The 72,089-nt window shown below is 35.6% G+C and overlaps 3 protein-coding genes, 2 long non-coding RNA genes and 1 pseudogene across 5 annotated transcripts; 3 read left to right on the top strand and 3 right to left on the bottom strand.

Annotated features, from left to right (window-relative positions):
- The first annotated feature begins 2,407 nt into the window (after window positions 1-2,407).
- HAP2 (hapless 2) lies at window positions 2,408-8,310 on the top strand. Its single transcript, XM_039019792.2, has 19 exons — window positions 2,408-2,532; window positions 2,971-3,183; window positions 3,309-3,452; window positions 3,591-3,679; window positions 3,766-3,805; window positions 3,924-3,981; window positions 4,059-4,119; window positions 4,728-4,806; window positions 4,889-5,023; window positions 5,190-5,384; window positions 5,488-5,568; window positions 5,646-5,746; window positions 5,994-6,111; window positions 6,377-6,409; window positions 6,488-6,581; window positions 6,676-6,764; window positions 6,845-6,960; window positions 7,056-7,156; window positions 7,274-8,310. Exons 2-19 carry the CDS (start codon window positions 3,007-3,009, stop codon window positions 7,564-7,566), a joined length of 2,004 nt encoding a protein of 667 aa, XP_038875720.1. The 5' UTR covers window positions 2,408-2,532; window positions 2,971-3,006; the 3' UTR covers window positions 7,567-8,310.
- A 10,539-nt stretch (window positions 8,311-18,849) lies between these two features.
- LOC150031742 (uncharacterized) lies at window positions 18,850-20,264 on the bottom strand. The gene is made up of 3 exons (XR_016525546.1): window positions 19,813-20,264; window positions 19,533-19,719; window positions 18,850-19,275 (listed from the first exon to the last, which is right to left on the bottom strand). It is a non-coding gene; the product is annotated as an uncharacterized LOC150031742 (long non-coding RNA).
- A 9,695-nt stretch (window positions 20,265-29,959) lies between these two features.
- LOC150031743 (uncharacterized) lies at window positions 29,960-33,658 on the top strand. Its single transcript, XM_090308264.1, has 6 exons — window positions 29,960-29,998; window positions 30,086-30,326; window positions 30,955-31,097; window positions 31,232-31,549; window positions 32,696-32,956; window positions 33,560-33,658. Exons 1-6 carry the CDS (start codon window positions 29,960-29,962, stop codon window positions 33,656-33,658), a joined length of 1,101 nt encoding a protein of 366 aa, XP_090164390.1.
- A 19,142-nt stretch (window positions 33,659-52,800) lies between these two features.
- On the top strand, window positions 52,801-53,433 carry LOC150031744 (uncharacterized; annotated as a pseudogene).
- A 6,290-nt stretch (window positions 53,434-59,723) lies between these two features.
- LOC120068149 (uncharacterized) lies at window positions 59,724-64,932 on the bottom strand. The gene is made up of 14 exons (XM_039019849.2): window positions 64,596-64,932; window positions 64,453-64,500; window positions 64,280-64,340; window positions 63,964-63,996; window positions 63,678-63,799; window positions 62,037-62,171; window positions 61,693-61,769; window positions 61,334-61,596; window positions 61,024-61,080; window positions 60,753-60,921; window positions 60,591-60,648; window positions 60,410-60,495; window positions 60,270-60,326; window positions 59,724-60,001 (listed from the first exon to the last, which is right to left on the bottom strand). Exons 1-14 carry the CDS (start codon window positions 64,759-64,761, stop codon window positions 59,918-59,920), a joined length of 1,416 nt encoding a protein of 471 aa, XP_038875777.1. The 5' UTR covers window positions 64,762-64,932; the 3' UTR covers window positions 59,724-59,917.
- LOC150031745 (uncharacterized) lies at window positions 62,377-62,810 on the bottom strand. Its single transcript, XR_016525190.1, has 2 exons — window positions 62,677-62,810; window positions 62,377-62,566 (listed from the first exon to the last, which is right to left on the bottom strand). It is a non-coding gene; the product is annotated as an uncharacterized LOC150031745 (long non-coding RNA).
- Window positions 64,933-72,089: the final 7,157 nt, after the last annotated feature.

The raw sequence follows: 72,089 nt of genomic DNA on the forward strand, positions 1-72,089 counted from the left end.
ATTGTTCGAATTAGGTGAAGAGAGAGAAACCGACAGGTATATGTGATATAGTGGTTGGTTTTTTTAGTTTAGAGATGCGGCTTTAATATTTAAATGTGATTTAAATATCAAGAATATGAATATGTTCATATTCGGAAGCTCCGAAATAATGGAAATGATCAAAGATGTAAAAAGTCAAAGAGTTGACTTTTGACTTTGAAAAGTCAAACTTTGGCTTACCTTATATTCAAATGTGATTTGAATTTCGAGAAAATGAATGCAGATTCATGCTCGAGAGGTCAAAATTAGTCAACACAGAAAAAATCATAAAAAGTCAAAATGTTGACTTTTTGATCAAAGTTTGATTTTGACCAAATGACTATTTTGCTCTTTGACTAAAGTTAGTGAGAAAATCCAAAATTTTGTTGGATAATTCCACTAACAAAATAGTGGGCTAGGTGTTGGCTCATAGTGTAGACATTAATCCCAATTAGATAGTGGATTCTAGGTGTTGGGATTTTATGAAGTTATTTCATGTAATTTTGCATGACCCCTTTCTATAAATATGGGCTTGTGATTTTGGATTAAAAACTTTTGGATATTTTGCAAAAATTGGTTTTTAAAATTTTTCTGAAAACCTAAACCCAACCCAAAAATTCACTCTACTATTTCCATCTCTTTTTCTCTCTCTCGGGTTCTTCATCTATCGGGTCCCACAACCCGGTTTTGAGTTCAGAGAATAGTAGGTCAGCTCTAGTGATTGTTCGGTTCGTGTTCGAGCGACGATAGAGGAGTTTCGGGAGCTTCAAAGGTATTATTTCAAAATAACTCTAATCAATTCATTTAGGGTTGCATGTTTAATTTGGGCAATTAGAGTAAAATCGAATCTTATTTCCGCTGCGCATGCCGACTTTTCCATTAGAATGATCATGTGTCAACTCTGAAAACAAACATGAGTGTTCTCCTTGAAGTTTTTTGATTTCGAACATCCCATGAGTTTTGTGCCGACATGCTTGTAGCCTCCAAGCACTTTCGTAGTGTTTTGTCACACAATATTTTTTTACAGCAAGGTGTAAATCTTCTTTAGTATTAAACAACATTCCCTTTTGTATTAAACTACAGTTATCTACTCCTACGTTCCTTTCTTCCAAAGTAGACCCTAGTTCACACGTTGAATTTGTCATTTCCCAATCTATTTTGGTGAACATTTCCGACGGTAACAACTCAAGATCATGTTCACCATTACGGTCGTTCCAAATAATTCATCCACTTCAATGTCGATGTCACTATCTCCATCATTTATAGGTTCAAGAATTACTAAATCTTCAGAACGCATCGACATATTTATTATGTTTTTTTCAACGGTTATAGTTGACAAAAAATATGTTAATATGTCAACCCAACAAACTCTAATTTCTAAGTTTTCTAAGTTTTCTAAGTTTAAATCAATCATACATAAACTAAATCATACATAAACTATACATATAAGATTTCTAAGTTTAAATCAATCCAAACAAATAAAAAAAAATGTAAGATCAGTCCAAAAACATACATAAACTAAATCATACATAAACTATACATAAACTAAATAATACATAAACTATACATAAATTAAATCATACACAAACTATATATAAACTAAATCAAACACAAAACTATACAACATAAACTACACATAAACTATATAATACACTATACATAAACTATACATATATAAACTATGCATACATAAACTATATACTAAATCATATATAAACTATACATAAACTAAGTTTAAAATAAACTCAACCAAAAAACATGCAAAAACATACATATAAATACAGATCAGCCCAACTACAGAAAGAAATATACCAAGCAAAAATTGGTAGCCAAAAAGGTATGAAAATCGAGTAACACGACCGCTACAATGGAGGATTTGGTGAGGATCAAATGGAGGACTGAAAATCGAGGAAAATAAAAAAATTTAGAAGATTTCGGTGAAATAGAGGTCTCAATGAGGAAAATCAACGAGATTTTTGTAAGTAGAAGGGAGGAATCGATGGTCTTGGTGAGGGAAATCGATTATAAGCAGCGGTGAGGAAGAAGAATGGGCGTTTCGGTGAGGAAGAAGAAGGGTTCGAGCGGAGGTTTTAAGGCGTGGAAGTCGTGTACCCAGTACACGACTTAGGGGAATCGTGTACCATTCAAACCTGCATGACTGTTACGCCAGACTAGGCGTGCCAGGTGGCCAGGTACTCGTGTACCCGATACACGATTTAGATCTTATTGTGTACCGGTACACTATTAAGGTGCACGATTTAAACACCTATTTTTGGGAATACTTTCTCCAACCCTATTTTTGTCATTATTTATTTAAAAAACATTATTTTAAAAAAAAAATCGTTTTTTTTCTGATTTCAAATAACTGATTTCGATTTCTTTGATTTTCTTCAAAATCCCGAAGTTCGAAACAGGGGTAAAAGTCCCGCCAAACCGCCATTCATCACCTTCTTCTTCGTTTTTCTTTTCCGGTCAGCCGCCCAGTGCCGCCGTGTCTCCGGCCGCCGCCGCTATGTAGCTATTTTTGTTTTGTTTCTCTCTATCTCTCTGTCTATTATACTTGAATCGGATAGTTAGAAAAATTTTCTGTTCTCCCTCCATTTCTTGCTTGCTTTTCCCCCCTTTCCTTTCACTGGATAAGCTTTTAGTCACCCTTTGTGATTTCTCGCTCAGTTTTACAATTCTGAGATTGAATCAACCGAATGTATAGAGGGAATATTTCTGTTCTTCTATAATAGATTGGGTGTTTTGCCATTTGAAAGATTAGTATGAAATGAATATTTCTCTAACCATTCAATAAGGAAATCAATATCTTACAATGGTCAAACTATGTGTTATAATCAACAATTTATAGTTGAAAAATGACAAGAATACCATGAGGACTCAGGGGATCAAACTATTGTTGGAAGTTATAAAACTGCCACGAACCGACCCTTCTTCTTATTCTTTCAGAATTCAAACACAGGAGTCTCACATTCATGCCAATTGATGGGTTACCGCAATCTTCTTGCGTTTTTCCTTCTGAGTTTTCTAGCAACCCAACACATTGCCGGAATTCAAATCCTCTCCAAGTCAAAACTTGAGAAATGCGAGAGGAATTCTGGCTCTGATAGCCTCAACTGCACCAAGAAAATTGTCCTAAACATGGTCGTTCCTAGCGGTTCTGTAAGATCCTTATATTTAACTCTCTTAATCTCTTTTAGTATCTTTCACATTGTTGGATGATTTTCTTTTCTAGCGCCCATTTTGGGTTTCTTTAGTTGTTTTCATAGAAGAATTTTATGTTGCAGAGTGAGGGCGAGGCCTCCATTATAGCAGAAATAGTAGAGGTGGAAGAAAACTCCACAAACAAGATGCAAACTCTGAGAACACCCCCAGTTTTGACTGTCAGCAAATCGGCCGCTTATGTTTTGTATGAGCTAACATACATTCGTGTAATTCCCACTCGTGATTTTGTTTCCTTGTATCTAATTTGTGTGTGGTATTGTGGTGAAGTTCTAACTATTCATCTGGATGTTCCATGTTTATGAAGCTTGATATATGTCTTATGTGTTTAAACGCAATATGCTCAGGATGTTCCATATAAACCTGAAGAATTTTATGTTAGTACTCGAAAATGCGAGCCAGATGCTAGCGCGAGTGTGGTACACATATGTGAGAGGTAAGGTAAGCCATCTTTTTAACTTCTTTTCCACAAAACCCCAAAGGTATTTGATTGACGGTAATTTGTTTGATGTTTTCTTGTAGGTTAAGAGATAAAAGTGGACATATAATTCAGAGTACTGAGGTGACAATTTGAGAAAAGCTTCTACTGTCTCGATTTCTTTTGGTTATATTGACTCCTTTACATTCATTTTGACCTTGTTATTGATTCATTCTTCTTTGTTTCCTGTAAATCTGTTTAGCCCATATGTTGTCCTTGTGGGGCAAAGCGTCGAATGCCAACGTCGTGCGGAAACTTTTGTAAGTTTGCTTCCCATTTCTCCAGTTGCGAGTTCCTTCAAACACTGATTTGTGATCCTAACTCTTTTATGTATAAGTTGACAAGATGATTAAGGGAAAGAAAAACACTGCACATTGTCTACGTTTTCCCGGTGACTGGTATGGCGTATGTTTCAACTCTTTTTTTTATCTTTTCCTTTCAATGTCAATATAGTAGTACTAAAACTAACCCTCTAGAGTATAATAATCATTTAAGTGTTAGATTCTTTTTTTTCTTAATTTTGTAGCACCCCTTCTAAGAACATAATTTATCATGGGGTCTTGATACTTAAACAGTTATACTTTACCACCTAGAGCTTAAGCCATCGGGTGGAAGAGCTTAACCATCACTATATTTATTTATTTTTGTTGAGTTTCACAACACTCAAACCTTTTAGTCAAGAGTGTAATCCCTCCAGTTAAGTCATGTTTAGGTTGACAGCGCTTAACTGATACTAAATTGACAAATGGTACATTTTTTTAATTTTTAGATCTTAATAATTGACCATACTAAGTGAAACTTGTTATTCCAAAAAAAAAAAAAAAAAAAAAAAAGACCTTTTGGTGTTGCATGGCATTAATAAATTCATGTGTTTCTTTAATATCTGTTGATATATATGTCTGGGTATCATATACATTTATGTATAGATGTTTGGATGAATTTGAAGTTGAAACTCAGCTTAGAAACTACTAGCAAAATTCTAATTTACAATTTCTGTCTCACTTAGGTTTCATGTTTTTAGTATTGGACAATGGTCATTGGGATTCAGCATTCAGATTCATGTGAAGTCAGGATCTAAAGTTTCAGTACGTTTTTCTTGATACTCTACGGTCTCGTTCTCCAGTTTTGATCAAAATTTAGTGATTGTCATTTAATTTGTTTTCATAGGAAGTGTCTTTAGGTCCAGAAAATAGAACAATGGTATCAAATGATAATTTCTTACGGGTTAATCTTATTGGAGACCTTGTTGGATACACAAACATACCATCACTCGAGGACTTTTACCTTGTTATTCCCCGGCAGGTATATGCTTTTTCCACAATAAAAGTATCTGACGAAACATTTCATAATCGAAGATTTTTAGACATTAATGTAGATCGAACAGACTACCTTGATAAAATTTTGCTTGAGTTACTTTGGTTGTTCTTATCTTCTGTTGCTAACCTCAAATTTTCAATTGTGATGGAAGAGTGGTCCTGGTGAACCACAGAATTTGGGTAACAATTTTTCTATGTGGATGCTACTAGAAAGAGTTAGATTTACTTTAGATGGTCTTGAATGCAACAAAATTGGTGTTGGCTATGAGACTTTTAATAGCCAGCCTGATTTCTGCAAGTCACCATTTCGGAGTTGTTTACACGACCAATTATGGAATTACAGGGAGGTAAGCATTTACAATCAAGGAGTATAAATAACATTGATACCTTTCATTATCTTTACCAACATTGATTTCTTTGATGTGATCTGCGTTTTATCAATTTTGACAGGCCGATCTGAGTCGAATCGGTAGGAATCAGTTGCCATTGTATGGAGTGGAAGGACGGTTTGAGAGGATCAATCAGCATCCAGTTAAGTATTGGAGGATATGGAATTCTTCATTCATGAGTATTCATATTACTAAACGTTTTGTGGTCGGTGGGTGCAGAATGCAGGGACACATTCATTCTCCATAGGAGTCACTGAAGTTCTCAATACAAATCTTGTAATAGAACTACGTGCTGATGATGTTGAGTATGTTTACCAAAGGTTAGTTGAACGTATATTAACTTTATATAACTAGTGTCTAATGTATCCATTATGTTAACAAGTGTCTAATACATGTCCAACAAGAGTCGGAGTGTCTAAGTGTCCGACACAGATATGTTAGCCAAACTAAAATGTCCGTGCTTCTTAGCTAAATATTTATTTTGAAGATATGTAAAGCAATTAAGTTATTTTAGCAATCATATATGTTCTTGATTCTTCAATAGGCTATGCATATTTCTTATTGTAGGAGTCCTGGGAAAATTATGAGCATCAACATCCCAACTTTTGAAGCCCTCACACAATTTGGAGTTGCTACAGTTATAACTAAGAATACTGGAGAAGTGGAAGCATCTTATAGCTTAACGGTATTTACTAAGCTTTTATTACCATGAAAGATATGGCTGGAATACTTGATGAAGCTTAAGATGACCATCAAGGGCTAGACCTTAAACATTTAATCAGTGGATGAGTGTTGACACAATCTGTATTCATTTCTAATATTCAATTCGAAGTTGGTGCTTTGCTCATCTTCCTCTATGATATGCACAAACATATCAGAGCAGGCTCTTAAGGAGCAGCAATAAATGTACTCATAGAATTGTTTCTTTTTTTTATTCTTCTTTCTTGCAGTTTACTTGTTCAAAAGAAGTCAGTCTCATGGAGGTACTCTCTTTCGCCCAGATGTTTTGATAGAATTTTGTAAATGTGAAGAGTTGTTGATGAAAATTTAGATGATTCCAGGAACAATATTTCATCATGAAGCCAAAGGAAGTTGCTAGCCTTTCGTTTAAACTCTACCCAACTACTGATCAAGCAGCAAAATATGTCTGTGCTGGTTAGATAAGTAGTTATTTGTGCTTCTTTCCTCATTAAATTTGGTTTAGTTTCAAGATTCTTTAGGGCAAAACTGCTCCTTGTTGATAGTGTAGCCATACTTAAGGATGCTGATTTTAGTGAAGTTGATAGAGCCGAATGCCAATTTGCTACTACTGCTACTGTCCTTGACAATGGATCACAGGTTCCTTATATAGTTTTAGAATCATGGTGAATCAAATATCCTTCTTCCCATCATTGAGTTTGGCAATTCGTTTTTAACAGATTACCCCTTTTCAACTCCCCAAGAAAAAGGAAAATGGTTTCATCGATTCAATCAAGCTCATCTGGAAGAAGTTATGGGAAAGCATCGTCAACTTTGTCACCGGGAAATCTTGCAGGTAAGTGCTATCATACTCTAGGTCACAAAACCAATTACTTTCGATTGATAAATTGTCCTCTATTTTCCAATGACATATTTGGCTGTTTTGAACAGAAAAGAATGCTCTGGATTTTTTGATTTCAGCTGTCACATACAGTATATATGTTTGAGTTGGCTGGTGTTGTTTGGCCTCTTTTTGACCACTTTCCCTGCAGGTAACTACCAAGCATTTGAAAAATCATTTCAAACAGGCGGTCCTAAAATTACAAATAAGCATCATCTATACAAGTCTCGTCTTGTCGTATTTAATTATTTGTTTCAATTACTTGCAGTACTTGTGATACTATGGGTTTTACATCAGAAGGGCTTATTTGACCCTCTGTTTGACTGGTGGGAGGATATATTTTGTCACAAAAATGAGCCCACAAGGTCCACATGGAAGCATAGAGGTGAAAGAAAACATTCCTACAGGCATGGTAGCAGGCATCACCAAAATCATGGAAGTGGGTACAAGAGGAGAAGCCATGAATTACACAAAAAGCACAAGCATTCTGATAAAGACACTGATTACTTTCTTCACCATGTGCATAGGAAAAAAGGTAAAAGAGGACATAATAGAGTGTAGAATGTTTGATACAGAACAATACTTGTCTTAACATAATTAATAGAAGTTCATACTTAAACTGTTCAATACAATACTATGTTGATTTTATTATTATATGTAGAATAAGGAATTGAGATTGATAGTGGTAAAAAATTTGAAGTTCCAGTTCACATCATTTGCTATAAACTGGTACATTCTATCAGTTCCATGGTTGGCATAAAAGAACACATGCTCCTCTGGATTTTCACATCACTCATTCTTTTATGCCTCTCATCCCTCCACAGCTATCCCTTCCTTTGAATGCCCCAATTCCACAGCATCCACTCTTCACTTCTTTTATAGCTTTTTCAATAAATTTTCGGTTATTAGGAGCAACCACATACGACATGAGTAACTTCATGATGAAATCTTTAAAACCATAGTAATCTAAAATTGAAATGGAACTAAAAAAGTATAATTTAATGAAAAATTATTCAATGAGACCAATTCTATAACCGTTGGATATAGTTTCGAAAATTTGCATGTCCTTGATAACCACAAATGTAAATTCGAGGTACTTTTACAGTGTACCTCTCATACCTCCAATGGTCCAAAACTGTTCATCACATTACAGTAGTCTCACCGGATAATTTCTCTAATTCAACCCACGTACCATATTTTGTTGGATGGTGGATTATGTCATTGATAGCAGTGTGGAGATCAGTATGAGAATATATGAATCCTTTAAGCTTTTCTGCAAGCTTTTGGAGAGCTTTAGGAAGTTTTTCATTGGGCAAAGCAATAAATTGTTTGAATTGTTCCAACCAAGCTGGAGCTCTAGCATGAGATATAATAACTTCGTGTACAACCGACAAAGATCAATAGGATGTTGAAATTAGGGTGTTAGTCCTAAGGGCAGTTTTGTCTTTTCACTATACCCTAAGGTTCCCCTTTTATCCATTTAATCATGTAGTCTCTGTGTATTAGCAGAGAAGTACGTCCTTTCATCTGCTAAGTCATCATTTCCTTGGAAGCCTAAACGATGGGACTACTCTTTTTGCAAAAAGAATTTTATCTTTTGTGCTTTATTCGGATGGGCACAAGGTTAAGATAACGCAATGTCTCAATCAACGCAAATGCATATTTGCAGAGGACGGGCAACAACGCATGTATCAGTGCAACACACTCCTCGGCTCAACGCATTTCTGGAGGACGGGCGCACGGTATTTCTACTGGCGCAACACTACCTCGACATAGTGCGTTTTCACTAAGGACGGGCGAAAACTACATACGAGCGTAACACACCCCTCAACGTAATGCATTTGGGTAGGGTGGACGCAAAATGTACCTTGTTAGCACAAGACGCACCCATCATCGCAATGCTACCAGATGTTGATTGTTATTATTATTATTATTATTATATTTATTTATTTATTTTTCATCAACGCAAGTCGCTAGAACTTTGTGGTATTCATTTTCTTTTAAACAATCATTCACAGAAAATTTAAAACAACGCAATTAATGCAGAAAGTAAGGAAATTGAAATAATCGCACAAAAATTAATGCAATTGAATTAAATGAAGAATAAATTCATAAAGCAATAAAAGCAAGTTTAAGAAAGCAATAAATAACGTAATGCATAAAGCAATAAAGGAAAGTAATTAAGAAAGCAATTAAACATAGATTTTAGAGATATGGATTGAAAGACAATTTCTCACGATTACCGCAATCCACACCTCTACAGGTGGTCAAACTTGCCTGCACAATGTCATCAAGGACATTGTTCACCTCCTTGCCTCATCCCGCATTGTGTACGGGAAGAGATACAATCTAATTTCTTCGGGAGTCACACCAGGTATGGAGAATGCGTTGCACATTTCTACGAAGCTGGTCAAATGAGCATGCGGGTCTTCTCCTCGTAGACCTCCGAATCGTCCCGCATTTTGGATCATTTGAAACATGACTGGCCTTATCTTAAACCTTGCATTCTCCGCAACTGTAGGTCTTGAAATTCCGATACTTAATTTGGTTCTGATGTGTTCCTGCGCGAAAAATACACTCGATTTCTGGGTCAGTTTAGAATTTCTGGATCAATTCTAGTACTCATAAACCGTCAGTCTGTTCTTCGCATTAAACAGACAGTACAAAGAGATCTGCCCTGCAACATACCACAAAAGTATTCAACACTGACTGTTACCAATCCCCGGCAACGGCCCCATAAACTTGTAACAATATTTTTTTTTTTATATCTTATCTTTAAGCATGTGGACAAATATGAATATGAAGTGCTATATACGCTCAAGTGCTTGAGATAAAGACATTTTTATGCGATACTACATTCTAATTATATGCGTTATTAATGAGTTGCTCGTAGTATGTGATGAAGTAGTGTGTGTCACAAGTTTCCTTGCACTGAAACCAAGTATAATTCCAACGCAAGTTTCTCAGAATGATCTGAGGTCGAACGTGGGGGTTGGCATAAAAAAACACATGTTCCTTTGGATTTTCACATAACTCATTCTTTTATACCTCTCATCCCTCCACAACTATCCCTTCCTTTGAATGTCTCAATTCCACAACATCCACTCTTCACTTCTTTTATAGCTTTTTCAATAAATTTTCGGTTATTAGGAGCAACCACATACGATATGAGTAACTTCATGATGAAATCTTTAAAACCAAGGTAATCTAATTGAAATGGATCTAAAAAAGTATAACTTAATGAAAAATTATTCAATGAGACCAATTCTAATAACCGTAGGATATAGTTTCGAAAATTTGCATGTCCTTGATAACCACAAATGTAAATTCGAGGTACTTTTACAATGTACCTCTCATACCTCCAATGGTCCAAAACTATTCATCACATTACAGTGGTCTCACCGGATAATTTCTCTAATTCAATCCACGTACCATATTTTGTTGGGTGGTGGATTATGTCATTGATAGCAGTGTGGAAATCAGTATGAGAATATATGAATCCTTTAAGCTTTTGTGCAAGCTTTTGGAGAGCTTTAGGAAGTTTTTCATTGGGCAAAGCAATAAATTGTTTGAATTGTTCCAACCAAGCTGGAGCTCTAGCATGAGATATAATAGCTTTGTGTACAACCGACAAATGATCAATAGGATGTTGAAATTAGGGTGTTAGCCCTAGGGCAGATTTATCTTTTCACTATACCCTAAGGTTCCCCTTTTATCTATTTAAGCATGTAGTCTTTGTGTATCTTCAGTATCAAAATTATAATAAGAAAAACTTTGTATCATAGTTTTTTCTCCCTGTATTAAGGTTTTCCACATATACCTGTCTGTGCTTTTATTCTTCCTTCTCTTTTTACTTCTCATCATGGTATCAATTCAAGGAGATGAAACCTTGGCAACCATCGAGAAAAATCAAATAGGGGAATCACAAGTGCCATCTGGCGCCACAGATATTGCAGTCGTTGTACAAACGACCGTAGAACGATACTTCCAGACCATGTTACCACATCTTCATCAGTCGATTGGAGCATCATAACCCGGAGGACAGGTAGCCGAATAGGTAAAAAATCAACCAAGCCAACCGGTTGATTGGGTTAACCACCAAACAGGACATATTGGAAACCAGCCAGAAATCAGATGGGTTCGCGCCAGTCAGACTGCGAGCAACAACCATCAACCCATACAAGACGTTTGCGCTGATCCCGTTCACACCGACCGACCTGTTCACGCTGATCAACTGTAACGATAATTTTTTTTATATCTTATCTTTAAGCATGCGGACAAATATGAATATGAAGTGCTATATACGCTCAAGTTCTTGCGATAAAGACATTTCTATGCGATATTACATTCTAATTATATGCGTTATTAATGAGTTGCTCGTAGTATGCGATGAAGTAGTGCGTGTCACAAGTTTCCTTGTGCTGAAACCAAGTATAATTCCAACACAAGTTTCTCATAATGATCCGAGGTCGAACACGAGGATTGTTTTCGTTAATGCAATACTTATGTGATACATGCGACCGGTTTTTAACAATGAATAAAGAATTGTGGTTTATACAGAAATATAAATTGCGATGAAATAAAATTTACGTTGTTAAAGTAAAATCCTAAACTAATATGATACAAGATACAAGATACATGATACTGAGGTTGAGAACTGACTGTGAAGTTGTACAAAGAATCGATGTATGCGATGATAAATCTTTATGAATGAAGTAGAAAGAGAAAGAGTAAATAGTAAAAACATCGCAAGTTTGTCAATTGCGTTAAAGACACAACTAAGGTTCCGCTTTCCCTTGGTGTACACCTCTCGGTGATCGACCGCATCCCCATATCTCTATGGTGAAACAGGGATGAACGTAACGAACACAAGGTTGTTTTCATATTTGGAAATACTTGCTTTAGTTAATGCATTCTTCCAACCTTCTCTCGATAGGCGGAATAACATCTTCACTTTTGCTCTCATAGGTGAAGATGTCGTCGAGCATGCTTTAGCTAAACTTAATTATTTCCTTAACACAAATTAACTCACTCGCTTAATTTTTGCTATTTACCCATGGGATTAAGAACACATCACGGAGAAAATGGGTTATGGATGCACGAAAAGAGATAGAGAGATGATAATGGTGACTATCATAACATTTAATTCTAAAATTAAGTGTTTGATACATGTTGTGAATGAAAGATTAGAGAAGATGAATATCGATGATGAAATAGAGATTAGAAACAAATACGGAAAGAGTATCAATGTCTTGACATAGATCCCGAACGGAGATTGTGCTTGCCGGTGTGTGGAAGTGGTGGAGAGGAAAGCTTCCCTCTCAGGCTTGCTTTTCCGGTAGAATTGACCTTCGCACAGAGCTTCAACTACGAGAATTGGAAGAATTCTCTGCTCGGAGACTCACCTCTCAGCCTTGTCTCATGGTTCTCCCGGATCTACTCTGTAAGTCGCTTCAGACCAGCCTCTCTCTTAGAATCAGTATATGCATGTTTCTATGTATTCATGTATATACCAGTATCTGTATGTCTATCACCGAATTTGAAGAAGCTATTTATAGGCGAGGCCTTGGCTCTTTGAATTTGTAGTCCCCACTGTGTAGTTATGGTAGTTCCTAAAATGGTGGAATGGAAAATTCCATCTGTAACGCAATAAACCCGTCAGAAATGCATAACTGAAAGCTGTACACTTGTCAGAATCTTTCGCAAATGCGTTGCTTTTCACATCTTTGATTGATCGCCGCATGCGGTGTTGTTTTTGATTACTGAATGTGGTTGAAATTATGTTGATCGCTAAAGCACTTGATCGATTGTCGCATGCGCCGTCATTGCGTTGATCATCTCTTCATTCTTGATTGATGGGCGCAATGTGACGTAGATGCATTGTTCATTTCGTCTTTGGGCCATGGACGCATGCGGTGACTTATTTCTTGCAAAGCAGAAAATGAAACATTCTATTCTACCATCGCAATGGTGTTAGTGGGTGTATTGATGAAATTTCATAATTTTCGCATTTCTTAACCAATTTTTATACTATCGATGCAACTTTTCTTTCTTTTAGCCGAAATATCTAAATAAAACAGTATAAATAACTTGTATTTCTACAAGTTATCATCAACTCATGAGCGGCGACCACCCGAGCAATTAAACCCAACCGAGCGGCGCTTTCTTGGTTGATTCCAGCTGAGTGTAGCAACCCTTTCGACCCTAGCTGCTGCTCGGCTCTGGCGCAGATGTCAATGTGCAAGCCGCTAGAACAGTCGGCTCTAGCCTTATAGTCCCATCCAGCCGAGCAGCTCCAGACTCGAGCCATCCTGTACTCCCAGTCGCGCTTGAAAACGGTTCGTTTCCAACAGCTTCCTCCTACCAGCCGAGGGTTGAATTCAGCCTTAAACCTACCAATGGTGACAGATTGGAGATGAGAGGATCATCCTCATATCTAAAACAAAAATTTGATTATATTCAGGAACAATTTGCTCAACTTCAACTCCAGATCAAACAGTAGAATGAGTCAGTACAACAATAGATGGCTACTCTCAGAGAGGTGCTCGGGGCTACCTCTATTGGGCGGTCAAAAATTCCCTCTAGCCTTCCAGCTTACTTAGGAAGCTCAGTAACTTCTTTTCCTGCTTTATCTAAAACAAATTTATTTTCCTGTGCAATAGAAAATACTGCTAGCTGTATTATAGGAGAAAAATTAAGTCATAATTATTTTTCGTGGTCTCAATCCATAAAAATGACCTTCGAGGGTTGGCAAAAATTCGGATATCTGACAGGAGAGATACTGAAACCGAGACTGGGTGACCTTCAAGAACGTATATGGAAGAGAGAAGACTCCCTACTGCAGTCTATTTTAGTAGGGAGCATGAAGCCTCAAATTTGCAAACCCCTACTGTATGCAGCCTTTGCTCGAGATATTTAGGAGGCCGTACATAAACTGTACTCCAAATGACAGAATGCTTCCAAGCTTTACACCTTACAGAAACAAGTCCATGAGTGCAAGAAGGGAACAATGGACGTTACAACATATTTCAACAAGCTATATCTTATCTGGCAAGAAATGGTCTGAAATTGTCCATGTGGGGGAGTTTTACATTACCAGTCTAAGGAGACGAACCGAGTTTATGATTTTCTAGCGGGATTGAATTTGAAGTTTGATGTGGTAAGGAGTCGGATACTGGGAACTCGTCCAATACCATCTTCGATGGAAGTTTGTTCTGAAGTCCGCCTTGAGGAGGATAAGTCGAGTACTGTGAATAGTACACTGGCCTCGTCAACTGATTCAGCTGCTTTTAAAGCATCGAGTTCTGCTAATGATAAGCAAAAAGGTAAGCCAACATCGATATGTGAACACTGTAAGAAGCCCTAGCACATTAAAGATCAATGTTGGAAGCTGCATGTCCGTCCGCCGAATGGTAAAAGACGTTAGTCAGGGCCTGGACGAGCACTGACCAATGAATCACGACCGGAGGTTCTCAACCTTAGAACCAGGAAACCAATCAGACTAGCTCTAGTATAGTGGGTGTAGTGCGATCGCCTAATCAGGTACACTTCAATCCTTTGGTCTTGTTAGTATTACTGGTAACAAGCTGTGGATTCTAGATTTAGGGGTTACAGACCCCTTGACTGGTTCTTCCGACCAGTTTATTTCATATCATCCAAGTGCTGGGAATGAGAGGATTAAAATTCCTGATGGCTCCTTCGCCCCTATAGCTGGAAGAGGCCACTTATCACCCTTTGAGGGGTTGATTCTTCAGAATGTGTTGTATGTGCCTAAAATATCTTATAATTTGTTATATGTTAGTAAAATTACAAAGGATCTGAGATGCCGAGTTACTTTCTCATCTGATGCTTTTGTTTTTCAGGACCTGAACTCGAGGATGACGATTGGCATTGCCCGACATGATGCTATTTCCTCACTGAAGATGCTTCTTCTAAGATATGTGATAGGACTAGTTTACTTTCTTCTTGTTTTTCTACCTCTAAAACTGATTATATGTTGTGGCCCTATCGTTTTGGACATCTTAGTTTTCATTATATGAAATATCTGTTTCCTCATCTATTTCGCAATATTAATCTGTCTAATTTAAATTGTGATGTGTGTGTCCAAGTTAAACAACCACGTGTCTCACTAAAGCCTAAACATTTTAAGCCTTCCAAACCATTCATTCTCTTCCATAGCAATGTGTCAGGTCCATCACTCGTTACTATCGCCACAGGAAAATGGTGGTTTGTAACCTTCATTGATGACCACACTAGTTTAACTTGGGTCTTCCTTCTTACGGACAAATCTGAAGTCGCATCTATTTTCAAACAGTTCTACAGTTCTATAGAAACCCAGTTTAATGAAAAAATCGCTATCCTTCATAGTGGCAATGGTCAGAAATTTTTTAATAACTCACTTAGGGAATTTCTAGTCTCTAAAGACATTGTCTATCAGAGTTCGTGTGTATACTCCTAAACAAAATGGGGTAACCGAGTGAAAAAACCATCATCTGATCGAAGTTGCTGGGTCTCTTATGTTGTCAACTTCTCCTCCGTCCTATTTGTATGGAGATGCAGTTCAAACAACAGCTCATTTGATAAATCGAATGCCTTCTCGGGTCTTAAAACTCCAAACCCCTTTAGACTATTTCAGAGAGTCTTATCCTGATAACCGACTCATCCCTGATGTTCCACTTCAGGTATTTGGGTGCGTTGTGTTTGTTCATACCCATGGCCTTAATCGAACCTAATTTACCCCATGGGCCCAAAAGCGTGTCTTTGTGGGATACCCACTGCATCAACGTGGGTACAAATGTTACTATCCTTTTTTTCGAAAGTATTTTGTCTCCATGGATGTGACCTTCAAAGATCATCCCTTCTTTCTCCTTAGTCCTCTTCAGGGGGAGAGTACGAGTGAAGAGACTAATTGGGGTCTGAGTTTGTCAGTCTTACCTGAACCAATTCCTAACATAACTGTCAATGAACCCATTCTGCCCATTAAACAAGTCCTATGGATCACGTACTATAGGAGGAATCTCAGAAAGGAAATAGCGCTGCCTGTTAATTCTTCAACTCTAATCCATGAGTCAGAACAGGTATTAGTTCCAGGTATGAGTACTCCTATACATGATAATGGTAATGTTTATGTTAATAATGATGCTTGTGTTGAAAGTAACGTAAGTAAAGACAGGAAAGACAGTGATAGTACTAAAGACTGTACTGAGAGTGTAACTGATACAAGTGGTGGTAACTGTAAAGAACCGGTCCCAGCAGAGAATGTTGTTGACATTGGAGGAGATCCCTTAGAAGATAAGACACAGGAACAGAAGGCCAAAGTCAGTAGGGAGCCAGAAGAGGGGAAAGATCATGATGCCTCTCTTGATCTTCCTATTGCCTTAAGGAAGGTACAAGATCATGCACGAAGTATCCTCTACAGAGTTACTTGTCTTATAGCAACTTTTCTCCCGTATTTAAAGCCCTCACTACAAGCCTAGACACAGTTACAATACCGAGCAGTATATATGTAGCAATGAAGATTCCTGAATGGAGAGTTGCAGTCATGGAAGAGATGGGGCAGTTGAGAAAAATAACACATAGGACCAGGTCATTCTTTCTAAGGGACACAAAGCAATTGAATGCAAGTGGGTATTTACCGTTAAATATAAACCTGATGAAACAATTGATAGAGATAAGGCCCGGTTAGTTGCAAGGGGATTCACTCAGACCTTCGAAATAGATTATTTCGAGACTTTTTCCACAGTAGCAAAATTAAACACAGTTCATGTTCTTCTCTTAGTTGCGGTCAATAAAGACTGGCCACTCCACCAATTTGATGTGAAGAATGCCTTTCTTAATGGGGAATTAGAAGAAGAAGTGTACATGAGTCCACCTCCAGTGTTCAAGAAACAGTTCAATCACCGGGTATGTAAACTGCGAAAGTCCTTGTATGGGTTGAAATAGTCGCCTAGAGCCTGATTTGGCAGATTCACTATTTTTGTGAAGTCACAGAGGTACAGTCAAGGATACTCAGACCACACCCTCTTTACAAAGAAATCAACAGGGAAAATTGCAGTTTTGATTGTGTAGGTAGATGACATTGTTACTTCAGGTGATGATGCTCCAAAAATTGACAGATCGAAGAGGAAAATGGTCGAGAAATTTGAAATCAAAGATTTCAAGAGTTTAATATATTTTATCGTAATGGAAATGGCTGGATCAAAAGAAGGTATTTTAGTGTCTCAGCGAAAATATACTCTGGATTTACTTAAGGAGATAGGTATGATGGGCTGTAAACCAGCAGACACTCTTATGAAAGCTAATGCTAGACTCAGTAACTTGAGTAATAGTATTCTAGTTAACCAAGAGAGATATCAGTGATTTGTTGGGAAGTTAATCTATCTCTCCTATACTAGACCAGATATTGCATATACAGTCAGTGTAGTTAGTCAGTTCATGCATTCTCCTTATGAAGAACATATGAGAGCAGTAGAGCGCATTTTGAGGTATTTGAAAACCTCTTCGAGCAGAGGGTTGATGTTCAGGAAGTCCGACAAATGATGTATCGAGGCATACACAGATGCCGACTGGGCAGGCTCGGTAGTAGACAGGAAGTCGACATCGGGATACTGTACCTTCGTGTGGTGTAACCTTGTGACGTGGAAGAGTAAGAATCAAGGGGTTGTTGCCAGAAGTAGTATCGAAGCTAAATACAGGGCCATGAGTCTGGGGATATGTGAAGAAATTTTGTTGGAAAAGGTCTTAAGTGATCTTGGTCAAGGTCATGGTGGACCTATGAAACTCTATTGTGATAACAAAGTCGCAATAAGTATCACTAATAACCCTGTACAACATGACAGAACAAAAACATGTGGAGATTGGTAGGCATTTCATCAAGGAATGACTTAACAGTAGCAACATATGTGTTCCTTATATTCCTTCTAGTCAACAGATTGTAGACGTTCTCACGAAAGGGCTTCCCAGACATTTTTTCGACTCATGTATTAACAAGTTAGGCCTCATTGATATTTATACCCCAACTTGAGGGGAGTGTTGAAATTAGGGTGTTAGCCCTAGGGGTAGTTTTATCTTTTCACCATACCTTAGGGTTTCCCTTTTTTCTATTTAAACATGTAGTCTCTGTGTATCTTTAGTATCAAAATTATAAAAGAAAACTCTGTATCATGGTTTTTTTCTCCCTGTATTAGGGTTTTCTACGTATACCTATGTGTGCTTTTCTTCTTCCTTCTCTTTTTACTTTTCATCAAGACCCAATATTTAGCACTGAAAATTTACTTTCTCCTCTTTGTAAATTTCCTACAAGTAATTAAATTAAAAGCACCCAAATCAAAGATATAGAACAAAATGAAAGCAAGATGAATTTAATTTTGATGTGTTTACTTTGATGAAACCAGTCATGTTTCCAAAGACTATATCTTACATATTGTTGTGTTGTGTAAGATTGATAAAGTGAATTGGATCGTGGATCAAAAGCAGCATAGTCATTGCTTCCAATAGCAATTAAATAAACAGTTGTTGACAATAATTTCTTTGATTGTGAAGTTCCAAGTTTGTTTCTCAAACTCCTTTCCATTTCTTTAAAATAATCCACCTGTGTTCTCAAGGTTATCACCTGTAAAATGGGCACATTTTAGGGGGGAAATTTCTAATGTTTTTGGTTGCATTTACTCATTTTTCACACAAACCTAGTCGATCGATCGTAATTGGCCAAACCAATTGGCTAGTCGATTTATGACTATGTTTGATCGAGACGGGGCTTTTGACCTATCATATCCAATGTTTGGTTAATTTTTTTTAGTACAAACAAACATAGAGTATGAGATTTGAACCTTGACTAGGAGAAAATGAGTACATGCCAAAATTCTTATATTATCAAAAAAAGAAAATTAAATTTTTTTCACGTCTTTCTCTATCTTTTTCTCCTTATCCTAACTTCTTCCTTTTGATAGGTTCTTGATCAAATCAAGATTCCTCCAAGATTCTCTTGAGTACGTCTTGTTCCAAAGTCTTTTCTTCCAGGTTCCCTTGTGAAGGCTTGGAAACAACATCTTCAGGTAATCAAGATCGCCATTAGTGCAGAAAATGAACGAGGACATTGCTTCAGAATTAGAGCTTCTTAGCTTGTCAGGAGATGAGGAGCTAGTTTCAATTCCCCTGGATCTTGGCATTCTAAGTGACATCAACACCCGACTAGATCACTACGTTGTGGGAAAGCTCTTATCTTAAAAGAGCTTTATCTAGAAACTCCACTAGGAATGCTTTCTTCAAGGCCTGGGGAATGGAAAACGACATCAACATCAAGACAATTGGAAAACATATCATCTTGTTTATTTTCGAAAACTTCTTGGACAAGCAATGGGTTATGAATGCGGACCCTTGGCTGTTCGACAACCAAATCTTGGTCTTAGAAGAGCCGGGACCTAACCTCAAACCTTATGAGTTAAAATTCAATAAAGTAGCATTTTGGATCTACCATTCAGTTTGCAAAATCAAATTATGGCAGGGAAAATAGGGAATGCGTTGGGTACCTGTCTCGAAGTAGAATGTGACCAGGATGACTTTTGTTAGGGCAACTCTCTAAGGTTGAAGATACTCATGGATATTTCCAACCCGCTGCGTAGAGGGATTAAAGTTCGACTATCTGAGGAAGAAAGAGACAAATGGATCCCCATCCATTATGAGAGGCTCCCGGAGCTTTGTTATCAATGTGGACGACTGGATAATATAATAAGTGCTTGTAAGGAAAAACCCTCAATTAAAACAGATTTAAACACCAAATCACATCAATTCGGGCATTGGCAAAAATACCTGAACTCATCAAGATCAACTAGCGGGAAGACTCCCCCTCCAAAGAAGAATCTAATAAGTGCCTCACCAAGATTAAATAAAACTGTTCCCGAATCAATTCAGCCAATAACTAAGGAAACAACCTACGGATCTAAGCCCAGAACCCAATCATCACATAAAGACATAAACTTGAATCAACCCCATGTGAATGAAATCCAAAAGGAAATAGGCAACCTCCTAAATAATCAAAATTTTATAATTGATACCTCTTTTTTACCTAAAGAACATTCCAATAACCTAATGATCGAGGTAGTTGAACCTACACCAAGCTCCAATAGAAAAACAAATCATCATACGAAAGTGATCCTTATCTTGGAGGAGAATTCAATCATTCCAATCAAAGACCTGAAATCATGGGCAAAAAAATCAAGATCTATTTCAGATATTCCAAACTAACACAAGCTCATACAAGATTTCTAAACGTAAATATTTGTCTGATGGGAGAGGAGGTGAGTTAGGACAAAAAAAAAAAAAAAAAAAAAAAAAAAAGAAGAAGAAGAAGAAAAGAGCATCCTCCATGGATATTGGCCTAGCTGATATCACTGACAATCTGGCAGTGGTTGCACGTGTCACAATCGCACCTTTGAAAGAGTCTCAAGGCGATTGTGCGACACTTGTTCTCGCCCTTGAATAAGTCAGCCAATCTAAATTCGAATAACCGATAGCATAATGGTGTTTCTCACAACCTCCATCATGTTCTTGAGAAAAGGTTTTAGAAAATGGGTTTAGAGGAAAAAGTTTTCGCAAACGTTTGAAAGCATGATTAAACAATGAACATTAGTCATACAGCCAGAAAGTAATAAGCAACAACATGACTTTATAGCATACATGTTGGCTTTTTGGCCCTTAATCAAATTAATTAATTTTAATTAATTAATTAATCAATGTTTTGATGATAACAAACTCAATTTTTAATTACTGAAAATCTTAGTGTTTTAATATGTCCATAGCGTAGAGCTCGGAACAACGATTCCAACACCTCTTGAATCACCCAAATCGAAGCTAAAACAAAGACGATATGACCGAAAAAAGTCTATGGAGAAAATACTGTGGTGGATGACGTGACATAACGAGACCATTTGCATGTAGACATGTGGCAGTATATTAGTTGAATGGTGGATCATTAAGAGATTAACATATGATAGACTTTTGATTTTTGAATTGATTTAAAATAAAAAATTGAAATTAAAAAGAATTTTAAAAGAAAAATAAATTTAATATTATTTTATGTTTGTGTCTAACGTTTAGTTTTTTACACATGATATGTTTTTTTATTTTTGGATTGGCTTTTAAGAGAATGAATTTAAAAAGAAAATGAATTAAAAGAAAAATGAATTTAATATTATTTTATGTTTGTGTCTAATGGCTAGTTTTTGACACATGGTATGTTTTTTTATTTTTTGGATTAATTTTAAAAAGAAAAAGAATTTAATATTATATTTTGTTTGTATCTAACGACTAGTTTAGTTTAAAATCTTCACCATTGATTTTTCTTTTCCAAAATCTAATGATCAAAATTAATTGTGGTTTCTAAAAATTTTTCCATCTCTATATAAACCATCTTCTCCTCCAATTTTTAAACCAACAAATTTTACATTTCATAATCCTCCAAAACTCAAAAGTTCCATTGTTGCTCTCTCTAAGTTCCCAATTTTTCTTTTCATCTTATTCTTGAGAGAGTGTTATTGTATTGTGAGGATAAACTTGTTGAGTGCTTAAACTTGTAAATCCACTCTAGTGAGAGTTGTATTGTGTTCTTCAAAAATTCCAACATTTGTAACGGTTTGATTCTAAGCCGTGGAAAAGACCGGGTTTGCTCTTGAAACCGTAAAAGGAGCGGTGGTGTAACGGTTGGGCTCTAATCCATGGAAAGAGTCGAAAAGATTTTATTCAAATTCCCAATAGGCGCTTGGGGAGTGGAGTAGGCCGAGTTTGACCGAACCACTATAAAAATTACGGTGTCTTCTTCCTTAACTCTTTTCTTTTTATTTTAATTTAAGCAATTTATTGTATGTTTTAGTTTTTTCTTATTTATTTACTAAAATTTAATAGAATTAAATTATCACATTTTTTGTCATCTTATTTGTTGCATAATTTGAATTTTTTTTATTATTTATAAAAAGTGTATTAATTAGTTTAATTGGATTAATTTAGAAAAAAAAGTTTAATTAGACATTCTTTGGATAAAACTCCTTATGAACTTTGGCATAACAAAATTCCAAATATTTGGTATTTCAAAGTTTTTGATTGCAAATGTTTTATTTTGAATAATAAAGAAAAACTTGGAAAATTTGATGCTAAGACGGATGTTGGTATTTTCCTTGGATATTCCTTTACTAGTAAAGCTTATAGAGTTTTCAATAAAAGAACTTTAGTAATTGAGGAATCTATGCATGTAGTATTTGATGAATCTTGCAATGCTATTTCTAATGAGCTTATTTATAGTGATGTTTTAGAAGGAAAGTTTGGAGATTTACTTGTTAGTGACAAAGGCAAGGAAATTGTTTCAAGTAAGCAAGAGGTGAGCTTAATTGAAAAGAACGAAGTTGGTTCTTCATCCATGCCTAAAGAGTGGAGGTATGCTCCTTACCATCCCAAAGAATTAATTCTTGATGATCCGGAACAAGGTGTGAAAACTCGTTCCTCTCTTAATATGTTTAATAATCTTGCTTTTGTTTCTCAAATTGAACAAAAAAGTTTTAAAGATGCCGAAGATGATGAATTTTGGATTTTAGCTATGCAAGAAGAATTAAATCAATTTGAAAGGAATAAAGTTTGGGAGTTAGTCCCTAGGCCCTCTCATGCTTTTATAATTGGAACTAAATGGGTCTTTAGAAATAAAATGGATGAAAATGGAAATATCATTAGAAATAAAGCTAGACTTGTAACTCAAGGTTATTGTCAAGAGGAAGGAATAGATTATGAAGAAACTTTTGCACCCGTTGCTAGATTAGAAGCTATTAGAATGTTGCTTGCTTTTACTTTTTATAAGAATTTCATTTTGCATCAAATGGATGTGAAAAGTGCATTTTTAAATGGTTATATCATGGAGAAAGTTATGTAGAACAACCTCCGGGGTTTGAAAGTTTTGATTTTCCTAATCATGTCTATAAGTTGAAAAAGACTCTTTATGGCTTAAAACAAGCTCCAAGAGCTTGGTAGGATAGACTTAGTAATTTTTTGCTTGAGAGTGGATTTAAAATGGGTAAAATTGATACTACTCTTTTTATTAAGACTAAAGAAAATGATATGCTTTTAGTACAAATATATGTGGATGATATTATTTTTGGTTCTACTAATCCATCTTTGTGTGAAGAATTTTCTAAGTGTATGCATAGTGAATTTGAGATGAGTATGATGGAAGAACTTAGTTTCTTCCTTGGACTCCAAATCAAACAACTCAAGGATGGTATTTTCATAAGTCAAGAAAAATACACAAGGGATTTGCTCAAAAGGTTCAAATTCAATGAAGGTAAAACTGCAAAAACTCCTATGAGCACATCTACTAAGCTTGACAAGGATGAAAAAGGTAAGTGTGTGGATATAAAAACTTATAGAGGTATGATTGGATCTTTACTTTATTTAACCGCCAGTAGACCCGATATTATGTTTAGTGTATGTCTTTGTGCTAGATTTCAATCTTGTCCTAAGGAATCACATTTACATGCCGTTAAAAGAATTTTTATATATTTGCTTGGTACTATTGATTTAGGCTTATGGTATCCTAGAAATGTTGAATTTAATTTGATAGGATATTCCGATGCGGATTTTGCGGGTAGTTTACTTGACCGTAAGAGTACTAGTGGGACTTGTCAATTTCTTGGTAGTTCCTTAGTTTCTTGGTTTAGTAAAAAGCAAAATTCGGTTGCCTTATCCACTACTGAAGCGAAATATATTACAGTTGCTAGATGTTGTGCTCAAATTCTTTGGATGAAACAAACTCTTTGTGATTTTGGATTAAAGTTTGATAATGTGCCTATATTTTGTGATAATACTAGTGCTATTAATTTGACTAAAAATCCTATACATCATTCTAGGACTAAGCATATTGATATTAGACATCACCTTATTAGAGAGCATGTGCAAAATGATAATATTATTCTTGAATTTGTAGGCTCTAATAATCAATTAGTAGATATTTTTACCAAACCTTTGAATGAAGAAAACTTTTGCAAAAATAGGCTTGAGCTCGGTATTATTCGTTGTGATGCCTCTTGATTTTATAATTTTACTTGTTAAATCTTTTAGAAGACATTTTGATAGGGGGAGATATGAAAAGCATGTGTTAATATTCTTAGGGGGGAGTTGTGCTAAATTTATGTTCATGTTTTTAAGGGAAACATTTATGTAATTCTAATTTTTCTTAATTATTCTTTTTTATGATTCTAAAGGGGGAGAAGTTTAAGAAAAATATACTATAAATTTGTTTTGATTGTATCAATTAGGGGGAGAATTTATTTTTTGTGAGTGAATTTCAAGAATGATCTTTATGGTGATATGTTGAATTTTATTATGTGCTACATATGGTTTACATGTATTTCAAACTATTTTTCTTAAATGGTTTGTCATCATAAAAAAAGGGGAGATTGTTGGCTTTTTGGCCTTTAATCTCAAATTAATTAATTTTAATTAATTAATTAATCAATGTTTTGATGATAACAAACTCAATTTTTAATTACTGAAAATCTTAGTGTTTTAATATGTCCATAACGTAGAGCTCAGAACAACGATTTCAACACCTCTTAAATCACTCAAATCGGAGCTAAAACGAAGACAATATGACCGAAACAAGTCTAGGGAGAAAATAACGTGATGGATGACGTGGCATAACCAGACCATTTGCATGTAGACATGTGGCAGCATATTGGTTGAATGGTGGATCATTAAGAGATTAACATATGATAGACTTTTGATTTGAATTGATTTAAAATAAAAAAAATTGAAATTAAAAATAAATTAAAAAGAAAAATAAATTTAATATTATTTTGTGTTTGTGTCTAACAGCTAGTTGTTTACACATGATATGTTTTTTATTTTTGGATTGACTTTAAAGAGAATGAATTTAAAAAGAAAATGAATTAAAAGGAAAATGAATTTAATATTATTTTATGTTTGTGTCTAACGACTAGTTTTTGACACATGGTATGTTGGATTAATTTAAAAAGAAAATGAATTTCAAAAGAAAAAGAATTTAATATTATATTTTGTTTGTATCTAACAACTAGTTTAGTTTAAAATCTCCACCATTGATTTTTCTTTTCCAAAGTTCAATGATCCAAATTAATTGTGGTTTCTAAAAATTTTTCCATCTCTATATAAACCATCTTCCTCTCCAATTTTTAAACCAACAAATTTTACATTTCATAATCCTTCAAAACTCAAAAGTTCCATTGTTGCTCTCTCTAAGTTCCCAATTTTTCTTTTCATCTTATTCTTGAGAGAGTGTTATTGTATTGTGAGGATAAACTTGTTGAGTGCTTAAACTTGTAAATCCACTCTAATGAGAGTTGTATTATGTTCTTAAAAAATTCCAACATTTGTAACGGTTTGATCCTAAACAATGGAAAGGATCGGGTTTACTCTTGAAACCGTAAAAGGAGTAGTGGTGTAACAGTTGGGCTCTAATCCGTGGAAAGAGTCGGAAAGATTTTATTCAAATTCCTAATAGGCGCTTGGGGAGTGAAGTAGGTCGAGTTTGACCGAACCACTATAAAAATTACGGTATCTTCTTCTCTAACTCTTTCCTTTTTATTTTAATTTAAACAATTTATTGTATGTTTTAGTTTTTTCTTATTTATTTGCTAAAATTTGATAGAATTAAATTATCACATTTTTTGTCATCTTATTTGTTGCATAATTTGAATTTTTCTTATTATTTATAAAAAGTGTATAATTAGTTTAATTGGGTTAATTTAGAAAAAAAAAAAAGTTTAATTAAACCCTATTCACCCCCTCTAGGGTTGTCATATCGATCTAACAATACAATTCATTGGTATGAGGATATGATAATTAGTCTTACCCCTATATAGTGCATTTTGAACAAAAACACATCTGCCACCCTTGCATATGGAAATGGGCAAGTGGTCACACACTAAGAAAAGTACATAGAAAGTAAACTACCTAGCAAAAGGAAATACATAGGATGAAAGCATGGTAAAAAAGAGATGAAGGTAGACATGCGACAATGGGCAACACGTCCTGGACAAGTATGGCCGTGACATTCTCTTCCACTCAATTGGTTGACGTCCTTGTCAATCGACTTTGCTCGAACTCAGCAAATTGTTGAGAAATTGCCTTGAGGTCTTCTGCGCGCTCCCATCGAACTTTTCTATCTTGGAAGTTTTTCCACTTCTCCAGGAACTCTTCCAAACCTGGTCCTTGTCTTCCAATTCTGTCGCTTCTTCCATCAAGTCTCTCATTGACTTCTTCCTCTGTCGTTCCCTTTGGCGTGGCAGATAGATGGGTCACCACCCTACATCACTCATCGACATGATCGGGGTGATAAGATTTCAATCTACTTACGTGGATGACAGGTTTGTCATTGAGGGATTGAACAAAAAGGTTCTCTCTCAACTAAGGATTATGTTATTTAATGTTTTTTAGTGATGGAACCCTGTTAAAGGTCCTTGAGCGAGAGTGAGGATTGGACCCAAATCGCAAAAATTTACAGAATAAAATTTTACAGAAACAATACAAAAACCATATGCATTTAATTAAAAAATTTACAGCATGCTTGAAACAAAATATATAAAAATAAAATTAGGGTTCAAAATCCATACCTTTGAAGAATAATTCTTCAATTGAATCCCTCGAACCGACGAACACCACCATGAAATTTCCTCTATATTCTAAGGGATGAGAACCTAGGAGTTTGTGGGCTCTGACTATTTTGGTTGAAGAAGTTTGATGGAGAAGAGAGAAGGAGGAAGATGATCGAACATTTCTGTATCTTGAGAGAATATCTCTATTTTCAGTTTTCACACACTGCACAGAATGAGGAACCACCCCACTCACACGTCTGAGAGAGCAAAAGAAGGGGAGGAAGTTACAACTCCCTCCCAAAAATAGTTTTAATAAATCAAATTAAATTTATTTATTTATTTAATAAAACATTTAATATATATATATGTGATAACTACCTTATCATATAATATATATTAAAACTATATGTTATATCAAATAAAACATATAACCTATAGTTTCTATATTGCATTAAATACAATATAACCTAAAGTTTCAATACTCTCTTGTCAATGGCTTTTAATATAAATCTCATTTATAGGAAATTATATGAATCCAATTCATATAATTAATATTTGAATCATATTCAAATATTTATTTCCTCTAAATTATATTTTATATATTATAATATATCTAATACATTATAGTAATTATATCAAATATAATTAAAAATAAAATAAATTAATTATATCATATATAATTAATTCGCTCAATTAATTTGAACATTTCAAATTAATCCAAAAACTGATTCTTACTAATTCCTATTTAACTATAGAGGAAATCTCATGGACCTATAGCTTGAAGCTCCAACGGTACATGAATAATTAATTAAACTCCTTTAATTAAATTATCCACCATTCGTTAATTGTCAGACGCTCCATTAAAGACCGACAACTACACTCTTCATACTATAGATATATTTCTGTGTCCATTGGATATAACCAATGAACAGTACGATGACCCTTCACAAATTGCTCGTAAGTACAACTGAATCAAAATTACCATTTTGCCTCTATAGTTATATTTAACTCTTTAAGTACCACTGATCCCTCTAAAGAATAATAAATCATAGTCCAACTATGACCAAACCCCTCTCGGACCAGGAGAGGGTGTGGCGGCACATTGTTCAAGCCTAGGAATCAGTCCTTAAAGGAGCAATTTATCTACTTACCCCGATGTTGGGGAAGGAGTGAATTCCTTCTTGTGTAACTGTGTTCCCAGCTCCCCAACCATACTCCTCAAAATGGTAGGCTTATTGAGTCAATGATCTGGCCACTCAACTCATACAAATCAAAGAACTGCCTTCATAGGCAGGAGTTCACAACTCACTCAGGATTCAGGTCATGTTACCTATGATCATCCTAGTGAAATAGAAGCCTTTATTATGAACGACATTATATAATGAGACTAAACATTTCGTGGTTCGGTCTTATATAAACTCCTTTGTATAGAATATCTCCACTCACATGTTTCCACATGAATGATTATGATCAGATTATTTGTAGCACTTTACAACAATTGTAACATCTACAAAGAGGACCATACTCGTAGTGTCACCAGAATAAGGTATCCAGCTTTATCTATCTATTATAGACTATTTAGGTTATCACTTAAACATAATTCACCCGTATGTCTCTACATAATGTTTAAGCTACAAGATAACCTTGGATGTTAGTTTATTGGTTTGTGGTTAATGCAACTCAAATATCACATATTTAAAAGACAAAGTGAATAAAATATCAAATATTATTAATCACATATAAGTTTGTTCGTACAATATTTACAATCTGTAGGACCCTACGAGATTTAGGGCATCAACCCCAACAATAACAACTATCACAATCGCATCCTCAAAAGAGTCTCGAGGTAATTGTGTGGCACTTGTTCTCGCCCTCGAACAAGTTAGCCAATCCAAATTCGAATAGCTGAAGGCACATGAGTGTTTCTCATACCTTCACCTACGTTCTTAAGCAAAGGTTTTAGAAAACGGGTTTAGAGGAAAAGGTTTTCATAAACGTTTGAAAGCATGATTAAGTAATGAACATTAGTCGTACAACAAGAAAGCAATAAGAAACAACACGAGTTTATAGCATACAACTCACTAGTCTGAGGATATGATAATTAGTCTTACCCCCATATAGTGCATTCTGAATAAAAACACATCCGCCACCCTTGCATATAAAAATGGGCAAGTGGTCACACACGAAGAAAAATACATAGAAAGTACACTACCTAGCAAAAGGAAATACATAGAATGAAAGCATGGTAAAAAAGGGGTGGCGGCGGACATGTGGCCATAGGCAACATGCCCTAGACAAGCATGACCATGAAATCCTCCCCCGATGACAAACTTGGGGGTACAATCCACTTTCATTCTTGTTGGATTGCAACACTCCCCCCTACTTAATCTCGGCATCGTCCCGATAAAACATACATGTTTAAGCTACGAGATTTAGGGCACCAACCCCCCAACACTTAACAGTTTCATATTTAAAAGTTTTAAGTATGAGTTTGCTTAGTAGTTTTTAGTACATATGTTTTGTATGGTCACTCACTAGGCTAGTAGCTCATTCTTTCAAATGTTTTCTTTTCATCAGGTAGTGGTCATCTCCCCAGAGATTAGCTGCCCTACTGCTCTGCCATTAAGAACTCGAGTTAAAACCTATAGACAGAAGAAAAGTTTAAGTGTTTATCTTAGAAATGTTTGCATGTTTAGGGACTTATAAAGAGTTTTGGTACCCACTAGGTTTTGGTGTCTGTAATTATGTTATGTTTACAGTGTGTGTGCTGAACCTTGGTTATACAGATTATTTTATAAAGCCATGTTAAGAATTATATGCAGTGATTTCTTGCATCTAGGGTTTTTTAGGCATGTTAAGGTAATCCAGATGTGTAGTAAGTGCCATGAAATGAATGGTAATTGCTGCCATTACACTCACTTCTTGATTAAAAGGGGAATCAGGGAGAGGGTGTGACAAGTTGGTATCAGAGCATACGATGTTGAGAGAGAGTTGATGCATTAGTCCATAATCATATAGTGAGTCCCTATCATGTGTATTCCATAATTAGGTAAAGATGCCGAGAATAAGTGGCAGGCGGAGCAAGCAGACAGTAGACGGGGATCTTAAGCCTACCATTAGAGATCCCTAGGTTCGAGGGATCCAGATCCAACTAAGATGAATGAAAAAAATCCAGTAGTGTAAGAAACGACTTTAGAGGGTGAGTCGAGTACCCTGTAGGTAGGAGTAAATCCTCAACTGGAGGATAGAGTTTAATAGGATCACCCAAAGGCTCAACCAGTGTAGGGTCCGTACAGGTGGATCCAGAGAAAAAGTATGGCATCGAAAGACTAAAGGCCTTAGGTGCAATGACGTTTGTAGGTGCAACTGATCTAACGGAGGTTGAGGTCTGGCTTGACCTGATAGAGAAATGTTTCAATGTGATGCGATGTCCTAATGACTGAAAGGTCGAGTTAGTAGTGCTTTTATTATAGAAAGAAGTTGAGAAATGGTGGAAGATTGTAGACACCAGAAGAAATGGATCTGAGGCTATGTCATGGCCAGAGTTTAGAAAAGCTTTTGAGGAGAAGTATTACCCCAGCTCCTTTAGGGAAGCTAAGAGAGATGAGTTCCTCTGGTTAGCTCAGGGATTAATAACGGTCGCTGATTATGAGCAGAAGTTTACTGAGCTGTCTCAGTATGCTTTTTCGATCATAGCAAAAGAGAAGGATAGCTGTAGAAGATTTGAGGAAAGAGATTCGTACACCAGTTACCTCTACTACTAACTAGATAGACTTTACTCTATTAGTAGAAGCATCTCATAATTGAGAGGAGCTTCGTTGGCAAAGAACAGTAAAGAGTTCTAGAAGAATCGGGAGGTAAGAGTTTTAAACCTCGATTCCCTGGATAGTTCGTTATGAGAGATCAAGGATCTACGAGTTAGTAGAGATAGGGTAAGAAGAGAACTAGACAACCAGCTGTTTCAGCTGGTAGATCTATGATGGTACGTACTAGCAAGTCTATAGCTAGTACCACTAGGAAACCCCCATATGCGAACTATGGTAAGCATACAACGGAAGAAATGTATATTATCAGTGTGGATGATAGGTCATTTCAAGAAGGATTGTCCTTAGTTAATTCAAAAGGCTTAGGTAGAAAAAAAGATGATTTCTCAGACAGTAGATTAACCGAAGGAAACTGGAGCTAAAGGTAAGGGTTCAGTGGGGCCAAGTAGAAGGAATAGCAAGACGATCGTAGCAACAGGGTAGAGTATATACAGTAACCCATTAGGAGGCGAAGGAGGCGCCAGATGTTGTAACTGGTAAAGTAACTCTATGTAACTAGTCTGTTTATGTATTATTAGATCCTGGTGCTACTCATTCATTCATTTCCGACATGTTTGTATTGTATATAGATAGAATGTTTAAGAGCATGCCTGATGAGTTGTCTATTTCTACACCTGTTGGAGACGTACTAGTAGTGCGAGAATATTATAGGAACTGTGAGGTAGTAATTGAAACCAAAGTTTATTGGTCGATCTGATTCCTTTAGAGTTGCTTGAGTTTGATGTTATTTTAGGCATGGATTTTCTAAGTAAATATTATGCCTCTATTGATTTTTTTAAGAAAGATAGTGTTTAGAAGGCAGGAAAAAAGGAGATAGTATTTGTAGGAGGCAAAAGACTTCTTCTTAACAGTTTAATATCAGCAATTAAAGCTAGGAAGTTGTTAAGCAAAGGATATGTTGCCTACCTGGCACATGTAATAGTTTCACAGAATAAGAAGTTAAAGCCAGAAGACGTGCCAATTGTACATGAGTTTCAAGATGTGTTCATTGAGGAATTGTCAAGGTTGCCACCTGATAGGGAAGTTGAGTTTACTATTGATTTGATTCTAGGTACAACCCCTATTTCACAAGCTCCGTACAGGATGGCACCAACAGAGTTGAAAGAGCTAAAGGTGCAATTATAGGAGTTAGTGGACAAAAGGTACATCAAACCCAGTGTGTCACTTGGGGGAGTGCCAATTTTGTTTGTAAAGAAGAAGAATGGCACTCTCAGGTTATGTATAGATTACAGACAGCTGAATAAGGTGACGATCAGGAACAAATATCCATTACCTCGTATTGATGATCTCTTCGATTAGATAAAGGGAGCCATAATGTTCTCTAAGATAGATTTGAGATTAGGATATCATCTGTTAAAGGTGAAAGAGGCGGATGTTCCTAAGACTACTTTTTGAACCAGATACGGGCATCATGAGTTCTTAATAATGTCGTTTCATTTCGCAAATGCCCCTGCGGTATTCATGGACTTAATGAATAGGATCTTTAATCCCTATCTGGATCATTTTGTAATTTTTCTTATTAATGACATTTTAGTATTTTCAGGTAGCAGAAAAAAGCAACATTTGAGGACGGTGCTTTAGACGTTATGAGAAAAGAAGCTATATGCAAAGTTCAATAAATGTGATTTCTTGCTAGATTATGTTTTGTTTCTGGGGCATGTTGTATCAGCAACAGGAGTTAGTGCAGATCCCTAGAAGACAGAAGCGATAGTAAACTGGGCACGACCTACTACGTTATCTGAGGTACATAGTTTCCTTGGATTAGCAGGTTATTATAGGAGATTTATGGAAGGCTTTTCTAGGATAGCTCTCCCATTGACTAACCTGACAAGAAAAAAGGTGAAGTTTGAATGGTCGCTCGAATGTGAACATAGTTTTCAGGAGTTTAATCGAAGACTAGTGTCTGCACGTATACTTACTCTTCCTATCCCAGGTAAGGAATTTGAGATATATTGTGATGCGTCTAGGCAAGGGTTAGGATGTGTTTTGATGCAGGAGGGTAAAGTAGTAGCCTATGCTTCTTGTCAGTTAAAGAAACATGCGTGTAATTATCCTACTCATGATCTGGAATTAGCACCTGTAGTATTAGCTCTGAAGCTATGGAAACATTATCGGTTTGGTGAGTGTTGCCATATATTTATTAATCATAAGAGCTTAAAGTATATATATATATATATATATATATATATATATATATATATATATATTTACCATAAAGAGCTGAATTTGAGACAAAAAAGATGGTTGGAACTGATCAAGGATTATGATTGTATTATTGAGTACCATCTAAGTAAAGCAAATGTGGTAGCTGATGCTCTAAGCAAGAAGTCTAGAGCAGTAAGAGCTACTCTCTGTGCTATGCGAGGTTTATTGTTGCAAGAATTAAAGAGTGTTGATGCTGTTTTAGCAATCGGCCAAACAAGAAGCTTGGTAGCTTCATTCCATGTACGAACTACCTTAGTTGATGATATTCTTCGTGAACAGTTAGAAGATTATGATCTCCAAAGAATAGCTAAGAAGGTAGGTAAGAATCAGAGGATATAATACGAGCTAAGAGCAGACAGAGTTTTACTTAAGCAGGGTAGGGTATGTGTACACAAAGACCTAGCATTGAAATAGGCCATTTTGGAGGAGGCTCACAGTTCAGCCTACGCTATGCATCTAGGCAGTGCAAAGATGTATAAAATGTTAAAGAAGTCTTACTTGTGGCCTGGCATAAAAAGAGAGATAGAAGAATTTGTTAATAAGTGTTTGATTTGCCAGCAGGTAAAGCCTAAATGGTAAAGACCTGCAGGATTTCTTAATCCACTTCCAGTGCCAGAGTGGAAGTGGAAACATATTACGATGGATTTCTTATTTGGCTTGCCTAGGACACCTTCATATTATGATGGAATTTAGGTAACTGTTGATAGGTTGACGAATATAGTTAAGTTTTTACCAATAAAGATCACTTTTACCCTACACAGATTAGTCAAGCTATATGTTGACAGGATAGTAAGTCAGTATGAGCCCCAGTATCGATAGTAACTGATTGAGATCCGAGGTCTACTTCGAAGTTCTAGCCTAGTCTACAGAAAGCTTTGGGGTACTAAATTACATTTTAATACAGATTTTCATCTGCAGATAGATGGTCAATCCAAGCGAATGATTATGATGTTGGAAGATATGTTAAAGTATGCGTACTACAATTTAAAGGAAGTTGGGATACACATTTTTCATTGATAGAATTTACGTATAATATCAGCTATCATTCCAATATTGGAATGGCTCCATATGAAGCTCTATATGGAAGACCCTGTAAAACACTTTTGTGTTGGAATGAGGTTGGAAAAAGAAAGCTAATAGGCCCAAAAAAAGTAAGCAGACTTCAAATAGTGTTAAGATGATTAGGGAAAGTCTAAAGATAGCCTGAGACAAGCAAAAGAGTTATACAGATAAGCGAAGAAGAGAACTAGAATTTGGAATTGGTGATCAAGTATTTTTTAGATTATCTTCTTGGAAAGGAATACTCAGGTTTGGTAGGAAATGAAATCGAAGTCCGAGATTTATAGGCCCATACGAGATAGTGGATCGTATTGGCCAAACAACATATAAGTTAGCTTTACCTATAGAATTGTCTCGAATTTACGATGTCTTCCATGTGTCTATTTTGAGGAAGTATATACTAGATCATGCTCACCTGCTACTAGAGCAGCCGATATAGTTAAAAGAAGATCTAACTTATGAAGAAGAACTAGTGGAAATTCTTGACAGAAAAGAGCAGGTATTGAGAAACAAAACAATACGTTTAATAAAGGTATTATGTAAGAATCATGAAGTTGAAGAAGCCATCTAGGAGACCAAAGAGTAAATGAGGAGCAGATACCCTCATTTATTCATTTGATAGGTTTGAAGCAAATTTTGAGGATGAAATTTCATAATTGGAAGGCAAACTGTAAACCCCGAACCCTATTTTCCTTACATAAGTATGTTGATTAGTATGTTAAGTATGATTAACTTATGATAATACTATTATTGTAGGGAAAAGACTTAAGAATGAAAAAAGAAGAAGAAATAATTCTAAGTGTTGAAAGCATAAGGCTCACGGGTAAGAAGATGTTTGTGTGCCTAATAGAAAGAATGAATGTGCCTAAGTGTTAACCTTGCATTGAGGCCTTGATACGTTAAAGGCTTGTTGATCAAAGAAGTGTGTGGTAGCCATGTGCGTTTATGGAGGTTAGTATGGGCACAAGACTTGCGTTGAGGCAAGGAGTAGGTGCTGGCTAAGTGATGGTCGAGGATGAGACTATACGTGAGAAAAGACTATATGTTGGTCAAGCTTTATGTTGAGGTTAGAAGGCATGGACATGTGTGCCATTGGATAACATTTCCTTAGGCGTTGTGGCAGCATATATGTGTGGTGGTCGGGTGAAGGCTTGCGTGCAAATGAGGCCATGCGATGGCCACGAGACTAGGCGTTAGTATGAGGAGGCACTAGAGCATGTGTTGGCTAAGTGTGGCACGTACGTCCGAGTGAGCCTTGCATTGATGAGTGTTTGAAGGATGAGCCATGCGTTGGTGATTAGTAGAAGTTCTCAGCTTAATCACCGACCTAAGTGAGCCAACTATCGAGGTTAGAAAATTAAACCCACTTAATGGGCTAGCTGGCACCTAAAGTGTGAGTTGAGGCATGTAGCTTCTACTATAAAAAGAAGTTTCACTTCAAACTTTTGATTTAGCCATTCTACTCATGCAAAAGAATATTTTTCAGAGCCCATTTGAATGTTGATGAGCACTGTTGATGTTCACTTGCCGGAAGAAAATTCCTAAGGAAGTGAATTGAAATTTGAAGATTTTCTCAAGAAGGTCAAGTTCTCAGATGACTAAGAGCAAGGTGTTAAGATTGAAGATTTTTGGACTAACCAAGAAGAATTTCAAGCTCAAATTTTAAAGTAAGCAAGCTAAGACGTTTTTAAACAAGTTTTTAGAAGGAAAGTTCCAAAATGAGGTATGGAAAAAGAGTTATTCGAGCTCAAAGTTGAATCTGAATAAACAACCAGTTGTTTCAGTTGAGTAAGTAGACAATTGTTTTAGTTGAGTAACTAGTCAGCTTGACCAACCAGGTGAAAGCGCTAGTGGACATGCGCACAAAGACAAGATTGAATGCCAAGTGTTGCACCAGGCGTGCATGAAAGGTTTGTGCTGAAGGGTGCAAGGCATAGGATGTGCGACAGGGCGCGTGTGGATGCGATAAGGCAGCATGCATTAGTGCATGAGTGAGACGTGTAGTGCATAAATGTTGTAGGTGTGCCAACGCAAGGAAAAGGCATTTTTGACCACATAAGCCCAGCCGCATAACTTAAGGTATTTTCCATTAAGAAAGGAGTTTTGATGCTCTAAGTTAAATGTTAAAGATTGATTAAGTAAGTTCGTCTCACAAGGGGACTAATAGCATTATTCAAAAGGGATTATCATTTCCACAGGGTTAATTGGAAAGATGCCCAAGGCAGTGTGTGACAAACCAAGTGTTTACAAATGCTTAGTAAATGCATGTTTGATTTTTTTTTTTTTTTTTTAAGTATAGTTTCATACTTGTTTTCATTTCTAAGTATGATTAAGATAGTTTCCAAGCAAACTGATTTCCAAAGAGTTTTCAACACATGCTTAGTTTAAAGGTGTTTATGAAAGCATAGATACTTCTATCCTTCATGTTTATGAAGCATGCGTTAGTAATTCCACGTTATATAATGAAAATACTTTAAGCATATGAAATAAGTTACTTATGCTTTAAGAATATTCTTTTACTTCAAAGTGTGAATTCCATGATGTTTTATGATGAACTCGATACTGAAGGACTTGAAGAAAGTATCTGGGACCTAGTACATAAGGTATGACAGTACTTAGTTATTACCACGTGTACGTAGGTAGAGATGACATTGGTTGTGTTGAGATAACTCCACACCAACTAAGGTTTGACGTTGAGGGATTGAGAACCAACTAAGGATTATGTTATTTAATGTTTCTTAGCAGTTTCATGTTTAAAAGTTTTAAGTATGAGTTTGCTTGGTAGTTTTCAATACATATGTTTTATATGGTCACTCACTAGGCTAGTAGCTCATTCTTTCAAATGTTTTCTTTTCCTCAGGTAATGGTCAATTCCCTAGAGTTTAGCTGCCCTGCTGCTCTACCACTGAAGGACTCGAGTTAAAACCTATAGACAGAAGAGAAGTTTAGGTTTTTATCTTAGAAATGTTTGTACATATGTGTTGTTCATGTTTAAGGACTTATAAGAAGTTTTGGTACCTATTAGGTTTTGGTGTCTGTAATTATGTTATGTTTGTTGTGTGTGTCCTGAACCTTGATTATACGGGTTATTTTATGAAGCCATGTTAAGAATTGTATGTAGTGATTTCTTGCATCTACGGTTGTTTAAGCAAGTTAAGGTAATCTAGATGGGTGGTAAGTGCCATGAAAGGAATGGTAATTGTTGTTATTACACTCACTTCTTGATTAAGAGGGGAATTGGGGAGGGGGTGTGATAGGGTGTAACAAAAATTAAAAGTATAAGTAGTAAAAAGTCATTTTTTTTTTCGCGAAAGTGCGGCTACCTGAACTCATTTGTCCGATTGGATGTTGGCGGCGACGATGCACGTGTGTGGTGAAAATGTTATACTTCCACCACCATCGCACTTTAGAGTTATCTCTAGCATGCCTTGGTATTTATACCTTTAAGGCATTGCTTAATTCTCCAATATGGGATTCTTTTAACTCTTGCTATGGGCCTAAGCCCAAGAGTCATTTCCAACAATCCCCAGAATTGTTTTTATATTAAAATTAAAATAAAAAAATTATTTGATGAAAATTTTCTGTACAATGATAGAAGATCAAACTTAAACACCACTATCTAACGATTTGAATTGACGCATAGTGAAGTGAGACAACAACTTTATTAGTGAGTTACCTTTTGAACTTTCAATAACATTAGTTGAGACCCCCACAACATGTTTTACTCCAAGTATTTTTCCTTGATTTCATGATATAGAGTGTGTTAATTAAGGCCATGTACATAAACCTCGGGTGGAGAAAGCTCTTAGAAGAGACCCTTAAACTCTTTCATAGAAGGTGACCACATCTTCACTATCACGTCAAATATTTTATCAAATCTATCATAGACAAACCACTCAAAACTGATCTATGAAGACTTCGTCATCAAGTTGGTACTAGAACCAACTTCATCAAGTCTGTCAAAGATAAACCACTGAGATACTAAGCTATGAACATTTCATCATTATCCATCAAGTCCATTTGAGGACCACCCAAAGAAAGGGATATGAATAATTTAAAGGTTTTAGTTTTATCTATCAAGTTTGTATTAGGACCACTAAATGAGGGTTATGGATCATCATCGCAATAGACCTCCCATAAAAATGGACTATGGACAATCAAGTCTATCACAATAAACCACCCAGATAAAGGGCTATGGACCACTAAAAGGATTGTAAAATTAGTTTCCTTATTAGTCCTTTGGTTAGAGGGTCAGCTAGATTCCTTTTAGACCCCAAAAATTCCAAGGAAATAACTTTTCCTTTCAACAGCTATTTCATAGCTCCATGTATAAGATGGATATGCCTCATTTTGCAATTATATACACTATTCTTGGGAATTCCTATGGTACCTTGTGCATCACAATGTACCGAAACTGGTATTGATGCCCCCCACAATGGTACATCTTCTAGTAGACTTCTAAGCCTCTCAATCTCTTGTCCTACTAACTCTAGAACAATAAATTAAGATTTCATGGTGGATCTGGCTATGCACGTCTGTTTGGCAGACTCCCACGATATGGCTCCTCTGCTAAGTAAGAATGCATATCCACTAGTAGAATTGACCTCATTATTATCAGTTACCCGCTTTGCATCAAAATAACCTTCTAACACGGCAGGGATTAAATGCAAACAATAGTCTATTGACCCTTAAGATATCTTAATAGATGATGAAGAGCAACTCAATAATCTTTATCAGGATCATGTGTATTTCTACTCATTCTAATCACAGTGTATGTAATATTAGGTTTGGTATAGTTCATTTGAAACATAACACTACCTATGATATTTGCATATTCAGATTAAGATACACTAACTTCTTTATTTTTCTTAAGACTTATACTAGCATCATAAGTTTTTCTTACAGGAGGATCATCAAAGCAACCAAATTTCTTTGATAATTTTTGGGACAATTGCAAATATAGACATTAGACCCAAAGTATTAGCATATATAACATAATGTAAAAAAAATTGTAAATATGGTCAAATTTAAATAGTCTATCAATGATAAACCATATTATTGGTAGGAGTCTATTAGTGATAGACCATATCACCGTTAAAAGTCTATCAGCGATAGATGTCTATCACTGATAGACTTGTCTATATTTGCAATTTTTTAAATGACATTATACAGTTGGTTATTATTTCTAAAAATGCTACCAATTGCAATTACTCATAATTTTTTAACACAGAGAAAAACCATTTTAAGTTTTCCTTATTTTAACACCAAGTAGTATGTCAGTTTCCCCTAAGTCTTTCATTTCAAAATGCGACAATAATAACAATTGTATTATTTATTACCTCTATGTTTGTTCCAAAGACGAGCATATCATCATCATACAACCATGCAATCACACACTTCCTTCAAATAATTTTGATAAACACATGTATATAAGAAATTCACCTTGAACCTATTGTTTATTAAACACATGTATATAAGAAATTTTTTATACTATTGTTTGGTAGCTTGCTTAAGACTATAAAGAGATTTTAAAGTTTATATACTTTATTTTCCTATCTGTAATCGTAAAGCCTTCAGGTTGTATCATATAAATTTCTTCTTCCAGATTACCATTAAGAAAGGTTGTTTTTACATTCATTTGGTGAATTAGAAGTCCATGGATGGCAGCTAGTGCAATTAAGGCTCTAATTGTAGTTATTTTTGTTACAAGAGAATACATGTCAAAGTAGTCAATGCCTTATTTTTGGGTATACCCTACACTAATAACCTAGCCTTGTATCTTACAATTGAACCATATGGTCTTATTTTCTTCTTGAAAATCCATTTGCACTTAATAGGCTTGCTTCCTTTAGGAAGATCTACTACGCCCCAAATTTGGATCATGGTTAGAGAATCTAGTTCACTCTTTATGCCTTTCTTCCATAAGCTAGAGTCTACAGAACTTAAGGCTTCTTGGTAAATTTTAGGATCCTCATCTATTGGATACATACATGCAAATTTCCATCAATTTCATCTAGCCTTTGAACTAAAAAGGTAGTCAAGAAATTAGGACCACAATTTTTCTCAGTTCTCTATCTCTTACTTCTTCTAGGTTCAGTTTCATGCATTCTACCAGAGGTTTTAACATCTTCAGCTTCAAGCATACTACTAAAAACTTTATTATGTTCAGTTTCCTGCATACTATTAAATGGAGAAGGCATAGAAGTAGATACATTCGAATAACTAAATGTTCTATCTTATTTAAGTTTTTCCTTTTTCATTGGAAATATATGTTCAAAGAATTCGACATCCCTATATTCACAAATAGATCTATCATTCAAGCACACAAATCTATATGCAGCACCATTTTGAGAATAACCAATGAACACACAATAAAAAATTTTAAATCCTACCGTAGGTTTCTAGAATGTAGGATATGCTACTGATAATGGGCAGAAATGCACGTTATTACAACGTGAAGATATAAAACAATGTGGGAATGCAATGGTAAAAATATGCAAAATCGTGTCCAAAAGCATTAAAATGAGAATATTGCGATCACATGTGCCCATCGCATTAAAGCAGCTAATTTACTTATTTTGTCCAAGAAAATTCATTGGCGCAAATAAAATTGCGATCCAAGGAACTCGGCGTCGGCGCACATTGAAAGATTGCGACCGCAAAGCCATGCGATCGTATGCGCTCGTGAGAATTTGCTCAAGAAGATAGCTGCATAAAGACGACGCATCAAGGTGAAAACATAATAAATCATGATGGGACGAAAAGCTGATGACGGTCAAATCCGAATTTAGTTGACAAGCCGTTAACGACACACTATAGCAAGTACATTCAACTTTTCAGTGACCATTAATCGGCGCATCAGACAGAAATTTTAATGACCGCCCATCATTACAATCATTTAAGAGAAAAACTTTTCACCTTGAAGCTCTATAAATACCGAAGGCCACCATCGTTAGTTCGACACAATTCGCCATATACATAGAAGATAGATCATATACAAATAGATAGCCGTTAGTCTGTAATTCTTATACTTAGAAGGCGGAGGCGAGCGAAGAGAAGAAAACGCCGAGAGATTATTCTTGGTTAGCTCGAAAGACTGCTGGGAAGCGCTATAAAAGGAGAGAGGGCCGACACTTGCGAAAGCAAGGATATTCTCCTGGACAGAGTATTGTAAGAAGACAGTGTAAAAGCCTTGGGAAGCAAGACATTGCTACCGAGCTTCATATCCCTACTTTCTATTGTTGTTTTTGTATTTTGACTTTATTTATAAAATGGAATTCACATCTCAATATCTGTTCAATATCTTCACATTTCGCATGAGTAGCTAAATTTCTGAATGGGTTGAGAAGTACTTAGCTAGCATGACCTAAGATCTTCACTTTATGCGATCATCTTGTCTTATGTATGCGTCCTTCACCCTTTAGAGATACTTGAGAGAGTAGTCTAAATAAAGAATCTAGACATGAGAGAGTCAGGTTAGAATCTAGGCTTGAGAGAGTCAGATTAGAACCGCATAAGCAAGAAATAGAAACTTAGAGATAAGTTCTATTTGCTATTATGCATCGCGTGCACCCTAGAAATAGGATATGATAGTATGCGGTCACCTTGTGTATGTGTGCATCATTCATCGTCGCATAGATAAGAATAGAGGTTTAAACATAAGTCCTAATGACATTATCGTATACATCGCATGCTTCTAGAAATAGAAACTATGACATTTGCATTGAGAGATGACATGCTATTGTGTGTGTGTAGCATAATCGCATAACTTGAACGCAATCTTAGGAAGTGTTAGCTAAATCCCTTCTCAACCCGTTCCCCGCATACTCATTGTCACTTTCACTGTCATCAATTCTTTACTCAATTCCATCGCATAGAATTTATACTTAAACAAAACACCAACCAAACTTATTTGTTTTTGTCACCGCAAAGGAATAAAAAATTTACTAACGCATAGTATCTTAGTAGTCCCTGTGTTCGACCCTATACTTACTAGGAAACGTAGTAAGATATATACCTGGGTTTTACTAGGAAAACTTGCATGTACAATGCATAAATAATCATCACAATTACACACCATTATTTTATCGCATTCACTATGCATCAAGTTTTTGGTGTCGTTGTCGGGGTCTATGGCAGTACCTATTGCGCTAACAGTAACTTTTTTATTTTCTTTGCAACTGTCAACCTCTATGCACTGCCTCTCCATTGGTAAGGGAAGAAGCGGGTGTCGTATGAGCAAAGGACAAGTTCGTGAGCCTAACTACAACCCAGAGATTGAAAGAAATTTCCAAAGAAGACGAAGAAACAACCGCCGACAATAATAAGAGAGAAATCTCAACATGGCGGAGCAACCGGAAGACAGAGCAGCAAACGTGAATAATATCATGACAAACCCGATTCTCCTGGAGAACGACTGCAATAGACCCATCTGGGACTATGCGTCGCCCAACCTCTATGATTTCTCCCCAGGAATCATGAGGCTAGCTCTGGACGGATCGAGGTTTGAGATGAAGACGGTTATGTTGCAGATGATTCAGACGGCTAGACAGTTTGGTGGAAGGCGTGGCGAGGATTTGCACGCCCATCTCTGGAGTTTTATTGAAATCTGCAATACTTTTGTATTCCCAAACATCTCAGCTGAGGAAGTTCGACTAACGTTGTTTCCATTTTCATTATGCGACCAAACAAGGAAATGGGTCTATTCTCTCGAACCAGGGGGGATAACGTCTTGGGAACAAGTAGTAGAGAAGTTCATGAAGAAGTACTTCCCCCCGACAGAGAACGCGAGAAGGAGGAAGTTGATTACAAATTTTGAACAGGATATTGACGAATCACTCAGCGATACCTGGGCTAGGTTTAAAAGATTGGTGCAAGATTGTCCGCACAATGGCTTACCCGACTGTCTCCAAATGGAAATCTTTTATCACGGTTTGAAGCCTGCATCACAGACGGCCCAATGCGGCAGCAGCTGAAGGTCTGCTTGACAAAACTTACAATGAGGCTAAAAATATCCTTGATCGCATTTCGAAGAATCACGAAGATTAGAGAGAAAGCGATCAACGACTTAAGATTAGAGAAGGTGACGCAAGCAATGGGGCCATTGCATCCCTACAAAATCAAATGAATGTGATAATGAATCTGATACAAGGAATCGCAATCAATAGCCCAGGAACGCATAGAGAGCAGGTCAACGCAATCGAGCAGACGAGCACAAGTTGTGCCACTTGTGGAGAAGCCCATCCGATGGAAGAATGTCCAAAGAACCCGCAATCTATTTATTTCGTAAAGAACAATCCTTTCTCCAACACTTATAACCCTAGGTGGAGAAACCACCTAAATTTCGTGTGGAAAATCAACAACAAAATTATCAACCCATTGCGCAAAAAGAAGGGCCATAAGGATTTTTCCCGCGAATAAATGGTCAATCACAAAATCAAGCTAGTAGCTCACAAGCGCCACCGTCTTCATCTCTGGAGAGCTTACTAAAGCAGTATATTGAGAAGAATGAAACGGTGCTTCAGAATCAGTAGACTTCAATCCACAATCTTGAAATTAAAATAGGACAGATTGCGGGCGAGCTCAAAAGTAGACCGCAAGGGGCGTCGCCGAGTTCAACCGAGCTCCCTCACAACTTGAGGAATAGGGAAAAGAAGCAATGTCAAGTTGTGACTTTGCGAAGCGGAAAAACAGTAGTGGAAGAGAAGAAGGAACCAAGTAGGACTACTCCAGTTGCGATGGAACCCCAGACCTCGTTGACACCAAAGGAACTAAAAGAAAATGAGACGATGAAACCAAAAGTTGCATCCACTTCTAAGCCTATGGAATAGGGAATCATGAAAATACAGCTGCCACCATTCCTTCAGAGACTTAGGAAGAAGAAAAATGATGAAGTGCAGTATCATTGCTTCATGGACATGTTAAAACAGCTACACATCAACATCCTTTTCGCTGAAGCAATTGAACAAATGCCAAAGTATACGAAGTTTTTGAAGGACATGGTGTCAAAGAAGACGAGCACAGGGAAGTTCACAACGATGGCATTAATAACGAAGTCAAACACCATTATCCCACTGAAAATGCGCGACCTCGAAAGTTTCGCGATACCCTGCTCAATTGGCGGGATATATATAGGTCAAATGCTTTGCGATCTTAGGGCCAGTATCAACTTAATGCCCCTGTCAATTTTCAAACAATTAAACAAGGGGCAGCTGGCACCCACGACAGTGATTCTTCAATTGGCGGACAGGTCCCTAGTTCATCCAAAAGGGAAGGTGAAGGATGTCCTGATCTCAATTGAAAAAATTATTTTATCGGCAGACTTCATCATTCTTGATTACAAAGCGGACAAGGATGTACCCATCATATTGGGACGACAATTTTTATCTACGGGTCGTGCTTAAATTGATGTGTACAAGGGAGAGATCACACTGAGTGCGAATGGAAAGAAGCTTAGGTTTGACATTATTAAAGCCATGAAGTATCCGGAAGAAGAAGACCTAACAGATTCCAACAATGAACCCAGTTATAACAAAGAAGAAGAGTCCAAAGACGAAAATGGAAGAGAGGATGTGACTGCATCCATAGCAACCTACAATGCGATCATGGAAACGACAAATAAAGAAGAAAAATTGACGCTGAATGAAGAGAAAGAAGCACAAAAACCATCCTTGGAACAACCACCCATTGTGGAATTAAAAACCTTACCAAGCCATCTGATGATGTTTTCTCGGGGCAAAACGAAACCTTGTCAGTGATAATTTCCTTTGCACTACAAGAAGAACAAGAAAATGCACTACTAAGCATCCTAAAGAAGTACATAAAAATAATAGGATGGATGCTAGTAGGCATAAGAGGAATCAACCCTACATATTGCATGCACAAAATACGTTTCGAAGAAAACCAAAAAGGGTCTTTAGAGAGTCAACGCAGACTAAACCCTGCGATGAAAGAGATTATGAAAAAGGAGATAATCAAATTGTTGGATGCAGACATTATTTATCCAATCGTTGATAGCACGTGGGTCAGCCCCGTGCAATGTGTGCCCAAGAAGGGAGGGATGACGGTAGTCCTAAATGCTAACAATGAATTAATACCAATGAGAACCATCACTGGCTGACGGATCTACATGGACTACCGCAAACTCAATGCGGCGACAAAGAAGGATCATTTCCCTTTGCCTTTTATTATTCAGATGCTAGACCGCCTAGTAGGAAATGATTACTTCTGCTTTTTGGATGGGTATGCGGGCTACAACAAAATAATGAAAGCTCCTAAAGACCAAGAGAAAACCACATTCACCTGCCCCTACGGAACGTTTGCTTTTTGCCGCATGCCATTCAGATTATGTATTGCGCTGAGTACGTTCCAGAGGTGCATGATGGCCACCTTATTTAAGTATCTTGAAGATTCAGTAGAAATTTTTATGGACGATGTCTCATTGTACAGGCAAACATATGAAGTTTGTCTAAACAATTTGGAAAATATATTAAGGAGATGTGAAGAGACAAACCTTGTGCTGAACTAGAAGAAGTGCCACTTCATGGTGAATGAAGGTATTATGCTCGGGCACAAAGTTTCCAAGGATGGGTTGGAGGTGAATAAGGCGAAGATTGAGGCCATTGAAAAGCTCCCACCTCCAGCAAATGTGAAGGCTGTCAGGAGCTTCCTTGGACATGTAGGATTATCGACGTTTTGTGAAGGACTTTTCGAAGATTTCTCGACCATTGAGTTCGTTGTTGAAGGCCGAGAGAACGTTTGACTTTGATGAACAGTGCCTCAACGCATTTAAGATACTGAAGAACGCATTGATAACCGCACCTGTGTTGATCGCACTGGACTGGACAAAGCCATTTGAGTTGATGTGCGATGCTAGTGGTTATGCGATGGGGATAGTGCTAGCGTAGAAGAAGAAAACAATATGCGAGTAGAACCTTAAACCCTACCCAAACAAATTATACTACCACTGAAAAAGAACTTCTTGCGGTGATCTTTGCGCTGGAGAAATTTAGAGCTTACTTGCTGGGATCCAAAGTGATCGTTCACACCGACCACTCGACAATCAAATATTTAATGACAAAGAAAGATGCGAAGCTGAGGTTGATTCGATGGGTTCTCCTCCTTCAAGAATTCAACATGGAAATCATTGACCGCAAGGGGACGGCGAACCAGGTTGCAGACCACCTATGAAGATTAGAAAATTCGGAAGTCGACCGCAACCAGTCGGAGGTGAACGCAACCTTTCCAGATGAGCAGTTGTTCAAAATTGAAGAATTACCATGGTACGAAGATGTAGTCAATTATCTGGTCTGTGAACAATGCCCAGAAAATTACAAAACCTACCAAAAGAGGCGGCTTATGCACGAGTGTAAATCCTATTATTGGGACGAGCTAAATCTTTAAAAGAGGGGGTCAGACCAGTTCTTGTGTCTATGTCTACCAGGGACTGCTCACCAGTGCATATTATCCCAATGCCATGACTCACCGTATGGTGGATATTTTAGAGGTCAACGCACAACAGCAAAGGTGTTACAAAGTGGATATTTTTGGCCGACTTTATTCAAGGATGTGAGAGGCTATTCGATGAAATGTGACAGGTTTCGATGTATGGGAAATATTTCATGGAAGAATGTGATACCAATGAATATTATCTTAGAATTAGAGCTATTCGACGTATGGGGCATAGATTTTATTGGTCCATTTCCACCATCAAATGGTCACAAATACATTCTCGTCGATTATGTGTCCAAATGGGTTGAAGCAGTATCGTGCGTCACAAGAGATGCAACGATAGTCTCCGAATTCTTGTGGAAAAATATCTTCGCTCGTTTTGGCACCCCACGTGCCATAATAAGTGATGAAGGCTCCCACTTTGTCAATAGCGTCATCAACAAACTCCTGCTCAAGTATAATATCCTCCATAAGGTCGCCACGGCATACCATCCACAGACAAACAGCCAAGTTGAGGTGTCCAATAGGTATATCAAGCTGATCCTAGAGAAGGTGGTGAATCCTTAAAGCAAAGATTGGGCCATGAAGCTGGACGATGCCTCGTGGGCATACAGGACCGCCTATAAAACACCTATAGGCATGTCCCCGTATGCGCTGGTGTTTGGAAAGGCATGCCACTTACCGCTTGAATTGGAGCACAAAGCAATGTGGGCAGTGAAAAAGCTCAATTTTGATTTGAAGATTGATCGAGCTAGACGAATGGAGAACTCAAGCATATGAAAATGCCAAGATCTACAAGAAGCGTGCAAAATGTTGGCATGACAAATGACTATGCGAGAAGAATCTCCAAGTTGGATAGAAGGTCTTGTTATACAATTCTCGGCTACGACTTTTTCTTGAAAAATTAAAGTCACGATGGTCTGGTCCATTTTTAATCAAAGAGGTATTGCGCATGGGGCGGTTGATTTAACCAATGAGAACGGGACCAATGCATTCAAAGTCAACGGTCAAAGAGTCAAGATATATCACAGAGGAGGCTTGCATCACAAGAAAACCTCCGTGAACCTAAGGAATTCCTGACTAAAGAAGAAATGAGCAGTCCTTGCACAATTATGTGATTCAAACTCATCAGGGACGCAATCTTTTTGAAGTATCCTTTTAATATCTTCATTTCATGAACCCTACCTTTTTATATCCTTTTTACACCACCATTCAAAAAAAAAAATAATTATCAACTCTGTCTTTTATATTTTTGACCCTCTCGATTTTTTTAGCAACGATTGTGGTAAACGACTGCGGTGGAGCTACACGATAACCAAAAAAAAAAAAAGGCGACCAGTTTTTTCAGCCTATTGCAATCGAAGATTAGCTCGCCGCAAAGAAGGATGCGATCACAGACGATGTGAGCAATAGAGCAAATTTGGGGGTTGTATCTTTCTTTGACTTTGTTTATTCCAAATTTTGCATTCTTGCATTTTTTAACATTGATGATTTTATCATCGCATCCTCTTTAGTTGGCACAATCATTAAATATTGATTACTCTAGTTAGTCACCCCATTTTGTCCGTACTAATGATGATTTCAATGATGAACGCATGTCTCTATTTCTCATCGCATGTACTAGAATCAACTTAATATCAGGACAGTCAATTCTTGAAATATTTCTAGAAGTTAGTGGTCCACCAGCTTTCTTTCAAAATGATTTTTACGAAACTTCCTAAGAGCATCGCATGAATTTTTTAGTCTATCAGCAATGAGGACATTTCTGCGTTTAAATTTAGGGGTGCCAGTATTTATTTTCAACCTTTCTACTTTTAGACATTCAAAAAAAAAAACAATCATAACATTGAGATCGGATCCTACTCGTAGTTGGATATCTGCATGACACCGGTGGGGGCAAGCCAAAACGAAGGTAGGAATCATGATCAACATATAAATCAAGTGATCGCAACTCCGCTGCCAAATGGGCATGAGTTTAGATTGAGAAAGAGCGTCTTGCTCATAGTTGGATGTTCGCATGACACCCGTGGGGGCAAACCAAAACGAAGGCAAGACACTTGGATCAGTGCAAGATCACAAAAAAAATATCTAAACCAGGCAAGGATAAAAATCATTTAGAAACACCTCAGTTGAAAAAAGTTTTGAAATAAATCATGCGATGTCCTGGAAACAAGTAAAGTCTTTTTGAAAGTTAAACTTGTGGTCCCTAAGTTTTAGAAATATTTTAAGAAGAGACTAGGATAGAAATTAAGAATATCTTGGTACATAAAATTTGAATAAGGCACCTCGAGAAATCCAGGTAAGGAAAAGGCAGCTGACTCTCTAAAGAAAATCTCTAGTTTATGCTTGAGGACAAGCATTGTTTTAAATTTTGGGGTGTGATAACGGGCAGAAATGCCCGTTATTACAGCGCAAAGATATAAAACAATGTGAAAATGCGACGGTAAAAATATGCAAAATCGTGTCCAAATGCATTAAAATGAGAATATTGCGATCGCATGCGCCCATCACATTAAAGCAGCTAATTTACTTATTTTGTGCAGGAAAATGCGTTGGCGCAAAAGAGATTGTGATCCAAGGAATTCGGCGTCCACGCGCATTGAAAGATTACGACCGCAAAGCCATGCGATCGTATGCACTCGTGATAATTTTCTCAAGAAGGTGGCCACATAAAGACGATGCAGCAAGGTGAAAGTATAATAAATCATGATGGGATGGAAAGCTGATGACGGTTGAATCCGAATTTAGTTGACAAGCCGTTAACGACACATTGTAGCAAGTACATTCAACTTTTCGGTGACCATTAATCGGCGCATCAGATAGAAGATTTAATGACCGCCCATCATTGCAATCATTTGAGAGAAAAGCTCTTCACCTGAAACTCTATAAATACCGAAGGCCACCACCGTTAAACAAGTTCGAGTTCAACACAGTTCGCCATATACATAAAAGATAGATCATATACAAATAGATAGCCGTTAGTCTGTAATTCTTATACTTAGGAGGTGGAGGCGAGTGAAGAGAAGAAGACGCCGAGAGATCATTCCTGGTTAGATCGAAAGACTGTCGGGAAGCGCTGTAAAAGGAGAGAGGGCTGATACTTGCGAAAGCAAGGATAATCTCCTGGACAGAGTATAGTAAAAAGACAGTGTAAAAGCCTCAAGAAGCAAGACATTGCTATCGTGCTTCTTATCTCTACTTTCCATTGTTGTTTTTGTATTTTAACTTTATTTATAAAATGGAATTCTCATCTCAAAATCTGTTCAATCTCTTTACATTTCGCATGAGTAGCTAAATTTTCGAATGGGTTGAGAAGTACTTAGCTAGCATGACCTAAGATCTTCACTTTATGTGATCATCTTGTCTTATGTATACATCCTTCACCCTTTAGAGATACTTAAGAAAGTAGTCTAAAAAAAGAATCTAGACTTGAAAGAATCGAGTTAGAATCTAGGCTTGAGAGAGTTAGATTAGAACTGCATAAGCAAGAGATAGAAACTTAGAGATAAGTTCTATTTGCTATTATGCATCGCATGCACCCTAGAAATAGGATATGATAGTATGCGGTCACCTTGTGTATGTGTGCATCATTCATCATTGCATAGACAAGAATAGAGGCTTAGACATAAGTCCTAACGACATTATCGTATACATCGTATGCGTTCTAGAAATAGGAACTATGACATTTGCATTGAGAGATGGCATGTTGTTGTGTATGTATAGCATGATCGCATAACTTGAATGCAATCTTAGAAAGTGTTTACTAAATCCCTTCTCAACCCGTTCCCCGCATACTCATTGTCACTTTCGCTGTCATCAACTCTTTACTCAATTTCGTCGCATAGAATTTATACTTAAACAAAACACCAACCAAACTTATTTGTTTTTGCCATCGTAAAGGAATAAAAAATTTACTAATACATAGTATCTTAGTAGTTCCTGTGTTCGACCCTGGACTTACTAGGAAACCTAGTAATATTTATACTTGGGTTTTACTAGGAAAACTTGCGTTGCATAAATAATCATCACAATTACACACCATTATTTCATTGCATTCACTACGCATCAACTATCTTAGCCAAACATCCCCACACCCTCAGATAATTGGGATTAGATACATACCCTCTCCAAAGTTCATAAGGTGTCTTTTTTATAAGGTACCCTGTTAAGAATGAAACAGGCAGAAAACACAGCTTCCCCCTACATGTTACCATACAGTCTGAACTTAACAACATAGCATTATCATTTCCTTAAGAGTTCTATTTTTACATTCTGCTATACCATTTTGTTGCGGTGAATAAGATGTTGTAAATTCATGAACATTTGATTCACAAATTTTTTTTAAGAGAATTATCACTGTATTTACCACCTCTATCTGACCTTAACTTTTTAATCTTCTTATCTAATTGATTTTCTACTTCGGCTTTTATATTTCAAAAACATACTACCAGCTTCATCTTTTTTTTTTAAAAGATGGATTTTAGCATATCTAGAGAAATCATCAAAAGATATGTAGTAATTTTTCTCACCTCTACTTGTGGTGCTTTTGAAATAAGCTAAATCAAAATGAATCAATTCAATCAATTCTAGACTTCTATAAGTGACAAGTTCAAAAGGTTTCTTGATAAACTTTTCTTCCACACTAATAGATCGTTTTCTAATTTCACGTGTTTTAGATGCATTGATCAGTTTTGATTTTTTAAGTTTCTTAACCGATGCAATATTTACATGACTTAATCTACCATGCCACATATCAAGAGATTCAACTATGTAAGCGGAATTAGAAGTACTTACATTATCATATTCTGTAACAAAAATAGTGATCAAGATAAAAAGACCATCAGCTAGATACCTCTTACCAAAAAAGTCTCCATTTTGGTAAGGATTACCTTGCCAGCTTCTAATACAATTCTAAGCGCAGCCTGGTTCAATAGACTTCCAGACGCTAGGTTCCTACGTAAGAAAGGTACAAAGAACATATTACTTAAGGAAAAAGTTTTTCCAAAGATTAATTTTAAAAGAATCTTCCCTTTTCCAAGTACTCTTGTTGTGTCAGAGTTATCCCATGAATACACATTATCCGTCAGTGGAGTCCTAGTAGTCTTGTAAGAGCTCTCGGTTTGAGCAAAAGTTTCTTAAAGCTCTAGTATCAAGAATCCAATCTAATTTGTTTTCCACCAGATTGGCTTCCACAACAGCAGTTATTATGTCATCTTGTTCAGCAAGATTAGCTTGTGGGGTGGATTCCTGATCTAGTCTTCATTTCCTTTGATTATGTTGTTAGGATTTGTGCCCAGGCTTCCAACAGACATAGCAAATTAATTTCTTCTTTTCAATCTTCCCATCAGTAGGTTTGTGATGTCCTTTCCTTTGAGAGGAATTATTCTTACCAAGTTGATTGTTTTGATTTTTGAACTTGTTTTTATTAACAAAGGAAAATTCAACCAAGTTAGCACCAACTGAATTCAGTTTTTTAGAAATTATCTTATCTTTTAACCTGTTGGCTTCTTCCGTACGTATGTGACTGATCAACTTCTAGAGTGTCAATCCTTTTTTCTTGTGTTTCAGATGGTTTTGATATTCACTCCAAGATGGGAGAAACTTTTCGTGCAGCACTTTGCTTGGAGTATTTCGCACATCCTCATCTTTTCAGAACGTTTGCTAATTGCCTTAGCTGATTTTTGGAATAGATTGAACATGGGGTCTATCAGGTCTTTCTGGTATATATCAAGATCAATCTCGAAGTGTTACCTCGATTGGTTAGAAATAGCGATAGGTTCAAAAAGGATTGAAGAAGCAACAGAAAGAAAATAGTCACAAATAATAGATCATAACACACACGTGGTGAAAGACGTGGTGAAAGAGTTATTCTTTCACCACCATCATACTTTAGAGTTATCTCTAGAATACCTTGGTATTTATACCTTTAAGGCATTTCTTAATTCTCCAATGTGGATTCTTTTAACTCTTGCTATGGGCCTAAGCCCAAGAGTCATTTCCAATATGAATGGACCTAAGCCCAAGAGACATTTCCAATATAAATTGGGTTTCAAATTTTGCATCTCTAGCACGTGTCCTTGTCGATTAAAGTAATTTTATGTGATTTTAATTAAGGTGTATTTAAAAATCTATCTAAATAAATTAAAGGGTAATAACATCTCATTTTCATGGTTGGGGGTGGCTTGGATCTTTGCAAATTCATAATAATTATTTTTAAAAATTCATTTTTTCATTTTTACAAAAGAATAATTATTTTGTATTATGAACATTATAATAAAAAATAGATGCACATTGCTTAGTGTCCCAAAAGCCATGTATCACCCTTTATGTTATCCATGTACCTGGTAATTATTCATGCTTGATGTCCATGTAAGTCCACATCCTACCTGCCACTTTGCCTATAAACAGTGGCATTTGGTGGATCTTAAAATTACATACACATTGGACAAATTCTTTACAAATTAGAGAAATTTGAGAATATTCTCATTTTGTTTTATTTTATTTATTTATATATTATGTTTTAGTTATTTTAATATTATATTATATTTTGTTACCATCCGTGTTCCCGTTGTGCTTCTCAAATTCACATCACATTATTAGCACGAGCTCATGTCGTTTTCTCCACTAAAGGTAGGTCCTAAAGTTCTGCCATGACAAATCTCACAAAATTAGAATTTTTACCCCTTGATATTAACGGCAATAATTATTTGTCATGGATATTTGATGTCGAAATCCACTTGAATGCTATAAATCTTGGGGAGACTATTAAATAAGGAAATATAACATCCAGTCAGGACAAAGCAAAAGCTATGATTTTCCTTCGTCATCATATCCATGGGGGACTGAAAATTGAGTATCTTACAATAAAAGATTCATGTATCTTGTGGAAAAATTTAAAAAGAGAGGTATGATCATAAAAAAAAAAAGTTAGTCTTCCTAAAGCTTGTTATGAGTGGATGCACTTGAGACTACAACATTTCAAATCAGTAAGTGATTACAACTCCGCATTATTTAAAATTAGTTCAAAATTGTTATTATGCAGAGAGAAAATTACTGATTCTGATATGTTAAAGAAGAAATTTTCTACATTTCATGTCTCGAATATGCTACTGCAGCAGCAATATTGAGAGAAAGGTTTTAAACAGTATTCTGAATTAATTTTATGCCTTCTCGTGGCCGAACAAAATAACGAGTTATTGATGAAAAATAATGAATCTTGACCAACCGGAACAATACCATTCTCTGAAGTGAATGTTGTGAATTTTAATAATAATTATGGTTGAGATTGTGACCGTGGCAGAGGAAGAAATAATTATTATTTTCGTGGTGGTCGTTTTAATCATTCAAATTTCAAAAGAACAACAAAAAATGATGATCACAAAGGAAAAAATTCACAAAATAAAAGTTCAAAGAATGTTGAAAATAAATGCTTCCGATGCAGAATGTCTGGACATTGGTCACGTACCCGTCGTACGTCAAAACACTTAGTTAGCCTCTATCAAGCCTCCCTGAAGAAAAATGAGAAAAATGTGGAAGCAAATTTTGCATACCAGGATAATGACATATTTGACCCATCCAACAAGACAAATTTGGATGTGGGGGACTTCTTTGAATATCCTGAAGAGAAGATTGGCACAGTTGTTGGCACATCAAGTGTTTTTTTTTTATTTTGAGAATATCTAGACTTAATATTATTGTTTTCTTTTATTTATCTTTATGTTTTTTCTAGTGATTTTTGTATATTTTAAGTGTTGTTTTTCTTATTGTAATTATTTATTTTAATGAAGAAATATGGATCATTTTCATATGTTTGGTGTTTCAAAAATGAGCAAAGAAGATCTACGTCTGGCAGACAGTGCAACTACACACACAATACTTACAAATAAAAAATATTTTTCCAAATTAACAATGTTGAAGCAAAAGTAAATAGAATATCAAGTTTTGGAAGGCAAATATTATTTTTCCTATAGGAACAAAATCTACAATTGACAATACATTGTGCTCTAGTCAATCAAAGAGAAATCTTCTAAGTTTTAAAGATATACATTGCAATGATTATCATATTGAGACTAATAGAATAATGTGAAATATTTATATCCACTGTCTCAAATGAAAAACATATATTGGAAGAATTGCCTACTTTATCTTCTGGATTGTATTATACTCATATACGACTAATTGAAACATATGCAACAATGAACCTGAAGTTCATGAATCTAGACATATTTACAATTTGGCATGACCGATTGGGTCATCTAAGATCTATAATTATGAGAAGAATTATTGAGAATTCGAATGGACATCCATTGAAGAGACAAAAGATTCTTCAATCTAATGAATTATCATGTGATGCTTACTCTCAAGGAAAATTGAGAATTAGACCATCACTAGCTATGGGGACTGAATCATCTGCATTTTTAGAACGAATTTATAGTGATATATGTAGACCCATTAACTCACCACGTGGACCATTTAGATATTTATGGTATTAATAGATGCATCTAGTAGATGGTCACACATGTGCTTATTATTAAATCGAAATCTTGCATTTACAAGATTACTTGCTCAGATAATTAAGTTAAGAGCATAATTTCCTGATTATACAATTAAGACCATTCGTCTTGATAATGCTGATGAATTTACATCCCAAGTTTTTGATAATTGTTGTATGTCAATTGGGATAAGTGTTGAACATCTTATAGCTCATGTTCATACACAAAATGGTTTAGCATAATCATTTATAAACGTTTGCAATTAATTGCAAGACCATTACTTATGAGAGCCAAGCTTTCTTCATTTGTATGGAGACATGCTATTTTACATGCAACATCACTTGTACACATTAGGCCAGTAGCTTATCATAAATACTCACCATTACAATTAGGTTATGGTTATGAGTCAAATATTTCCATCTGAAAATTTTTGGGTGTGCAGTATATGTTCCAATTGTTCCACCATAATGCACTAAGATGGGTCCTCAAAAAAGGTTAGGAATATATGTTGGATATGATTCCCCATGAATTATTAACTATCTTGAGCCTCTGACGGGTGATGTATTTACTGCATGATTTGCTGATTGTCATTTTAATGAGACAAATTTCCAACATTATAGGGAGGAATTAAGAAGTTGGAAAAAAAATTACATGGAATGTATCGTTATTGTCTCATTTAGATCCCCGTACAGATTAATGTGAACTTGAAGTTCAGAAAATAATTTATTTACAAAATATAGCAAATCAATTACCAGACGCATTTATAGATGCAAAGAGAGTAACTAAGTCACATATACCAGCTGCAAATGTCACATAAAAAATTGATATCCTAACACAATAAGTTGTCACTAATGAGTCTGGACAATGCAAGAAGCGTGGTAGACCAGTGGGTTCCAAAGATAAAAATACTCGAAAACGAAAAGTAATTAATAGTAAAAAAAAATTGGTTGAGGATGTAAAAACCTAGAAAAAATCCTTAACATGACTAGTGAGGAAGGTGAAATATCTAAAGATAATAATGAAATTTCAATAACCTATGTCATGATAGGAAAAAGATGGAATCGAACTAATGTAATTATTGACAACATTTTTACGTATAATGTTGCTCTTCATATTATATCTAAAAATGAAGATCCTGAACCAAAATCTGTTGAAGAATGTCGACATAGAAAAGATTGGCTTTAGTGGAAAGAAACAATCGAGGCAGAGTTAAACTCACTTTCAAAACATGAGGTTTTTGGACAAGTAGTCCGAACAACGAAATGTGTTAAATCTGTGGGAAACAAATGAGTATTTGTGAGGAAAAGAAATGAAAATAATGAGGTCATAAGATATAAAGTAAGAGTAGTTGCACAAGGTTTTTCACAAAGACCTGGTATTGATTTTGAGGAGACGTGTTCTCCAGTGGTAGATGTAATTACATTAAGATATTTAATTGACGTGACTGTGTATAAAAGTCTGAATTTGCATCTTATGGATGTAGTCACAACATATTATATGGATCTCTTGATAATGATATTTATATGAGAATCCTAGAAGGATTTAAGATACCTGAAACATATATATCAAATTTTCGAGAATGGTATTCAATAAAGTTACAAAGATCACTATATGGATTGAAACAATCAGGACGGATGTGATACAATCGCCTGAATGGATATTTATTAAAAGAAGGATATCAAAATAATCCAATATGTCCATGTGTTTTTATAAAGAAATCACAATTAGGATTTGCTATTATAACTGTATGTGTTGATGACTTGAATATAATTGGAACTCCTGAAAAGCTTTCAAAGGCAATAGGATATCTTAAGAAAGAATTTGAGATGAAAGATCTTGAAAAAATAAAATTTTGCCTTAGTTTGCAAATTGAGCATTTAGCAGATGGAATATTTATTCATCAGTCAACTTATACAGGAAAAATTTTGAAAAGATTTTATATGAACAAAGCACATCCATTAAATATTCCAATGGAAGTCCGTTCATTGGATATAAAGAAAGATATATTTTGACCTCGAGAAGATAATGAAGAACTTATTGGTCTTGAAGTATCATATCTTAGTGTTATTAGTGCTCTTATGTATCTTGCTAATAATACAAGACCAAATATTGCATTTTCAGTAAATCTATTAGCTAGATATAGTTCTTCTCCTACAAAAAGATATTGGAACGAAATTAAGTGTATACTCTATTATCTCCGAGGAACAATCGATATGAGTTTGTTTTATTCAAATAAATCAAATTTTCATCTAGTTGGTTATGTATATTCTAAATATTTATTTGATCTACATAAAGCTAGATCTCAAACAAGTTATCTGTTCACATGTGGAGAAACTGCTATATCATGGTGATCGGTGAAACAGACTATAACGGCCACTTCCTCAAATCATGCTGAAATTCTTGCAATTCACGAGGCTAGTCAAGAGTGTATATGACTAAGATCAATGAATTAGCACATTCGTGAAACGTGTGACTTGTCTTCTAAATAAAAATCTTCCAACAATATTTGCATAGCCTAAATCAAATGAGGATATATTAAAGGAGATAGAACAAAACATATTTTATCGAAACTTTTCTACAATCGTGATCTTGAAGAAAAAGACGACATCACTGTACAACAAATTTATTCGAAGGATAACCTGGCAGATTTATTCACAAAGGCATTACCAACCGTAACTTTTGAAAAATTGGTGCACAACATTGGTGTGCGACGACTCAGAGATCTTAAGTAAATTTTCATGAGGAGGAGTAAATATATTGTATTCTTTTAAAAGTATGTATTATATGAAATATGTACTCTTTTTCCTTCATTAGGGTTTTCTTTCCCATTAGGTTTTTCCTGGTAAGGTTTTAACGAGACATATTTCATATATATATATATATATATATATATATGAGTATCTAAGGGGGAGTATTATGAATATTATAATAAAAATATATGTTCATTGGTTAGTGTCCTAAAAGTCATGTCATCCTTTATGTTGTCCATGTGCCTTATAATTATTCATGTTTGGTGTCTATGTAAGTCCATATTCTATTTGTTACTTTACCTACAAATAGTGGTATTTGATGGATCTTAAAATTACACACATTGGCTAAATTCCATACAAAATGGAGAAATTTGAGAAATTTGAGAATTTCCTCATTTCTTATTTTATTATTTATTTATATTTTATTTATTTAATATTATATTATATTATATTACCATCCGTGTTCCCATTGTACTCCTCAAATTCACGCCATTTTGCTATTTCATCAAATAAATCTTAAAATTTACCATTTCTCTTCCCAAGGTCAACGACGACCCATTAGTATGTGACTTCAGTTTTAACCAACCAATTACACATTTGTATTATTGCCAAAGTGTGCCCAACAATTCACATGAAACCAACTTTGAGTTTCCCATGTTTTTCTCTCTTAATTAAAGGTTGTTTTCCCCACATATGTTTATACATGCATCAGGCACCAGATACATTGTAACCACAGCATCCTAATATAATTGAGTTTTCAAAAAGAAAATTTTAATTTCATGACTTTGAAGTTTCTTAACCTGCTCAAAAACTTTCTCATCTCCAAATAGTCACGATTCAAAGTTCAAATGGATTAAGCTGAAAGGGTTTTAGTTTCTTGAGACTTTTCTCAGGTGGATACTGTAGATGACTTTGTTTGGTATGCATAATTCAACATTAAATAACATTTACTATTACTCGAAAGTTCAAATTTACTTCAAGAAAAGAAAAATTCTGGGCTTAGACAGCGAAAGACATCTATAAGTGGGTGATAAGACAATCATAGATGTCTATTGTGGTCTATGACGGATAGATGATGACATTTTACTATATATATAAATAAGTTGGTTTATTTTTCTTTATTTAAAAATAATCCTATATGTAATATATATGTAGAATTAAATTATATAATATATAATAAAAAAGAAAGGTGTGAAAAGTTATTTAAAATTAAATTTTCAATTTTGAAAAATCAAATGTGACAACAAAATTTCAAAAATTCCAAATCTTAGAAAATCAATCGAAATTGAGATGATCAACAGAGAAACCATCCATTATAATTAGCATTTAATGAAAATACACAATTGTTGACATAATATAAAGTTTTGGGAAAATATCAATTTATACTTCTAGACTTTGGGGCTATGTCAATTTAAATCCTAAACTAATGATTGTATCAATTTAAATCCTAAACTTTGGAGGTATCGATTTGAACCTTGAATTTTGAGAATTGTATCAATTTAAACCTTAAACATTCATAAGTTTAAACCATAAACTTTTATAAATATATCAATTAAAACCTTGAATATTTTTAATATAATGGTGAACTGATATAATTATGAAACTTCAGGGTTTGAATCGATACACTTTTGTTTAAGTTATACAATCATTAATTTGAGGTTTAAATTAATATCTCTAAAAGTTCAGGATTAAAATTAATACAATTATTAATTTAAAATTTAGATTGATACAATTATTAATTTAAGAATTAAATTGATGACTCCCAAAATGCTGAGATATAAATTGATATTTGTCATAAATTTTATTACATAAAATATAAGTACGTTGCTCCAAACATTTGAGGTTAACAATGAAATAAATTTATAATCGAATTTGGAGAATGCAAAAAACAGTAGTTTTGGTAAAAATGGACATTTGTAAAATTTTGTGTACAAAAGTTAAAAAGACAAGGTCAACGAGATCAGCCACCGACGGCCCATTAGTATGTGACTAATAGTTTTAACAGCGAGCCAATCTTTGCTTTGACTAAACAACTGCATCACATGATGAAAATATTCGAATACTCGGATTTATTTTAGAAATTTCTCAAACCATGTAACAACAAGACGTGAATACCCAAACTAAGTCCAGCATAGAAAACAAGAACCAACACCCAGAAAAGTAGTAGTCTTATTACAAAAACGCCTAAAACAAAATTACAAATCTTAGAAATACATACAAATCCAATTAGTAGATGGTAATTAATTTTTACCAGTTTCGTGAGATTAGAGGTTTAATTTGATTTCAGAAAAAAAGCTTCAAGGCGAAGCTAGAATCATTCAACTAAATAAGTGGTAAGAAATAATTGTTTTCCCATTAAAAATGATATTATCGTTAACATGGACGTATCCACCCTCTTCAAGCAGTCCCAAGGTTGGCATTCAATTACAGGAATTGTACATGGATATTGAATCTCTGGAACTCTAAAGTTGTCCAATGAAATTGAATAGCCTGAGATGAATCTCTTTTGAGGGTGGACTTAACTATCATGAAAGCTTCACTGCAGAAAGCTTCCTTAGTTTCCTATCATGATTCAGCATTGTACTTACACTCTCCACCACTAGAACGATCTGTATGAAAACAAGAAGTTTTTTAAGTTTAATAAGTGTAGTGAGAAGATTTGAACATCTGACCTTTTCATATTAGGATCTAAGTCTAATAGTAATATTAAATTAATATTAGGACCTATGCCCCATTGCAATATGCAATAATGTTTGAGAAAGCTTTAGAACATGCTATAATAATAATGATAATATTTCAGCAAGTGAAACGTGGAGAATCATATTAGTGATTGTGATATCGAGTGCAAATTATATTTTCAAGAAGAAAAAGACCAACCTGGAAGCAAGCATAAGCCATAGCATTGGCAAAGTAGAAATTTGCATTGCCAGTCCCCTGAAATTTTGTCAAGTCGTTTGGTTTAAAAGAGTTTAGGTCTTTTGTTTTTCTATTTACATTAGTGTGCAAAGAAGGCATACCCTCCATATCCAAAGGTTGTGCATCACAGGGCTCAGCAGGGAAATCCCAATAGACCCGCAGAAAAGGAAGAATGAAAACTCCAAATCTGTTTATTTACCATTGGAACATAAAGGGATCAAGATTGAGTGAAGATTCACATGAGGTTGAAAATGCAGCAACCAGCACCAAACAAGTACGTACCAACTAATTCGTCTACAAACAATCCCATAAAACTTAAGTACAAAGCTGAGTCTCCCACCTAAAGGAAGTCAAAAGGACAAGACAAGGTTAATTATTCAACTCACAGCTTAATGTAGAGAAGCGTATGATAACTATTAATGATAAATAAAGTTGAGACAATACCGAAGGGTAAGACTTCAACATGGCAGAAATAGAAAGAAGCACAAAAGCCAGAAACAAAGGTCGATTGTGGAGCCGTATGGACAATGGCAATATCATAAACAAAATATTGATATGGAACACTATTAAATAAAAGTCCCTGAAGAACTCAAACACTTCTGCAAAAAGGTACCTGTAAAAAGCATTCAAAAAGATCAGTTAATAGTCAGTCATGTACACTACTTTATGATGGAATTGATTTTGTAACAAACATCTAACATTTTATTCGACTCACCATAGAACCCCAATATTTGGGGACAAATCTTGCACAGTGAGAATAAAGCCATATGTGCTGCAAAAACCAGCCATACATTCAATAGCTGAGTAAGAAATATGCCGGAAATTCAGAAAGGCACTTCAAGCTCATGTACTGGATGAAATAGGGATATATTCATTTTGGTATATACATGGCAATAACTAATAAAGATAAGACTAGTGTACTGGATGAAATAGGGATATATTCATTTTGGTATAAGAAATGCAAAGCATAAACAGGTAGATTAATAAAGATATGACAGAAAATTCTAAATTGAAAAAATTCATACCTTCTAAACATCTCGGAGAGCCCACCAAACTGTTTCAGAGATACACCACAGAGAAGCAGCAGATAAACAGAAAATAAAGAAACCCATAATAAGAAATACATGACTGGTCTCACTGAGAAACAATTTGGTACTTCAGGTTGATTGATCACTTCCGCTTGCTGACTACAGCTATCACTTGAAGGTCCTTCAACGACTCTACAACTCCTTTCAAAGAACATTTTCCTAGGAGGAGCATCTAAGCCATTACCTAGTAAAAGGACTACCTGGGGGCAAGGAGACCATGACAGCTATATTAGAAGAATCCATGAGCATGCACATTACATATTGGCTTACAAACACCTAAGACAGAACAATCATACCGGAATTATCAAAATTATAGGATAAAGAGATAGATGAGTTGCCATGACAAATCCAAAAGCAACCAACGGAACTTGTCCTGTACCACATGAGATGCATCTTATCAAATCTATGGTTCAAGATAACAAAATCATAACAAATATAAAAGTTACATTTTCAGTCACAAAAACATGCAATTCGTGGCAATAGTGATATAGTGTATTTTTTGCTGCTGCTTCAATATGAACAATTGCACCATTGAAGCATAGGTGAAATTCACGTGTATGACTCGTCTAGAAATTATGCTTTTTTAAAAGGCGGAAGAGAAAACATTGTTATTACAAAGCAAAGATTGCTAACTTCTTGCCTTTAGATGCTCCATATAGAGTAAGCACGATGGCTAGATTTTCGATTGGAGATGTGGACAAACCCACACATGCAACTATTGTGAAAGGATTCCACAAGTACACAAGAGAAGCAATATCTCCAGCTGGGAAGATCTCTGTTATCATTAAAAAGAATGACATTACTCATAAGAAAATAAAAGAAAGGAATGTAACAAAAATGCAAGTATGTTGATATCAGATCTGAAGGCAGTTCTCATATGAATGACTATGCATAAAACTATATAAGACAAACCAGATCTATACTGGCGTCGTCCAGAAAACTGAGCTTCCCCTTTTGTAATTTCATTAATGAAATTTCTGTTTCCCCATTAAATATATATATTATTACTATTACTACATCAATCAAAAGGCCATGTTTTCATGTGTCTCCCAAACTTCTCCCTTTGTAACTTGTAAGAATGGGATCCATTTCTGAATTTCAGTATTTCCATATTGTCCAAACAAGTGAATCCCATGTCCTCATTGCCAAGCTCCATCAGTTTGTAAGAATCTACAGTAATCACATAGGTCGAGCAATTATAACTAGATAGTGAAACTGCACTTCCATCAGTTACACCAATCTCTTATGTATAACGGTTTACAATTCTAAAGACCACTAACCACATCCATTTGGAGCTCAACTGGGCAACTATTCAAGGTTTAATACATCTGATCAGCAATATGCTGAGTTGCTGGTTACTGTACCATACTTCAACAAGTCAAAGGAAACGTACATCTAAAAGGCATCAGATTGCATCTTAAACTTCTTTTGTTGATGTAGATTTAAGGTCCTTGTTCTTTAAGAAATTATCGAACACGAATAGAACAATGAAAATCAGGCCAATATCTTGTAATGAATTTTTTCGGTGATAATTGTAAAGCCAGAAACAAGTTTTAAAAGAGAGTATAAGCATTGTAACAGAATTACAGAGTGAACTGAAGACCAATCAATTCAAAATAGCTTCAGCGTGAGAACCCAACCATATTATGGAAATGCCAAGTGACAATTATTTACAGTAATTACCGTGAAGTAATTTTATTTTTTTTTTTATAACCGTGAAGTAATTTTATAATTACTTTAATTTCAAATAGATTTTTCCTTTAATTCAACACAACAACTTTCATAAGAAAAAAGATGAAACAATACAAGGACATACAAAAAAACCAAGTCCACAAAAACCCCGTTAAAGAAATTGGCTCAAACTCAAAATAAGTAAACTGTCGCCTAAAGAATATAAAACAATTATCAAGATATATGTTCTTGGATAAGGAATTGATAATCATTTATTTTCAAGGCCCTCAAGGAATCATAAATTTTAGGAAATATATTCCAAATAGAATTAAATTTAAAATTCACGCCATTGCATTTAGATCCTTGACCTGAGGTTACCCTGTTCAACATTAAAAAAATATATAGAGATCTATTGACAAATGAAAGCATATTTAAAAAATAACCGAATTTTTTAATTGAAAAGTTCTGACTTGTGGGATTGATGATCATATCTGATAAGTGATAACTCATCTCTGGCACTAATCATATGCAGTTCAGTCATAACTAGAATAAAAACTGGCACTCATTTACTGTTCATGATATGCATAATTGTCAATCACATGACAAGTACCTGAGCTTTTTGATAAGTTAACTTTTAGTAGTTTCAAACTCTGATAGTATGCCCTCTGAAGATTCTGACCAATTCCACGAATAAGCAATGCACTCAAAACATCTGCAATCACAAGCGCAAAACTATCCAACAATACATTTATATTAACAGCCTGAATAAATAACAGAAATATCTTAATTAAATGAACACATCTTCACTAAAATTCATTCACATTCAAATGTTTGATAACAAACTCTTGAGTGGATAAATCAATCCTAGTCACAAATAAAATAAACGCAAAATTCACCTGTATAAAAGATGGTCCGGTTGCCCTTCAACTCTGCATCATCATTAAACAATCATTATAGAGTATCAGAAATCACACCAAAATCAGGCATTATAGTCTGTGCACTACCAAGCTTAACTGCCCAGTAATCAAGAAATCCTTAAGTTACACAATTCACGGCTTGAAATTCTTTATTAAGTACTCAGTAATCACAACTATAGAAAGAAATCAAACAGAAATCTGAAATTCAATTATATGCTTCAGGTCTTAGCCATTACAAACACAAAACAGAGACACCTTCAATTATATCCCATTTCTTTTGGAGGTTGATTCCTACCTTTTGACAGTCAGTGGTCCTAGAAGAGACAGTAACAGAGGAGAGCCATGATACATAGATCCTGCTCAAACAAAGAGGCACACGCCATTCTCACTATCAGAGATAACCAGATACAATCAGCCATCTTCAGAAGCAAACATTTGAATCGAATACCAAAAGGAAAACAAGAAAACCTGTATACGGAGACATTGACGACTGTTTCAACCAGTAACCCTCAGCCACTGCAAGATATTAATAAGAAGCAAAAGTCATGAGCATAAATTAAGTTAGAATCAAGCATAGCTACAATTTCAAGATAAAATAGAGAGTAAAGTACATCGATGAATGCTTGTTAGAGGTGTGGAGACTTCGGGTCGAGAGGATAGATTCAGATTGGGAAAATATATCAAAACAAGCCTGAAAATCACTGACAACATCATCCATATCCAAAATTTTCCTTTCCTTTTCTTCATTTTCTCTTCAAGTTGTTCCTTCGCCTTCATTTCCGACGATGAAGATCAGAAAGAAATCGACGATGGTGAGATTAGCTGCCGCAGGGGGTGAGGATTGAAAACCTTGCGACAACGGGCGATCGCCGATCGGGGCTTCGGCTGCCGGCTGCAGGTTGTATCCTTTTAATTGGGCCGGCCGAGCGAAGCCCAATTGTTTGTTCTGAGTCTTTTCGGCCCAATTGCAATTGTTAAGGACATGGAATCAGTTTTTTTTTCCCTTCCTTTGACTTGAACATCATTTGAAATCTTTTTCATTATTATATATTTGATCATAATCTTAATTCTTTTTTTATTATTATTTAAACATCATCTGAATTCTTAAGTTTGTTATTACCACCCATTTCTTAGGCATAAATTAGTAAATTGATAAACTCTTATCAACCATAAAAATCGATCAATGATACTCATATCAATAGATAGGATCACTAATACTCTATTATAGGTATCGATCAATGATACTCATATCAATAGAGTGCATCACTAATATTCTATTATAGGTAGACTTTATTAGTGAAATTGTATCACCGATAAACTCTATGAGTGATTGGAATTTATTACTTATAGACATGATGATAACTAATGATAAATTTCAAATAACATATAGAAATTTGTCACTTACATAGATTGCGATCGTTGGTAGCCCTTTATTACTTATAAGCTTCAATCATAGATAGTTTAACTGCAATTTAGGATTTTGAGGTTCTTATGATTGCTTTGGAAAAAGAGATTGCATCAAACTAATTTGAATATTTTTTTTTTGGGAAAATAAAATTGGATAACCAAACTCAACTAAGTAAAAAACAAAAAACATATGTGAATATTTTAATCAATTAGATACATATATATATAAGTGATAGAATGGAAAACATCCAAACTATAATATTGAATAACCATGATAATATTCATAGTGAAAAAGAAAAGCATGTGAATATTTGCAAACGAATAATCAACAAATCGCTAGGAAAATCAAACATATTACTGACATGCATCTATCACTGATTCATTGATAAAAGTACATTACTATTGCTTAAGTGATATCTTTCTATCGTTGATAGAAATTAGTGATAGTTCTATCATCGATAGACTTAGTGATATAAAGAAATCTATCAGCGATAAAAGCATATTGCTGGTAATGATACATTTCTATCATTGATAGAAGTCAGTGATAATTTTATCATTGATAGAAATATCAGTAATGGAAGCATATCACTAGTATGTTTGAGTAATAAATTTCTATCACTTAAATTTTGGACTTAGCTTCATCGATGAAGAAAGAGACTACAACTTCGTCATTAAGTAAATTTAAAAACATAGCCTTAGATTGAATTAGGAGGTATATAATTTTGAGTGAGGAATTTGTAGAAAATAACAAGCAATATTTAAGTGGGATTTCATTAGGAAATTTGTGGAATTAAAGGCCCAATGACAAACTTATAATTAAGAATTGGTGGCATTTTTTAAATTAAATGAATCTTCTTCATTTTTAGGGCTCTAAAGTGCAAGCCATATGAAGAAGAAAAAAATAGGCAGTCGTTAGAGAGAAAGATATAAACCACTTTAGAGAGAGACTGCTGCAGAGAGAGAAAACGAGCCGATGTGAAGAGAGGGAGACGACGTGAGGTGTCTCTGATTCGCGATAGTTTCAAACGTAGATGGATCACCGGTCAGAGGCAAGTGTGCAGCATACGTGGGTTTCCGTCGTTAGGTGTTTGATTCAGCGAGTGGGTTGTTTCGGCATGGGTCTTCCAGTCTGTAGGTGAATTCACTGTTCGTGGTTTCCAATTGAGGGAGTTTTGTCTGGCGTGTGGGCTTCGATTTCAAGGGCTATTTACAGTAGGTTGATCTCGGTTTCAAACACGATATTGCCCGTGGATTTCTTGGTATCAGTGGGTGTTTTGATCGACGGTATAGTCAGGTATGGTAGTGTTTTGCTTAGCAATTAGTCTCGATAAAGAGGTGAATTAATCGTGGTTACCATCATAAATTACAGATTGTTGATATTTATTATTTTTCTGTAATTTGTAATCTCCATTGCTCTTAATAAAATTGATTCCAACTAGTTCTCAAAGTGGATGTAGACCAAATTAGTCGAATCGGTATATATCCTTGTGTTAGTTCTATTCTTTATTGCTTTTGATCTATCTGTTGATTGTGCATTTTGTTTGGGCATTCTGAGTTTGGTTTAAATTTCACAAGTGGTATCAAAGCTCCATTCTATCTAAAGAGGGTATGTGATAGTGTGTTGTTATATTTTTTGTTCAGGTTAATTTTTGTTTAGATAAATTTGACAGATGGTTTTGTTGTCTACAGGGTTCGAAATTGTTAAATTTGATGGGAAGGGTGATTTCGGGTTATGGAGGAAAAAGATTAGGGCTCTTTTGGTTCAACAAAAAGTAGCTAAAATTCTAAACGAAAAAGACCTTCCACCAACAATTACAGAAACTAAGAAAGGATATGAATGAAATAGCCGACAATAATATTGTATCTTTCAGATGGAGTGTTTAAGCTAGTAGATGAGGCTACTACTACAGTGGAATTATGAAAAAATTAGAAAATATTTATTTGACTAAGTCTCTACCAAATAAATTATATCTAAAAAAGATTTTTTTTTTTTGGATATAAGATGGACTTTAGTAAAGGCTTAGACGAGAAGTTGGATGAATTTCAAAAGATTATTGTTGATCTCAATAACATCGGTGAGAAGATGTCGGATAAAAATCAAGTTGTTACTCTTTTGAATTCATTGCCTGAATGGTATCAAGAGGTTAAGGCAGCTATTAAATATGGATGAGATTCGTTGTCCATGGATATAATGTTGGATTTCTTGAGAACTAGAAACCTCGAGATTAAAAAAGAATGCAAAGATGGAGATTTACTCATAGTTATAGGCAGAAGTGAGAAAAAGAATGGGGAAGGAAAAGAGACGAGATCCAGGTTAAAGTCAAAAGGGAAAGTCGGAAAGTGTTTCCTGTGTCATAAAGAATGACACGTTAAGAAAAATTTCCATTTGAATAAGAGCAAGGAAGCATCAGATAAAAAACATGTAGGGGAATTAAGTGCAGGGTCTTGATGGTGTCCAACAGGGATATTTAAGATGTTCGAATCATGGATTCAAGGTGCATGTTTCATATGACTCCTAATCGGGATTTTTTTATAGACTTTTAGAAAAATGATGGGGGAACAGTTTTGCTTGGTGATAATAGTGCATGTGATGTAAAAGGAACTGGGTCAGCTTGAATTGTAACACATGATGGTATGATCAAAGTACTTACAAATGTAAGGTATGTTCTAGAACTCAAACGAAATCTAATTCCTTTGGGTGAATTAAATAGACCAAGTTATTCCAATAAATCTGAGAAGGGAGTTCTGAAAGTTATTAAGGGTTCTTTGATTAAGCTGAAGGAGACCTTGAGGAATGGCCTTTATGTGTTGGAGGGTACTGCAGTTTCAAGTAGTGTTGTTGTTGCATCTGGCAAAGAGACAAATATTATTTATGTTATGGCATAAAAGACTAGCTCATGTGAGTGAAAGAGGTCTTCAAGCTCTTTCACAACAAGGCTTGCTTGGAGGAGTTAAAGACATTGAACTCTCATTTTATGAATAGTGCATAATGGGAAAGTCTACCCGAGTGAAGTTTGAGAAACAGAAGCATTCTACTAAAAGTATACTAGATTATGTTCATTAAGATTTGTGGGATCCTACTAAGGTACCTTCTATGGGAGGTTCGAGATACTTCATGTCAATTATGGATGACTTTTCAAGGAAAGTGTGGATGTATCCATTAAAACAAAAAGATGAGGCCTTTGGGAAATTCCTTAGATGGAAGAAGCAGGTTAGTAACCAAATAGGCAGGAAGGTAAAGTATCTGAGGACAGATAACGATTTAGAATTTGTGAATCACAAATTTGATAAGTTTTGCAAATCTGATGGAATTACAATGCATTTTACTGTTACGTACACTCCACAGCAGAATGGTTTAGCTGAGGGTTTAACAGAATAATTATGAAGCATACAAGATGTCTCTTGACAAATTTTTCATTATCCTTGAAGTTTGGGGAGGAAGCTGCCCAAACAGTCTATTATCCTCATTAATAGGAGTCTGTCTATTGTTTTAGGTTTAAAGACTCCTCAAAAGATGTAGACAGGAAAAGCTCCAAGATTGGATAATCTTATAGTGTTTGGGTGTTCAACTTATGCTTATGTTAAGGAAGGGAAGTTGAATAAAAGGGCATTGAAATGTATGTTTATTGGCTATCCTCAGGGTGTTAAAGGATATAAGCTTTGGTGCATAGAAAATGGTAGAAATAAATGTATCATTAGCAGAGATGTGACTTTTAATGAAATAGAGATGTCGTTTTGTGTCAGAGAGCAACAGAAATAGCAGATAGTTGATTAGGTTGAGGCAGAGGTTAGAGTTGATTCTAAAGCACGGATATCAGTTAGTTCAGGTGAATCTAGTGATCAGTCACCACTAGTTTCACAATCAGAACCTTCATAGTAGTCTAGTTCTAATGGTGGACACCCTCAACAATAGAGGACTTTGATTGATTAGGGAGCATTCGATGAAGAAAGTTCAAGTAGCAATGATCTACAGAACTATCAGCTTACATGTGACAGGCCTCAAAAGGTGAGATAGACTCCTACAAGGTATGGTTATGCTGATTTAGTTGTTTATGCTCTTACTTTTGCAACTAACAGTATTGAAGTAGAGCCTCTTACTTTTGAAGAGGTAATCGTATCTGATTTGAAGAAACAATGGAAAGATGTTATGAAAGCAGAGTTGTTCTCGTTGCAGAAGAATTAGACATGGTCATTGGTTCCGAGGCCTCCTAATAAAAAACTTATTAAATTAAAGTGGATTTATAAAATCAAGCCAAGTACGGAAGGTGAAAGTAAGCCTAGATATAAGGCTAGGTTGGTAGCCAAGGGCTATATTCGAAAGGAGAGAGTTGACTTTCATGAGATTTTCTCTCTAGTGGTGAGGCATTCGTCCATTCGATTAATTTTATCCGTTTTTGTTCACTTTCATATGTTTATTGATTACATGGACGTCATCACAACATTCCTTATCGAGAATTGGTGAAGGTGATCTACACGGCTCAACCTAAAGGCTATGAGGTGAAGGGAAAGGAAGACATGATTTGTCGTCTTCACTTGTCCATCTATGGATTGAAGCAATCATCGAGACAATGGTATATTAGGTTTGATACCTTCATTCTAAAGTAGGGGTTTCACAAGAGCTCATATGATGCTTGTGTGTACTGGAAACTAAAGGAACTCTTAAACAAGGGTATCCATGAGCGTGTTCGGATTTTTCTTATTTCATTATGACCGAATTACCACACACACATTCTAACAAACAGGTATACAATGTTACACTAATTAACTGCATGCTTTGATAAATAAAATACAAGAGATTGAGTATACGCACCAGTTGAAGACTCTCTTCACTTCGAACTCAACCCAGCAGAAGCAAACCTCTATGTTCTTTATCACCCAACAAACAGTCGGCTACCAGCAACACGATCGTCTACACGAATGGCAGCAAACGAACAAGCAAGAGTGGTCTTTATTGAATTTTGTAGATGAAGGAGCAAAGGGCTAATCGTGTAGAATGATAAGCAAGTGGGAGGGAAGGCTATCGTATAGCGGATGCTTATCGTTTAGAGAAAGTTACAGGATAGTGTAGGTTTTACTAAGCGATTGTCTAGTATTTAGTAAGCGATCGTTTAGAAAACTCAGCACGCTAAGTAATCGTTTAGAAAAGTTAAGCAATCATTTAGAGAATGCGTGCAATCGTTTAGACGCAAGGCGTGCGATCATTTAGGCGATAAGGCACTATCGTATAGGCTCTCAACTAAGCGATCGATACGTTTTCACACCTTGTCGAACTTTTTGCAAAATGAAAACCAATTTTCATTTTATTCTTCAGTTACAATAACCGAATACTGATTTTCCCACTAACGCACGATTGAGGAGAAGTTTTCGGCCAATTATCACATAATTAACCAATTAATAAATAAATGAATATAATCATATTATATTCTTAACCTATAGTTTGATATCATAAATATACTACAGTAATTTCTCCTCCACTTGATATAAATGATATTTATATCTAATTTCCTCCAAAATAATGTTAGTCAATTATATCATATATAATCGAACTCCCTCATGTCATTTTGAACATTTCAAACTAACCCAAAACTCTATTCTCGACTTTATCCAAGCTACCTAGAGGACCTTATGGACCTATGGCTCGAAGCTCCAACGGTACATGAATAGCTGACTAAACTCTTTAGCCACGAGATCCATCATCCGTTAATTACCAAGCATTCCACTAAAGACTAACAGCTAAACTATTCTTACCACAGATATATTTCTATGTCCATCAAATATAACCAATCATGAGTACGATGATACTTCATAGATGCTCGTAAGTACAGCTGGGCCAATTTACCGTTTTGCTGCTATAGTTACATCTCACTCCTTAAGTACTACTGATTCCTCTAATAAACAATACAACATAGTCCAACTATGTGTGAACACCTCTCGGGCCAAGAGAAGGTGTGTGGCGCCACAACATTCAAGCCCTGGAATCAGCCCTTAAGGGAGCTATCTATTTACTTGCCCCTACTTTAGGGAAGGAGTGAATTTCATCTTCTGTGGCTGAGTTCCCAACTCCCAAATCAAATGAATCTCCAAAATGGTAGGTTTGAATCGGAAACCTGGCCACTCACACCCATACAAATCAAAGAACCGTCTTCAATGGCATGAATTCCTAACTCACTTAAGCTTGAAGTCATGTTACCTACGGTCATCCTAATGAAGTGAAGTCTCTATCATGAACGGTGTTATATAATGAGACGTTAACACTTCGTGGCCAGGTCTTATACAATCTCTTTGTATAGGACGCCCCGGCTCGTATGTCCCCTACACATATGATCAGGATCAGACCATTTATGACAAGTCACAACAGTTGTAACCATTCCACAAAGTGGGTCGCATCCGTGGCATTATCAGGATAAGGTTTCCCTTCTTTATCCATATACTACAGACCATTTTGGTACACATTCCACTTGTATGTCACCACATGCATGCTTAAGTTACATACAGATAACTAGGAATTTTATGTTTATTGATTTATGGTAAAGCAAATAAAACAAACAACTGAGCAAAATCAAGATGTGAAGTAAAATATCATATATTATACAACACAAGCGTTCGTACAAACTGTTTACAAACTATAGGACATGAGACTTTAGGGCATCAACCCTAACAATCTCCCACTTGTCCTAAAGCGAAGTGAGGTGTACATA

The sequence above is a fragment of the Benincasa hispida genome, chromosome 12, assembly GCF_027475165.1.
Source record: "Benincasa hispida cultivar pf3 chromosome 12, pf3_genome.v1.1, whole genome shotgun sequence".
NCBI classification, from domain to species: Eukaryota; Viridiplantae; Streptophyta; class Magnoliopsida; order Cucurbitales; family Cucurbitaceae; genus Benincasa; species Benincasa hispida.

Bases quoted from the DNA above. Each gene is read 5' to 3' on its own strand.
- HAP2 (XM_039019792.2), top strand. From the start codon at position 3,007: ATGGGTTACCGCAATCTTCTTGCGTTTTTCCTTCTGAGTTTTCTAGCA. The intron at 3,453-3,590 runs GTAATTCCCACT...CAATATGCTCAG, and splicing joins ATGAGCTAACATACATTCGT to GATGTTCCATATAAACCTGA. The intron at 7,157-7,273 runs GTAACTACCAAG...AATTACTTGCAG, and splicing joins TTTGACCACTTTCCCTGCAG to TACTTGTGATACTATGGGTT.
- LOC150031743 (XM_090308264.1), top strand. From the start codon at position 29,960: ATGACGTTTGTAGGTGCAACTGATCTAACGGAGGTTGAG. The intron at 29,999-30,085 runs GTCTGGCTTGAC...CTTTTATTATAG, and splicing joins CTGATCTAACGGAGGTTGAG to AAAGAAGTTGAGAAATGGTG. The intron at 32,957-33,559 runs GTAGGTAAGAAT...TTTCATCTGCAG, and splicing joins TCCAAAGAATAGCTAAGAAG to ATAGATGGTCAATCCAAGCG.
- LOC120068149 (XM_039019849.2), bottom strand. From the start codon at position 64,761: ATGAAGGCGAAGGAACAACTTGAAGAGAAAATGAAGAAAAGGAAAGGA. The intron at 61,597-61,692 runs GTATGATTGTTC...CCTTGCCCCCAG, and splicing joins CTATAATTTTGATAATTCCG to GTAGTCCTTTTACTAGGTAA. The intron at 60,496-60,590 runs GTACGTACTTGT...GTAAATAAACAG, and splicing joins GTTTGTAGACGAATTAGTTG to ATTTGGAGTTTTCATTCTTC.